Raw genomic sequence first — 72089 nt, 5'->3', positions numbered from 1 at the left:
CCAGTCTTCAAATTTCAAAGCTATTGACTTACCTTCTTTCTCTAAACTTATTTCAGCATCGTGAAAGCTTAAGATTGCTTTGTATTCATTCAAAAAGTCTACTCCCAATATAATTTCCGTCGACAATAATGGAACAATAAGAAAGTTTATAGAGAAGCTGTGGCTTTGACAAAAGAATTCTAAATTGGTTTGCTGGCGTACATCTACACTTTTTCCAAAGATTGCACCTTGTAATTTAATCTTACGTAACGGAAGTGTAGGGCAATCGTTCGATTTGTTACATTTGCTAAAGGCTGTTTCACTAATTACTGAGATGGGACTGCCAGAGTCAAGTACTGCCGTAAATTTTACGTCATTTACTGTAATGTGAATCACAGGATATGCAATATTGTTATGTTTTATGTCGTGTTCCTGGAGTAAGATGTCCCTAATGTCTTCCATTTTTACGTAATTACTAGCTACGGCAGCTGCGTCGTTAGTGTCATAAGAACGTTTTGTGGCTGCCATCGGTGTGAGTCATTGCCTATTGTCTCTTTGTTGGCGCGCGTCGTTATTGGGATTTGGAGACCTAACTTCTACAAATTCACCGTGACGAGAGGGCCCTGCTCTGTTTGAATCCCGCCAGTTCTGATGCAATTGACGTCTGTCGTTATGTCGGTAGATGCCATAGTTTCTTTCTTGTCGGTCACGTGGTGGAGAATTTCTCCCTGAATCGAAACTGCGCGCTGGACCGTTGCGTCTAAAGTTATTCTGTCTCCCCTGATAATATCTATTTTGGTTCCCATATTGTCTGTTTCTCTGATTGTCTCTGTGATAGTCATTACCACGGAGAGGCGATCTTTCCCTGTAGTTATTACTACTCTGCCAACGGCTGTCATACGCGTGGCGTCCATCCTGGTCACGATTTGTGTTGTGAGAATAGCCTTGTCGTGTCCAGTTATTACTTCTTTCATCGCGGATTTGCGACAGATGTGACCTGTAATTGTTGTGTTCCTGGTTTCGCGTTCCGCGATTGTCAGTGTCAATTTCTAATTCTTGTAACAGTCCCTGAAAAGCTTCAATGTCGTCTTTGCAACGTCCTGCTAAAATAATATGTCGTAAATGTTTAGGCATTTTGATTAAGCAAATGCGGATGAGTTCTGAGGGGCTGTATGGGTTTGACAGGTACTGATTCTTGTGCAACATGTCTTCAAAATATTTCACAAGACTGGAGAATTCAGATTGTTCAAAGTGTTTCATCATTATGATACCATGTTTTACGCGGTCTTGTGTGGCTTGAGACCAATATGCTGAGAGGAAGGCATGGTAAAATTCTCCTTCACTGTGGCAATCGTGAATGACCGATCGCATTCTTACAGCTGGTTCATTCTCTAAGTAGTCACACATAAATTCTAATCTGTGTTCCAACGACCAGTTGGGAGGAAAACAATGAGAGAATTGATGGAGCCATGCTTGTGGATGAATGTCGTTGCCAGAATTCTTAAATGTTTTGAATTTACGTGTAGTAATGAACAGCTTATAGTCAAAATCGTCATGTCGGCGAGTCGCATATCGGTCATCGTTAGGTCGTGTCGGCCGTTCCATCTCAAAATTCGGTGCACATTGCCAATTTCTTTCATAACTTCCGAAATGCTCTGTGTTATTATTTTGCGGCTTTTCCGTATTTCTAAGTCCCTCTTCCCGTGTTGGAGTGCGAGTGTCCTCTGAAATACGTAATTCTTGTATTACCTGTGTCAGCTGATCTTGTACTTCCCGGATTTCTCTTTGGTGTTGTGTATTAATTTGATTCTGATTTTGTTTGAATTTTCTTATTTGTTCATACTCTTCTGTGTCAGTGAAGGCTACGGGTCTTGTGTCATTCAGATCATCATCTACCTTTGTAGATAAGTTAGTGACCTGATCCGAAAGTTCGGCTACTTTCTCCGATAGTGAACACATTTCCTCAGTGTGTTTTTCTGAACCAAGTTTCAGAGTGTCCATTTGTGCTGAAATCGAATCTACTGTGACCTTTAAGTTTTCCTGAGTTTTTGCAAGTTGCATAACCGAATCGGTAGATGCAACTGAGTCAATTTTAGCTTGCAAGGTCTCATGATTTTCATGAACAATAATTTGCAGTTCTTTTATGGCTGCTTCGTGATTCTGTAGTGCATTTTCATGACGCGAAAAAATAGGTTGGAAATGCTCACAAATTTGTGTTTTTACGTCATTACAGACTTTTTGACATTTCGATTCAATGTGATGTAACTCAGCAGTTAAATCCTCACGTGTTCGTTCAAGAGTTTGCTCCAATGAGTCTAACTTTTTAAGATTTTGTTCCATTGTGTCTAACTTTTGAAGCTTTTGCTGTGTTTGTCTCTGATTTTGTTCCATTGTGTCTAACTTTTGAAGCTTTTGCTGTGTTTGTCTCTGATTTTGTTCCAATGAGTCTAACTTTTTGAGATTTTGTTCCACTGTGTCTAACTGTTGCTGTGTTTGTCTCTGGTGTTGTTCCATTGTGTCTAACTTTTCAAGCTTTTGTCCCATTTGTTGCATTAATTGTAATAACAATGCACTGGTGTCTGAAACATGTTCCTCAGTGCTTTTCGGCAGTGAAGTTGCACCGGCAACATTCACATTTTGAAAAGCGGAAAATGTGTCTTGACTCATTTGAGAAAACGGTGAGAACCCAAAACCTGAGTCTGCAGTATTTGCAATATTGTGTTCTGTCATTTCGGCTTCCTGAGGCGAGCTATTGCCGACCGATCGATCGATAATGCTTCCCTCTTCACTAATTGTTTCACTGTCCACGCCATTGTTTGCCGCCCGCTCCATTTCCCTATGCACAATTACCAAATTACTACTTTGAACATCAGTTAATTCATTACTCGGTGGCGCTAACACACTACTTTCATTTTCACTGTCATTTCTCAGTTTACTTTGGAGCCTAGTATTACGTTTTTCACACGCCATTATTGTCACAGTATTTCACACGACAACACAGAAAAACACAATTTGAAGAGCAAAAATAAGAGAACACATTAACATAACACTGAAAATAATATCTAGTTAATTACAGCTGCGAAATACTTGGTGCAAATCTATATGCATGCCACAACTGTTTTACTGTACAACAATGAAAGGCTACAACTACAAAGGAGATTCTCTCTACAATTACGCGCTAGCAATAAACAAAAGCTACACTAAATACACAAACTACAAGAAAAAATCAGAAGATTCCAGTGAAGTATCCTAGGCTAAGGGTCGACATATGAGACGTCCCCTTTGAACAATTCTACACGAGACTGTGCTTAACCTGACACACAATATTTTGTTAGCGCAACGCAATCTGACTTTCAATAATTCGTACAAAAGAATGGGCCCTGACTAACATTAACCTATACCTTTCACAAATCACTTACCTCACAAAAATCTTCGCTGCTCAAGCTACTGCAATACAGCGAGCGCCACTACTGCCAGCTAAATAAAAGATTCAAACTACTGAAGGCACTAACTACTGATAGGGATAGTTAGCAAATGAAAGATATTAATAGAGAACAAACAATGTATTTACCTTAATGTCATCACAAGTCATAATATATATATCAGTTCATGACAAATTACAAATCTCCGCCATCTCTCTCCCCACATCCACCACCGCTGGCGGCTCACCTCCAACTGCGCAACGCTACGCGCTGTTCACAGCCAGCTGCCTAACACTACAATGGCGAGTATTACAACAATGCAAAGCAGACACAGACTGCCCACAGCACAGCCAGTGATTGTCATACAGAGGTGGCGTTACCAATAAAAAACCTAAACAGCCTACTTACATAGAGAAAACATAAACAGCCTACTTACATAGAGAAAACATAAACAGCCTACTTACATAGAGAAAACATAAACAGCCTACTTACATAGTGTGATGTCCTTAGGTTAGTTAGGTTTAAGTATTTCTAAGTTCTAGGGGACTGATGACCTCAGATGTTAAGTCCCATAGTGCTCAGAGCCATTTGAACCATATATTGTACATAACATATGCTGTCATATTAACTAGACCACATAAGCTATACTCAGCTTCTCCATGCACTTCTAGCTCAACATGGGCGCGTTCTCTATTTGTGAATTAAAAAAAAAAAAGAAAACTATTTTCCTTGTAATTCGAATTGTGCGTATCATTGCCAGTATTGGCAAGTGGAAGGCATATGATCATTATAAGGTTGTATATTAAGAAAGATGTACTTTGAAACTACAGATGGTTGTCATAAAATAACTTATATAATGACAAAATATATTTCTTTACGCTGATAATGCATACCAGGATTTTTTGGATTAGGACACAGTACACATCATAAAAGAAGGAACTGCATGCTTTAAACGTTAAAATAACTAGAATCAGCGTAATATTCATATGTAAGAGGGCATATCGTAGAACATCATGTCAACCAGTGCCCTGGCACCAGGATGTTTACTATAGGGTGCTGTATATAAAACCAGTACGTCTCACACCCGGGATTCAAGTAGCAATGAGCTAACTGGTAATGTTCTGTTTAAGATCGTCTATTGTTCGAAGAGTGACAGCATACACTTTGTTTTTTAGTGTGCTGCATAAATAAAAATTATACAATGCTAAGGCTGAGGACCTTGTGGGCCAGAAGCCTCTACTGACAAGGCTGTCTTCAAGGAACATGTTAGTGAATTGGAACACACTTTAGTTGTATGTGTGAACAGTTGCTCCATCTTGTTGGAAAACTGCGGACAGTTCCTCTGCCTCTGCTCATTGTGCGTGGAGAGAGTCAAAGATCTCTAGATATCCAGCACTGTTTACAGTGCAATTGAAAAATATGTGGCCAATAATGCTCATCCTGGATAGCGCACACCAAATATCTGTCTTCTGTGAAAGGATAGATTCCTTGTGCACAATATGTAGGTTGTTCTGCGACCAGTATTTGCAATCCTGGGAGTTTACATAACCTGACAAATTAAACCAGGCCTCATCTGACATGAAGTAAAGCAAGGGGTTAGCAACTGATGGTGGTGGTGGTGGTTAGTGTTTAACGTCCCGTCGACAACGAGGTCATTAGAGACGAAGCACAAGCTCGGGTTAGGGAAGGATTGGGAAGGAAATCGGCCGTGCCCTTTCAAAGGAACCATCCCGGCATTTGCCTGAAACGATTTAGGGAAATCACGGAAAACCTAAATCAGGATGGCTGGAGACGGGATTGAACCGTCGTCCTCCCGAATGCGAGTCTAGTGTGCTAACCACTGCGCCACCTCGCTCGGTGGTTAGCAACTGATATTAACAGCTAGTTACAATAATGTTCTCTTTCTTCGTGCCATCAAATTTCAACTCTTGCACCACACTCGTATGATAGGCTTGTAATTTCATACATTTCATTATACGATGACACTATGTACTACATACATCAACATGCTCCAGTAACCTCCTTACTGACTGCTCATAATGTCCATGTGAAATCTTTTTATAGTTTCAGGGGTCCCCACGGTCAGTCACGTATTCCTCTGCACTTTCTGAACGATTCCTTAAGTCCTCCATTTCTCAGACAGATCATGAATAGACCTGGTCGTGGGGAGTTTCCTACCAGCATACTGCGCTTGAAACATTTGTTTACATTTCTTGATGGAGCTTGTCTTTATGTAACACTCCACAACATCAATTTGCTGTTATAATGCAGACTACCCCATTTCTGTAACAAATCAACAAAACGAGCTTCGCACAACTGACGCACGAACACGCACCTGCAATTAACTTTCAAATAAAATGCAGTGTAGCCAACTTTCTAGACAGTGTTGCTACTTCACAAGCGGTTTTATTAGAGATGGTTAACCGGTAAGTGAGGCATATTGGTTTTATGTGGGACACACTGTATTTGGTCAATTGCAATGCGGCATTAACACGGTTTGGACGAGGCAGCACAGCAACTGAGAGCATACACCAAACCACCCATCTCCAATAGAAGTGATCCCCAGCACATGGATGAGCTGAGCAGTTATACTGGAGTGGATGCGGTCTTCCAAAGCACAAATAGGCTATGACTCACAGGGAGTGTTCACAGTTCATCAACCAGACTATTGGGGTGGGCGAAAATTTCACTGGGTGCAGTTTTCATATAGCCTCCTTTTTCCTATGTGGCTGCTGGCTGCACAAGTAAATAGGCACGGACGTCTAGTCGCATAGCATCTCTGTAAGGTGCGTGTACAGAAAATGAAACTTGGTGATTTTCTTTTCTACCAAATCGGACTTAACATGACACTGTATCAAGACTAAATTATAAGGTTCAAAAATTATATCTTTCCTTTGCTGATCTTTTTTTTTCATCTCGTTTTGTCTAAGTCTCTGCTATGATATCACAATTTTTTCTCGCCTGCTGTTCACAGGTGGAGAGGTTAAATCACTGCTGGTATCGGAATGTGTATAGTAATATTGGACATCAGCTCTTGCCAGGGCAACCAATAGATCAATGGACCAGTGTATTCAAAACCTCTCGTAACTTCTGAATTGTGGGATGAATTCAGTCCATGTCATATGTTTATGGGCACACTGCATCAGCTGTTCCGAGCTCAAGTACCTTTCGTGGGGTATGTGCTCGAACAGTGTCCTCTGCAGGTTCTGCTCCTCGTGGGTAATATCTGTTATGATTCTTGTCGTCAGTTGTTATGATGACAGGTGGCCAATGCTAAATATAAACATATATTGCAGGTTTGGCAGTGAAGTAGGTAAGGAGCTGGCTGCGTAAAATGTATCTGCAACTACTGGAATAACTAGTAGTCGTTGGTAAAAAAATAATATATATTGTACTTAACTTGTGTTACAGGCTTCTTCATATGCTGCGTACATATAATTACAAACAGATATCTAGAGAGGCATTACTTATGCCATACTTGACTAAGCGCCTTGTTAGAGGTTGATTTCACTCAGCTGAAGGTTATGGTACATTCCTAGTTGACGTCCCGAGCAAGAGTGGGCGAGAGCTCGCTAGAGACTTGTCAGAAGCCGCGGAGCACGCTAGCAGCGCTAGTCGCGACTCGCGGGTCCAGCGATATCTATTACGGACCGCGGTCGACATCTGCAACACCTAACAAGTGTGGTATCGAACGTTGATACCACAATTTCCCTAGGAACAAAACCGCTGGATAGGAGAGGAATACCTCTCACCTACCATTCCCCACCCATAAGAATGGAGCATTACACAAATTTGTGTCTCGCTGGACCGTCCCTTGTTGTCACATATGCAGGATTAGAGCAGTGGCACAAGGGTAGCCTCACTCCACCACTCATATTGAATATGCTAACTGCTCTGTATCGTGGAGTAGATTGTTGCTCATCGCTTCTTGCCACGTTATTTCTCCTAACAGGACAAACAGCTTCATTATTATGCCATGTGCTCCGCTGATCTCTATCAGTTTCGCATTCGTCCAAGGCAAACAGAAGGTCGAGTAACTCTTCTACACACTGTGTAACGTTTGTAGCAAATAGACACAGGACAAATCGAAATGTTGTGCAATATGTCTGAAGCCCTACTGTGGATAGCATATTACATCATTATTAATAACTTGCTAAGACGCCAATTTACTTGGAGACACCATTTTGACTTCTCACTGGCTGAGTGTATACACACATATTCCACATGAACAGACCTCGGAAGGCCCAACGGTACCGACCGACCACCTGGTCATCCTCAGGCGATAGGCGTTACTGTATGTGAAATGGAAGGGCATGTAGTCAGCACACTGCTCTCCAGCCACTGTCAGTTTTCGTGGCCAGAGCCGCTGCTTCTCAATCAGGTAGCTCCTCAATTGACCTCACAAAGTCTGAGTACACACCGCTTGCCAACAGTGCTCAGCAGACCCATCCAAGTGCTATCCAAGCCAACAGCTCTTAACTTCAGTGATCTGCTGGGAACTGGTGTTACCACTGCACAAAGTCCATTGGCAGCTGAGCTTAACATGATCTAATATGGTAGTGTTGATTTTCCAAGTCGCTTATTGGTCAAAACGTACGAGACAGCTACTTCACTATTGCATATGACAGGGTTAGGTGGTGTCCATCAATGTGAACTATTGTGTGTGCGAGGTCCCAGATGACAATTATTAATAGCATGAGCTGTAGTTGATTCACTACTCAAATATGCTAAAGGTGTTATTAAGAAGTAATTGTATTAAGAACTACTGTGGCTGAGATAGTAATTATCGATTTAAGTTTGTGACTTACTAAGCAGTTAGTCATGGGGAATATAGTGCAGCATATCATGATTGTATTTTTGACAGAGCTGTGGCAAGAATTGCAATGTTGAACAAATTAATGTCATCCTTAAAATGAATTTATGTGGTCTTTACTGGAAGGCAAACCAGCATCTTCCCAGATAATTTGAGCCACTATTTCATAAATGTAACCATGGCCATGCATGATCTTCTGCAAGGACATCAACTTCAGGAGACACAAGGTGAGCAGTTAGAATCCTGTGGTGTATGCCTGAAGATGCATGCATCCAACTGCTGGCCTCATTTTATTGACATGCTGTTACAACCAGCTACCCTAGCACAGCTTTTAGAATCGAGGTGCTGCGTCCAGATCAAGACTGTAATTATTTGTCTATGCACCCAGTCAGGTACTCTATGGCATATCACAGCTGTAAGTGCCTCTGGCTCAAACAGGGTATCTAGGAGACATGCTAATGAGACTACAAGCTCCATAATTACCATAATTAGCGTTGCAGTCAGGCCTTGTCCTCTGGCAGTTGGCACATTGTTGCTGGTTATACCTACAGTGCTGTGCCAAAAATATCTGCTCAAGCACTGGGTAAGACTCAGTATTTTCCTCTAATGTCCCACCACACCAGTTTTGTTTCTCCCATAAGGTGTTGTTCGCACCTGCAGGTTTTCTGTTGATTGGGTAGTGGCGTAGTTGTAAACCACTCTTTGAAGTTCTCAACAAACTCTATTGGGTATGGGGTATAACGACCCTGTATTACTCCTGTCCCGCTACATTAGTTCACAGTCCTTACTTTTCCAACAAACTTTCCATACAGCTAATCTCATTAAATAATTCCTCCAGGGATACTATGATGACTGTTTCAAGTGATAACATCAATTGTTAAGGGGTCAAGAATTATAATTAATTCTAACAGTCAGTAAAAATTATCACTTTTGATAACATTGAGCATTTCAATCCACATGCCACAATTTGCTACTGGTCGCATCCACACTGAAGCTTAAGCAATGACTGAACGAGTCAAAGATATGGTATAAAAGCCTTAAGACGACTACCGAGCAGTGCTGATGAATGCACAATCTAACAGCTGTCCATGATTGTCTGTGGACAGTGGTGCCTCATGGAGTATTGTTGGCATCACCCTACTAAGACTGTAGACTCTTTGCCATTCCATAAAATATCCAAGGTGTGTGGACCTCGATGTATTCCACAATGTGGACCAGTGTAAGGTGGCTGTAATGGTCGTTTCACTCCTTCAATGCATAGCATGATGTGCATGCACATCTCCATATCATGGGGTACATACAATAAGGCGTGTCATGTCGAGAAGCATGCGACGGATGGACTTGTGCAACGTGTTCATGAAGCTCGAGCAAGAATTTCAGTTGGTCCTCATTGATATTTAGCGTGTTTGTATCAACAGATTCGCTGGAGAGACGCAATGTTCCTCCATGTATCAGCTCTCTGGTTGAGGAATTAGTGTCCAGTTTGTATGTTGTCCTCAGGCCTTACAGAACTAATGGCAAGGCAGTTGTCCAAGACATGTTGTGATACATGATTGCTGCTTTCGATGAATGGTGCCAGGACTTCACCACCTCATTACTCAATGTGTGGTAGTTTGAGGTCTTGTGATACCTATAGCTGCAAAACTTGGCTAGTTGATTCAACAAAAAAATGGTTCAAATGGCTCTGAGCACTATGGTACTTAACATCTGAGGTCATCAGTCCCCTAGAACTTAAACCTAACTAACCTAAGGACATCACACACATCCATGCCCGAGGCAGGATTCGAACCTGCGAGTTGACTGAACAGTTCAGACTCGAATTGTAGTCCCCAGTCAGTGGGGACAACCAAATCTCTTTAACCATGTAGAGGCAAATGCAGAGGCTAAACTCTCATCCGTATTATTGTCTAGAAGAACTGCTTCTGACCATTGTGCATACCAATCAATCATTGTGAACAGATATCTGTTCCTGTTTGAGGGCGCAGTAGTCACACGATGTCCAGATATATGTGGGCGAAGCGTGTTGTCATGTCTGAGAACTTACTGAGAGTGGCATGGACATGACAGGGTATTTTGCTTCTCCGCTTGCCTGCGGAATGCCAGTGGAAGGAATGGACAATGTCTTCATTTGCAGACATCGCAGTATAGTTTCATCTCTGTCCCAGAGACGTCGGCCAACTACAACTGGAGTGATGAATTGGCGTCTTCTATGAGAGTGTGAAGTTCATCATCAGTCTGCTGCACCTGCACCAATGCCATAAAATCTATATGGCTTGTCACACTGCTGATACATGAAAGGCAGTTTGCTACAATATTATCTATACCAAATATGTGTCGAATATCTGTGCAGAACTGATGCATGAACTCGAGATGGTTGAAGTGGTGTGGTGAGCAACCTGTGCTGTTCTGTTTGAATACATGGATCGAGGAATTATCATCTAGAAATAGAGTAAACACGAATCTCGATCTTTGGGCAGAAGTACTTAATGGGTGCTAACAATCTCAGTCACAAGCACTCCATTTTGTTTGCGATAATGATAGCTTCCTTGAAAAGAACACTAGCGGCTGCTCAGTGCCTTCTATGTACTGTTGAAGTGCTGTGCCAATAGCTGTCTGATTCGCGTCGATGATCAAAGCTTAGGGCACGTCAAGTTTCGAGTGTGCGAGCAGTTTTGCGTCAGCCATATTCTGTTTGACATTGTCAAAAGCAGTATCATTTCCTCTTTCAATTTTATCGAACAGCTACCTTTCCTCTTTGGTCCTGCGAGTGCTGCCTTCAATGGTTCGTGAAATTTGGTAGGGTGCAGGAAGTGATGGTGGTAAAAATTTAACATACCTAAGAATCTGCATAATTCTTTGACTGAAGAGAGCTTAGGCATGTGCATTATTGTATTTACTTTTTCCGTCAGAAGCAGACAACGAGGTGAAGGTATCTTGTCCACAAAAAGCGACTTCTGGCAGTCTGAAAACACACTTTGCTGTGTTAAAAACAATGCCATAATGTTGAAGGCGACTAAATAGGTCTTGCAGGTGTTGGCGGTATGGCTATTTGTCAGCCAAGAACACTAGCACATCTTCTAGATACGCGTAGCAGAATGGAAGGCCTTGAAGGATCGAATCTACAAATCTCTGCCAAATCTGCCCCGCATTCCTCAGGCTGAATGTCATGAATATACTCTCAAAATGTCCAAAATCTGTCATTGTAATTGTTTTCGGAATGTCCACCTCGGCCAGTTGTACTTGCGCGTACGCTTTAGTACAATCCAGGACGCTAAAGATGATTTTGCGTTGCAGAACGTGGTTGTAATCTCACAGCAATGGTGTGGGCTATCTGTAAGGTACTGTTCTCGCATTTAGTGTATGGTAATCTCTGCAAATACGCAAAATCCCACTGTTTTTAGTCACAAGGTGCAAAATGGGGGACCATGGACTGCTGGACAGTCTGATAACGTCTTCGCGCAAAATGGTATTAAACTTTGCTTTCAGTATCGCGAGTCGATCAGGCACGAGATGACCTGGCCTGCAAGAAATGGGAAGGCATCTGTTGTCTCTACATCAGGCTGTTCCAGCCCTTCGGCTCCGTTGTGAGCCGAGGAGCGCTCCCTGCTCCAGGGAGCCGCGTAGCTCGCTGTGACCAGTCAAGTGGGCCGGCACGCCGGCACGTGGCACGGCAGGCTGAGGCAGGCGGCAAGGCAAGCGTTTTGATGTGCCGGCTGCGTCTTACAAGATCGACAACCTCATACTCTTAGCTGCTAAGACGTGGTGACATGCTACACCAGGAAATACGATGTTCAGGAAATAAATAAGAAACAACTGTTTTACAAGAAATTGCATACTAAATTTACTGGGCCTCTGTAGCTTGACATTTTCTTTTCATTACAAGATCGGAAATATCAGGCGTCAAAGTGTTCGCAGCGTTAATGCGGAGGATGGCCTTCATTGTTGCATCCTGAAGAAACAATCGTTCCTTACTTTTTACTCTTTTCATTGCTGAGAAAAGCTGCTCACAACAATATGTAGATCCAAACATGCACATGATCTGAGCGGCATTGTTGTGAAGCTTGGGAAATGTTTTCTTGCTGTAATGAACGATACCGTCGTGACAAATCCAACGTGTTGTAGTACCTCTCTTTCAACAAAGTTGAATTTTGCTAATCAATAATCTCCAATTGAACTGACGGTGACAAGTCATCGGGGGAAACTGAAAAAGGAGTGCTGAACAACTTAAGTTCCATTTACAAACTAGTGAGGTCTCGGAATCGTGTTTCAAACGACGTGATGAGCTGCTTTAACTTTGCTTGGTAATCGCCGAAAGTAGTACCTTCAGGTAGTTTTAAAGAAGCGACGATTGAAGAATGTCAAATGTCAGTTACTCATCTGCCTCTCAAAAAAACGTAACTTTTCCATGAACGCTTTGATTTGGTCGTGTATGTCAACGATTAGCTGCCCTTTGCCCTGCAATGACAAATTTAAATTATTCAGGTGCATAGTTATGTCAGCTAGGAACACCAGGTCTGATATCCATTTTATATCTTTCAGACAACGCATTTCTTCCCCTTTCATTTCGAGAAAAAGGGATATTTCCTCACGAATAGCAAAGAAAACATCAAGAACTTTTCCCTGACTCAGCCAACGAACTGCACTGTGGTAAGGTATATCTTCATACTGCGCTTCCATATCTTTCAGGAATCCTTTGAATTGGCGATGATTCATACCATGACGCCGCACAAAATTCACACACTTCACGACAGCTTTCATTACGCCACCTAGCTCTACTGCTTCAGCACCCACTGCCTCTTGGTGAATAAAACAATGAAGAGTCAAAATGTCTTTCCCGAATTCGTCCCTGAGTTTATTTTTCAAACGAGAAGCAAAACCTTCGTGACGCCCGATCATTTGCGGTACACCGTCCGTCGCTACAGAATGGAGCTTATCCCACGGCTAATTCATGTTGTCCACTGATTCACAAACAGCTTCAAAAATATCAAGTCCTGTTGCGGTGTAATCGAGTGGTACCACATCCAAGAGTTCTTCAGTTACTTGCAGCTCCATGTCGACAACACACACAAAGACTGCAAGCTGAGCGCAGTCCGATATGTCGGTGCTTTTGTCAAGCGCTAGCGAAAATGCAACAAGACTGTCCGCCTTTTTCCTGAGCTGTGTCTCTAAATCCGCTGCCATGTCCAGGATTAGACGAGACATTGTTTGCTTCGACAGGCAAACCCCTTTAACTGCCTGCATCTCCCTTGGAAAAAAAACATTCTGAAACTGCTGCCATGCACGATTTTACGAGTGGTCCCACAGAAAACGGCTTGCCACTCGTCGCAATGACATGAGCGACCCTGTAGCTTGATCGAATTGCAGATTCAGCAGTGTTTTCTCCGCTCTCATTCATCTGAAAATTATAAACACATTACAGAACAAGAACTATGTTGCATGTTTTGATACCCTCCGTATTACGAAACCGCTTTTGAACTTATGTCTCCTGGTATGTCGTTCTTAAGCCTGAATACCAGTTCTCTGCGTGCAACGCCTTCTACATGATCGTAGTGCACTGCGTGAAGACGTGTATAATATCGTTGTAAATTGTACCTCTTCGCAGAATTAAATACTTTATGACATACAAGACACTGCGGACGACCATCCCTCTCAATGAATAGAAAGGTATCCTCCAATAGAGGTACAGGGCTCCCGCGGCTAGTCATAGCTGTCATTGAACACGGATTATTGCGTCAGTTGCGGCTGCATGCGGCCAGGGGGCAGCGAGTTCGCTTTCCCCCTCCACGCGAGCTCCGAGCTGCCGCAGTGAGCGCTCCGGCTCCCTGGAGTCCGGTTGGAACAGCCTGCTCTACATGGTGTTCCATATCGTGCAACATCTGTTTTGAAGCGCTTATCAGCCTGGTTGGATTCGGGTAATTGCAGAGCAGTGTACACGCCATATTCTGTCTGGACTAGCTTCGTACTGTGACAAGTGCTTCTGCAGTAGAACCCAGCAGCTTTTCTGCAGTAGAACCCAGTGGCAGCAAGCCTGGTGACGCTGTCAACTAGCCGAGCGTTTGTCGCATCTGGCAAGAGGTTATGTGAGACAAAAGATCAGCGCCAATGATCGCCTCTGGGACGTCTGCGATGGTGAAGTTCCAGCTGACTTGGCGATGTAGTCCTAGATTCAGTTCCAAATTCTTCATACCTACATACACGACTGGCCATTAAAATTGCAACACCACGAAGATGACATGCTACGGACGCGAAATTTAACCGACAAGAAGAAGATGCTGTGATATGCGAATGATTAGCTTTTCAGAGCATTCACACAAGGTTGGCGCCAGTGGCGACACCTACAACGTGCTGACATGAGGAAACTTTCCAATCGATTTCTCATACACAAACAGCAGTTGACCGGCGTTGCCTGGTGAAACGTTGATGTGATGCCTCGTGTAAGGAGGAGAAATGAGTACCATCACGTTTCCGACTTTGATAAAGGTCGGATTGTAGCCTATCGCGATTGCGGTTTATTGTATCGCGACACTGCTGCTCGCGTTGGTCGAGATCCAATGACTGTTAGCAGAATATGGAATCGGTGGGTTCAGGAGGGTAGTACGGAACGCCGTGCTGGATACCAAAGGCCTTGTATCACTAGCAGTCGAGTTGACAGGCATCTTGTCCGCCTGGCTGTAACGGATTGTGCAGCCACGTCTCGATCTGTGAGTCAACAGACGGGGACGTCTGCAAGACAACAACCATCTGAACGAACAGTTCGACGACGTTTGCAGCAGCATGGACTACCAGCGTGAAGACCATAGCTGCGGTTACCCTTGACGCTGCATCACAGACAGGAGCGCCTGTGATGGTGTTCTCAACGGCGAACCTGGGTGCACGAATGGCAACACGTCATTTTTTCGGATGAATCCAGGTTCTTTTTACAGCATCATGATGGTCACATCCGTGTTTGGTGACATCGCGGTGAATGCACATTGGAAGTGTGTATTCGTCATCGCCATACTGGCGTATCACCCGGCGTGATGGTATGGGGTGCCACTGGTTACACGTTTCGGTCACCTCTTGTTCGCGTTGACGGCACTTTGAACAGTGGACGTTACATTTCAGATGTGTTACGACCCGTGCCTCTACCCTTCATTCGATCCCTGCGAAACCCTACATTTCAGCAGAATAATGCACGACCGCATGTTGCAGGTCCTGTACGGGACTTTCTGGATACAGAAAATGTTCGACTGCTGCCCTGGCCAGCACATTCTCCAGATCTCTCACCAATTGAAAACGTCTGGTCAATGGTGGCCGAGCAACTGGCTCGTCACAATACACCAGTCACTACTCTTGGTGAACTGTGGTATCGTGTTGAAGCTGCATGGGCAGCTGTACCTGTACACGCCATCCAAGCTCTGCTTGACTCAATGCCCAGGCATATCAAGGCCGTTGTTACGCCCAGAGGTGGTGGTTCTGGGCACTGATTTCTCAGGATCTATGCACCCAAATTGCGTGAAAATGTAATCACATGTTAGTTCTAGTATAATTTATTTGTCCAATGAATACCCATTTATCATTTGCATTTCTTCTTGGTGTAGCAATTTTAATGGCCAGTAGTGTAGCTATGCTGGAGTTGTTGTGTGTCGTTAGGCAGAGTACAGTGGATTGCCTGCAGCGATACCTCCAAAATCTTGTGAGAATGCTCAAGTCAGATCCAGTATCAACAAGAAACTTCAAACCAGAATCGTGGTCATTAATAAACAGTCACTTCGATGACAAGCTGCCAGGTACTTATGGAACTGCCAGTTTTGGGCATTTAGCATAACTGCAAGGGGTGGCGATACGTTTCCTTGCTTTCTCTCTGAAACGACGATGGTGCCAGCACACCAGCCGTTCTCTATGAGTTGACGTGGTACTACTGGCAGACCGACTCCTAGAAAGTCTGTGACAGCGCTTTAGGATCGTCCTCAGAACTGTTCTGTGACAATAATGTGCTGACAAGCGCGTGTAGTAGCTCCACCTCGGTCGTGAGGGCATCGTAATAGGTGGGGTATTGTTACACAATCGATATCACACGAGGTACCATCATCCTCGAAGACTCCGAAATTGGCAGCACAAGTGCAGCGGCTGTCCACAAACGCTACTGCTATGGGGCGCCACCAGATCTTGAAACTCAACCGCTTATAGAGGCGCCGTCTGCAGCGACAGTTCCAGCTACTAGCCAGTGTAGTCCACATCGACGCGAACGGATCCACTTAACAGTACAGTGACTTAGATCGCTATTCAGTGTTTACCCAACATCAGAGACGTTAACTCACAGTTAGAACAGTTAGCTTCATATAAGTCTAACTTCAGTCCGGCACAACAGAACTATTGTATCGAGACTTACGATAGTGCATGTGAACGCCATCTATAAGCAAAGAATAGGATACTAGTGCTAGCGAAAGAAAAAAAGCGAGATAAGCAGCAGTGGCATCCTGTACCTCAGTTGAACTATGAAAGTTGTATTCTATTCTTCAGTTGACCTGTAAATGTCAGCTGTAATACAGAATACAAATTTAAAAACGTTTGTCGCTTTTGCCAGCTTCACTAGAACTAGTATCCTATTCTTCAGCTGATCTATATATGTCAGCTGAAACATGTGGTACAAACTTTAGGTTTGTCGCTGTTTTCGCCTTCGCTAGTACTAGTATCCTACTCCTCATTTGACCTATACAGGTCAACTGAAGTACAGGATACAAATTTTACGTTTGTCGCTTTTTTCGCCTTCTCTACTACTAGAATCCTATTCCTCAGTTGATACTAGTACTAGCGAAAAGTCGACAAACATAAAATTTGTAAAGTGTCAACTCCGGTACTCCACGCCATTGTAAAGTACATCGCTTTATACTAGAGTTTTATACTGTGAAAAAAGCGATATACGTCACATTATGTTCGAAATGTGGATGTACATGGCATATGATGCATGTCCGCGATCTTCTTTCTCTATACTACAATCATTAGTTTCTCAACATCCGTCCATGCTTTTAAATATTTGCAATGCATCATCTGTGGTAACTTGTGATGTCATTGTTCAAAGCAGTTGTATCCCGTTCGTTCTTCAGTATCCCCTAGTTTACACATACCACTCCCTTTTTCGCTATCCTTTGGCAACATCAACACTTATCCGGCATTGTAACACAGATTACACACTTAAAATGAAATTAAAGTTCTTAACACTGTTTACATTACACGAATTTTCGTTATTTACGAGCATCAAAAATGAGGCCCACAGGTTACAGCTTAATGTGTATGATATGACGTAAAAAGTTGTTTACTTTCGCATCCAATAAGAACTTCGCACTCACTTTGCAGCAGTATCCATTAATTAATCACAACAGAATGACATTTTACCATACGCAAACTGTATGTAAACCAACGACTATTGCGAAAGTTTGTAAATCAAACAACTTAAGATTTACCCTACTTGCCGGAAATATGAACTTAATAGTGAATGGACAAGCTCAAATTAAATTGTTAGAAAGAAAAACAAACACTCAAACGGGATTCTCTAAGTTAACTGTGCCAGAACGCACGACTACAATCCGAACATACGATCTTTTGGCGGTTTCTGGACTAATACACAAAGGAAAGTGATACCTTTAATAGTAAACTTAAAAATGCACTAATACCTGAGTAATTTGTAGTCCACTAACTGTTATTGCAATCTAAATACCATATATTTACTAAAGCGCAAAAACTTGAACATCTCGCCTGGCGCAAGGTTTCTTTGACTTGTATCAACCATTTTAAAATTCAGCGTGCATACAAAGAGGATCAATATTTTTTTATTGGCTTCTAGCATACAAACTTTTTAGCCACCACAAATAAATGTACTCAACATGTAACAAGGTAAAGGATCAACTCTTGATCAAGCAACAGCTGACTCAGACATTACGCGCAGCAGATATGCGGCGATCTCCTCCCTACACAAAATGCCTGCGCAGATATGATTTGCATCTAGAGACTTGAGCAATTTTGCTCAAATCTCAACGTTTGCCCATGTATCATAGTGGCGCACAGCACTAAATTGTTAGAAAGAAAAACAAACACTCAAACGGGATTCTCTAAGTTAACTGTGCCAGAACGCACGACAACAATCCGAACAAGTTTCTGCGCAGATGTTATGTGACGAGATACTTGGGCAAATAAGTCGTTGCATGAGGACCGATCATTTAAATAAAGCACGTCTCATACGACTTTATTATCTTTGCGAGTGTATGTAATTTTGTTACATCATTGGTGTGAAGCAACCTGCGTTAAATGTTTGTTTTGTTTTTGAAAGCCACAGTGACGCGAATTTTAAATATGTTGCTAATACTAGTAATAGTAGCGTCTTGCAACATTGTGTCTGGCACAACAATAAAACCAATTGTAATGTGGCATGGAATGGGTGAGAATAAATTTTCAGCTATTATTATCGAGCAAAATTAAGATATTTGTATAAATTGAATTTTCTCTTCTTTTGTAATTTTTTCCAGGTGACAGCTGCTGTAACCCGATTAGCTTAGGGAGAATAAAATTAGTAATCGAAGACACGTTTCCAGGTGTCTATGTGAAGAGTATCAAAATTGGTGCCAATATAATTGAGGTATGTTACGGCTTGTATATTTGACCCCTTTTTGTAAACAGATGGTACTTCACGATATTATTAAAATGAACGCTTTATCTCTAGGACACGGAAAACGGATTCTTTTTAAATGCAAATGTGCAAATTGAAGAAGTGTGCAGTCAGCTAGCAAATGACAGTAAGCTAGCAGACGGATACAATGCGATAGGTTTTTCCCAAGGAGCGCAGTTTTTGTAAGTTATATCTCACCAAGAGCTAAGTTTTACAATTTTGATGGCAAAAAACTCGTTTAAATAATGTTCTAGTACGTAACACACTTTGAACGATTCGGAAATATTTCTGTATGAGTCACTTCCGCATTGCAATATGTAATGTAATTGTTCACATACTCTTAACTTTACAGCATAGACGAGAAAATTCAAATTGAATTGGATCATTATTAAAATGAAGAGAAGTAAAAGAATCCCACAAGTTATAACAGAATGACTCATCATAAGTGCATTGGTGCTAGGAATTCCTAATTCTTGCTCTTTAAATGTGCTGTGCATGAGTAAATAAGTTCAAAATAAAACCCAATTTACTACAGTCAAATAACCATGTTAACTAACTGGGATATAAAGTAGAATAGTTGACAACATTACTGGTGTTTAACAACTATGGCCTGTATGCTGTCATTTTTCTGGCCTGCCCCCAGGATATTTTTAATTGTTGTTCCAATATGCCAGTTGACAACCTTTCAGCCATTTCAAAGTGTAAAGTGATGTATAAATCTTGTAAGTGACTCACATTGAGAGTAGTTGAAAAATTGTCATTCGAAATATCAGAATAAGAATTAAGAATATCATGGATGAATGCCCAAAAAATGATGGACTATTTGATCCCGCAGGAAAACTTCAAAGTTATGACGTGAGCTAAATATTTACCCAATAACTCTTGTTTGTTAAATATATCTCGGAACTGCCTCAAAATGTAAGTGTAAATGCTTCTGGAGATGCTTTTCATGGTGAGCATTGGGGAGTACAAAGAGGTAAATTTTTTATGTGGTACATCACTGCAATATAATATATGATTATATGATGAACAACCAAGATACACAGGCACTTTCTGAGCATTACAGGTAAATTAAATAAAAATTTAGTTTTTACAGGGTATCATATAACTCTCTTGGCAAATGCCTTTCTGAGATTGATGTCAGAAATACTCCTCTGTGATAGAGACAAGGAGGAGATTGAGCCAATAGGCCTAATTAAATCACTGAAGACTAAGGACTGTCATGGATATGATTATGTGCCTAGCAGAATGTTAAAGTACTGTGCTGCGCATGTTAGCTCTGTATTTAGTCGTATTTGTAATTTTACCTTTAGGAATGGTCAGTTACCTGAACAATTAATGTACTCAGTAGTAAAGCCATTTTATAAAAAGGGAGAAACGGATAATGTAGACAATTTTAGACCTACTTCTAGCCATCAGTGTTTGCTAAAGGCATTGAAAAGGCTGTGTATGTAAGGATAATTGATCATTTTATATCACACGATTAGCTATCAAATGTACATTTCGGCTTTAGAAGTTGTATAAGAATTGAAAATGTTCGAACTCTATACATATTTTTTGATTTTACTAAGGTGTTTGATTGTGTTGATCCGAAAATATTGCTCCAGAAGTTGGACCATTACGAAATACGGGGTTCATCTCTTATTTTAGAAACAGGCAGTAAAAGGTCGATATTCACAATGTTGAGAATGGCTGTGATGTGGGGTCTGAGTGGGGTATCGTCAAGTGGAGGGTGCCTCAGGGTTCAGTGTTGGGGCCACTCCTGTTCCTTATTTATATAAATGATATGTCCTCTTAGTATTATGGGTAACTCTAAAATATTTGTGTTTGCTGATGGCACTAGCTTGGTAGTAAGGGATGTTGTGTGCAACATTTGCTCGGTTTCAAATAGTGCAGTTCACGACATAACGTCATGGCTTGTAGAAAATAAAGTAACACCAAACGACAGTAAGACTCAGTTTATACAGTTTGTAACAATTTCTAGGTGTTCAGATAGATTGTAAAGTGTCGTGGAAAGCCCACATTTAGGATCTTGTTCAAAGACTTAATTTTGGCATTTTTACTATTTGAACGGTATCTGAAGTGAGTGATTGTTTGACACGAAAATTAGTCTGCTTTGCTTATTTTCATTCGCTTATGTCGTATGGTATTATATTTTGGGATAACTCATCCCATTCTAAAAGGATATTTTTGGCTCAGAAACGGGCGGTTCAGACAATAAGTGGTGTAAGTTCACAAACCTCTTGTCGACCCCTGTTCATAAGGCTGGGTCTTTTGACATTGGCCTCTCTCTCTCTCTCTCTCTCTCTCTCTCTCTCTCTCTCTCTCTCTCTCAGTCAAACTTGCATTTGGATCGGACTTCCTTAACTCTTGTGCAGAAAGATGTGCAGTAAACCGCTGCATCCATTTTCAATAAACTACCACTGGAATTCAAAAATCTTAGCAGTAATCCATGCACTTTCAAATCGAAACTGATGAGTTTCCTGATGGGTGACTCCTGTTCTGTCAAGAAGTTACTTGAAAAATTTAGCAGATTCTTGTTGTATTGTGGTTGCGTTTACTTAAACTTATGGATTGACTTTATTCGGGTTCATAAACATTTTATTTTTATCAGTTATTACTTTTATGTTGTAATTTCATGTACTGACACATTCCATGAACTTGGAGAGTTGCTCCTCAATATGGTCCTATGGAACTTGACATGTAAATAAATAAATAAATTCTACATTGGTACATATCCATCCAGTGCATGGTCAACTATTCTTTTAAATTTCCTGTCCATGCTCCTGCCGTTTGTTGAAAGCTTCAAGTTCCTCACTCGAGATTTGACATTGCTGATGTTTTATCTAGTTTACTGAACATATATATCTTTCTGCTTAGTTTAGTTGTCTTTTGTACTTTGATAATCATTGTTACCACAACCATGTCTTGGTCACTGATACCAGTTTCAGTGTGGACATCCTCAAAAATATCAGGTCTATTTGTTGCCGTTAGATCCAATATATTTCCATTGTGAGTGGGGTTCCTAACTATCTGTTCTAGGTTGTTTTCAGAGATGGCATTTAGTAATGTTCCACAGGATGTCTCATCACGCCCACCACTAACAAAACTGTCATTCTCTCAATTAATTCTTGGATGGTTAAAGTCTCCACCGATGATTGTAGCATGAGTGGGGAACTTATGTACAAGTGAACTGAGGTTTTCTCTAAAGTTTTCGGTTACATCAGGGGATGAGTCTGGTGGGTGATAGAAGGATCCAATTATAATTTTGTGCCTACCCCTCATACTGAGTGTTGCCCAAACTATCTCACTTGCAGCTTCAATTTCTGTCTTGATGGATTTCAGTTTCTTGTCTACTGCAACAAATACATCATCTCCACCTCCCATTTACCTATCCTTTCGATACACACCCAATTTTTCCCAAAAATCTCACTGCTGTCAATTTCTGATTTCAACCAGCTTCCTAGGCTAGTAGAATGTGAGCTTCACTGTTTTTCATGAGCCCTTTGAACTCTGGCCATTTGTTGTCAATAGTTCAGCAGTTTACCCTTAGTATTATCATCATCTGGATTGTATGGAGAGTTGCCTAATCTAAAAAACTCTTGTGTGCACCCCATGCATAATCAGCTACCTGAGTAGCAGCCTCTTATGTATAGTGCACACCTCGCCTATTTAGGGGGACTCTACAGTTCTCAACCCTGTGTTGCAAGTCCAGAAAGTCGCAGCCGAGGTTATCCCAGAACCTTTGAAGTTTCTGGTTCAGTCGTTACACTCGGTGCAGAACCAAAGGGTACAGTCAATTCAGGGGACAGTGCTGCAAATTGTGAGATTTGTTGAAACTCCTCGCACTAGGTTGGCCTTCTCAATTGACTCTGCCACTCGCTAGAATGACCCAAGAATGACCTTGTAGCCGAGACGACAGGCATCATTTGTTCCATTGTGTGCCACAATATGCAGTTGGTTGCACCCTGTTCCCTCAGTGGCTGCCGGAATAGCCTCTTCCACATGTTGAATGAGGTCTCAGGCATACACAGAGTGCATCTGGTGTCATTTCCTGCCCCTTGCTGCCATTACCCCAAGGGGTACCAGCATTCACTGTACATTTGAACTGCTGATGTTTAATAGACCCCTATCCTGTTGTTTGCCTCCTGCTGACATCGTACAAAACAGGTTTCCCCAAAATAGGTGAAATGAGGCCTACTGGCTCAGTTTCAGTTTCAGTGAAAGACAGGCAGGTTCTTTCAAAGAAGATTAAAGTAGTGGCTTTTAAACATCTAAAAATTGTTATACTGCACCAGTGAAAATGTGAGAAACATACTAAAGCGGTTTAGATAATGAATATGTGTATTCAGATAATGGAAAGTTAAGGTTGGTATATCAGCAATGTAAGGATAAGATAGATTGCTTCTTACTTTAAAGATGACACATTAAGTTACAGACAGGCACAATGAAAAGACATTTACACATTAGCCATCTCTGTCAACTTGGACCCATGTCGGAGGTGCATGAGGTGTGCTTGATTGTGTGAATGAATGTGTGTGCATTTCTGATGAAGACTATGGCTGAAAGGTAATGTGTAAGTGTCTTTTCATTGTGTCCTTTTACAACTTAACATGTCATCTTTACAATCTTTTTATCAGTAAGTGACATACCCAACAACATTCTTGTTGTTGTTGTGGTCTTCAGTCCTGAGACTGGTTTGATGCAGCTCTCCATGCTACTCTATCCTGTGCAAGCTTCTTCATCTCCCAGTACCCACTGCAACCCACATCCTTCTGAATCTGCTTAGTGTATTGATCTCTTGGTCTCCCTCTACGATTTTTACCCTCCACGCTGCCCTCCAATGCTAAATTTGTGATCCCTTGATGCCTCAAAACATGTCCTACCAACCGATCCCTTCTTCTAGTCAAGTTGTGCCACAAACTTCTCTTCTCCCCAATCCTATTCAATACCTCCTCATTAGTTACGTGATCTACCCACCTTATCTTCAGCATTCTTCTGTAGCACCACATTTCGAAAGCTTCAATTCTCTTCTTGTCCAAACTGGTTATCGTCCATGTTTCACTTCCATACATGGCTACACTCCATACAAATACTTTCAGAAACGACTTCCTGACACTTAAATCTATACTCGATGTTAACAAATTTCTCTTCTTCAGAAACGATTTCCTTGCCATTGCCAGTCTACATTTTATATCCTCTCTACTTCGACCATCATCAGTTATTTTACTCCCTAAATAGCAAAACTCTTTTACTACTTTAAGTGTCTCATTTCCTAATCTAATCCCCTCAGCATCACCCGATTTAATTTGACTACATTCCATTATCCTCGTTTTGCTTTTGTTGATGTTCATCTTGTATCCTCCTTTCAAGACACTGTCCATTCCGTTCAACTGCTCTTCCAAGTCCTTTGCTGTCTCTGACAGAATTACAATGTCATCGGCGAACCTCAAAGTTTTTACTTCTTCTCCATGAATTTTAATACCTGCTCCGAATTTTTCTTTTGTTTCCTTTACTGCTTGCTCAATATACAGATTGAATAACATCGGGGAGAGGCTACAACCCTGTCTCACTCCTTTCCCAACCACTGCTTCCCTTTCATACCCCTCGACTCTTATAACTGCCATCTGGTTTCTGTACAAATTGTAAATAGCCTTTCGCTCCCTGTATTTTACCCCTGCCACCTTCAGAATTTGAAAGAGAGTATTCCAGTTAACGTTGTCCAAAAGCTTTCTCTAAGTCTACAAATGCTAGAAACGTAGGTTTGCCTTTTCTTAATCTTTCTTCTAAGATAAGTCGTAAGGTAAGTATTGCCTCACGTGTTCCAACATTTCTACGGAATCCAAACTGATCTTCCCCGAGGTCCGCTTCTACCAGTTTTTCCATTCGTCTATAAAGAATTCGCGTTAGTATTTTGCAGCTGTGACTTATTAAACTGATAGTTCGGTAATTTTCACATCTGTCAACACCTGCTTTCTTTGGTATTGGAATTATTATATTCTTCTTGAAGTCTGTGGGTATTTCGCCTGTCTCATACATCTTGCTCACCAGATGGTAGAGTTTTGTCATGACTGGCTCTCCCAAGACCATCAGTAGTTCTAATGGAATGTTGTCTACTCCCGGGGCCTTGTTTCGACTCAGGTCTTTCAGTGCTCTGTCAAACTCTTCACGCAGTATCTTATCTCCCATTTCATCTTCATCTACATCCTCTTCCATTTCCATAATATTGTCCTCAAGTACATCGCCCTCGTATAAACCCTCTATATACTCCTTCCACCTTTCTGCCTTCCCTTCTTTGCTTAGAACTGGGTTGCCATCTGAGCTCTTGATATTCATGCAAGTGGTTCTCTTCTCTCCAAAGGTCTCTTTAATTTTCCTGTAGGCAGTATCTATCTTACCCCTAGTGAGACAAGCCTCTACATCCTTACATTTGTCCTCTAGCCATCCCTGCTTAGCCATTTTACACTTTCTGTCGATCTCATTTTTGAGACGTTTGTACTCCCTTTTGCCTGCTTCATTTACTGCATTTTTATGTTTTCTCCTTTCATCAATTAAATTCAATATTTCTTCTGTTACCCAAGGATTTCTATTAGCCCTCGTCTTTTTACCTACTTGATCCTCTGCTGCCTTCACTACTTCATCCCTCAGAGCTACCCATTCTTCTTCTACTGTATTTCTTTCCCCCATTCCTGTCAATTGTTCCCTTATGCTCTCCCTGAAACTCTCTACAACCTCTGGTTCTTTCAGTTTATCCAGGCCCCATCTCCTTAGATTCCCACCTTTTTGCAGTTTCTTCAGTTTCAATCTGCAGTTCATAACCAATATATTGTGGTCAGAATCCACATCTGCCCCTGGAAATGTCTTACAATTTAAAACCTGGTTCCTAAATCTCTGTCTTACCATTATATAATCTATCTGATACCTACTAGTATCTCCAGGATTCTTCCAGGTATACAACCTTCTTTTATGATTCTTGAACCAAGTGTTAGCTATGATTAAGTTATGCTCTGTGCAAAATTCTACAAGGCGGCTTCCTCTTTCATTTCTTCCCCCCAATCCATATTCACCTACTATGTTTCCTTCTCTCCCTTTTCCTACTGACGAATTCCAGTCACCCATGACTATTAAATTTTCGTCTCCCTTCACTACCTGAATAATTTCTTTTATCTCGTCATACATTTCATCAATTTCTTCATCATCTGCAGAGCTAGTTGGCATATAAACTTGTACTACTGTAGTAGGCATGGGCTTTGTGTCTATCTTGGCCACAATAATGCGTTCACTATGCTGTTTGTAGTAGCTAACCCGCACTCCTATTTTTTTATTCATTATTAAACCTACTCCTGCATTACCCCTATTTGATTTTGTATTTATAACCCTGTAATCACCTGACCAAAAGTCTTGTTCCTCCTGCCACCGAACTTCACTAATTCCCACTATGTCTAACTTTAACCTATCCATTTCCCTTTTTAAATTTTCTAACCGACCTGCCCGATTAAGGGATCTGACATTCCACGCTCCGATCCGTAGAATGCCAGTTTTCTTTCTCCTGATAACGACGTCCTCTTACAATATATATATTGTGAATGTTTTTGTGCAGTAGCAAAATGACTTCTTTATTCCAACCTCATAGTACAGCTTAAATTCCAAATTCAAGGACAAATAAATACCACATAGTCACTGTCCCCACCATCACCAGATATGTGAAACCCAAGTTGTGCTATTCGTGGTTGAAATCCAGAAACCTTAGGTTGTGGAGCTCATGTTCGTACTGTGTTTCTTGACATCTAGAAAACCTTTGCCACAGTTGCACACTGTCGTGTAGTCTACAAAATACATACATGTGGAATATCTGCACAGAAATGCCATCGGATTGAGGACTTCTGGTGAACAGAACCCAGGCACTGTGAGAATCGAAGGTGATGTCTGGTGCACCTTTAGGTAGTTTAATAGTGTGACTACTGTTCATGGCATGTAATACATAAATACAGGGAGATGGCCTGGTGGATAACACCTGTATCCTTATGAGGTTATTGCAGATGATGCAATAGTGTGCAAGGAGGTTATTTCTAATACACATAAAATTAAATAAAAGATTTAATATTATTCACTATGCTGCTGGCGATCAGTCACTGTAATTAGGAAAAGTGCACTTATGGTGTTGGCAGCTGTTGTGCTGATGTTGGTAACAACGCACATGCTGAACGATGGGAACTGAATGCAACAAATAGTGAGTCGGTTGTCAATAGTGAATCAGGATGCTCAGCCATAATTTTCTATGGTCGATAAATAAAGGTAGCTACTATTTTGTACTGTTAGGTTAAAATTTAATGACATTGTCACAGTTTTCGCAAAAATCTACATCTACATCCATAGTCCGCAAGCCACCTGACGGTGTGTGATGGGGGGGTACCTTGAGTACCTCTATCGGTTCTCCCTTCTATTGCAGTCTCGTATTGTTCGTGGAAAGAAGGATTGTCGGTATGCCTCTGTGTGGGCTCTACTCTCTCTGATTTTATCCTCATGGTCTCTTCGCGAGATAAATGTAGGAGGGAGCAATATACTGCTTGACTCCTCAGAGAAAGTGTGTTCTCGAAACTTCAACAAAAGCCCGTACCAAGCTGCTGAGCGTCTCTCCTGCAGAGTCTTCCACTGGAGTTTTTCTATCATCTCCGTAATGCTTTCACGATTACTAAATGACCCTGTAACGAAGCGCGCTGCTCTTCGTTGGATCTTCTCTATCTCTTCTATCAACCCTATCTGGTACGGATCCCACACTGCTGAGCAGTATTCAAGCAGTGGGCGAACAAGCGTACTGTAATGTACTTCCTTTGTTTTCGGATTGCATTTCCTTAGGATTCTTCCAATGAATCTGTTTGGCATCTGCTTTACCAACGATCAGCTTTATATGATCATTCCATTTTAAATCACACCTAATGCGTACTCCCATTTAATTTATGGAATTAACTGCTTCCAGTTGCTGACCTGCTATATTGTAGCTAAATGATAAGGGATCTTTCTTTCTATGTATTCACAGCACAGTACACTTGTCTACATTGATTCAATTGCCATTCCCTGCACCATGCGTCAATTCGCTGCAGATCCTCCTGCATTTCGGTACAATTTTCCATTGTTACAACCTCTCAATATACCACAGCATCACCCGCAAAAAGCCTCAGTGAACTTCCTATGTCATCCACAAGGTCATTTATGTATCTTGTGAATAGCAACGGTCCCATGACACTCCCCTGTGGCACACCTGAAATCACTCTTACTTCGGAAGAATTCTCTCCATTGAGAATGACATGATGTGTTCTGTTATCTAGGAACCCTTCAATCCAATCACACAATTGGTCTGATATTCCATATGCTCTTACTTTGTTCATTAAACGACTATGGGGAACTGTATCGAACGCCTTGCGAAAGTCAAGAAACACGGCATCTACCTGGGAACCCGTGTCTATGGCCCTCTGAGTCTCGTGGACGAATAGCGCGAGCTGGGTTTCACACGATAGTCTTTTTCAAAACCCATGCTGATTCCTACAGAGTAGATTTCTAGTCTCCAGAAAAGTCATTATACTCAAACATAATACGTGTTCCAAAATTCTACAACTGATCGACGTTAGAGATATAGGTCTATAGTTCTGCACATCTGTTCAACGTCCCTTGAAAACGTGAAAACGGGGATGACATGTGCCCTTTTCCAATCCTTTGGAACGCTACGCTCTTCTAGAGACCTATGGTACACCGCTGCAAGAAGGGGGGCAAGTTCGTTCACATACTCAATGTAAAATCGAACTGGTGTCTCATCAGGTCCAGCAGCCTTTCCTCTTTTGAGCGATTTTAATTGTTTCTCTATCTCTCTGTCGTCTATTTCGATGTCTACCATTTTGTCATCTGTGCAACAATCTAGAGAAGGAACTACAGTGCAGTCTTCCTCTATGAAACAGCTTTGGAAAAAGGCATTTAGTATTTCAGCCTTTAGTCTGTCATCCTCTGTTTCAGTACCATTTTGGTCACAGAGTGTCTGGACATTTTGTTTTGATCCACCTACTGCTTTGACATAAGACCAAAATTTCTTAGGATTTTCTGCTAAGTCAGTACATATAACTTTACTTTCGAATTCATTGAATGCCTCTCGCATAGCCCTCCTCACACTACATTTCGCTTCGCGTAATTTTTGTTTGTCTGCAAGGCTTTGGCTATGTTTATGTTTGCTGTGAAGTTCCCTTTGCTTCCGCAGCAGTTTTCTAACCCGGTTGTTGTACCATGGTGGCTCTTTTCCATCTCTTACGATCTTGCTTGGCACATACTCATCTAACACATATTGTATGATGGTTTTGAACTTTGTCCATTGATCCTCAACACTATCTGTACTTGAGACAAAACTTTTGTGTTGAGCCATCGAGTACTCTGAAATCTGCTTTTTGTCACTTTTGCTAAACAGAAAAATCTTTCTACTCTTCTATTTACAGCTGAAATCATCGATGCAGTAACCGCTTTATGATCGCTGATTCCCTGTTCTGCGTTAACTGTTTCAAATAGTTCAGGTCTGTTTGTCACCAGAAGGTCTAATGTGTTTAACTGCTCAAGGTAGTTTTCAGATAAAGCACTTTTAAAAAATTTCACTGGATTCTTTGTCCCTGCCACCCGTTATGAACGTTTGATCCAGCAAATTAAAATCTCCACCCAGAGCTATAACATGGTGGGGAAATCTACTCGAAATGTTTTCCAAATTATACTTCAGGTGCTCAGCCACAACAGCTGCTGAGCCAGGGGGCCTATAGAGACATCCAATTACCATGTCTGAGCCTGCTTTAACCGTGACCTTCACCCAAATTATTTCACATTTCGGATCTCCGTCAATTTCCTTTGATATTATTGCTCTTCTTATCGCTATAAACACGCCTCCCCCTTCATTGTCCAGCCTGTCTCTGCGGTATACATTCCAATCTGAGTTTAGAATTTCATTACTGTTTACATCTGGTTTCAGCCAACTTTCTGTCCCTAGTACTATGTGGGCATTGTGACCATTTATTAATGAGAGCAGTTCTGGAACCTTTCTATAGATGCTCCTGATGTTTACTATTAGCAGATTAATATTGTTATTCCCTGTTGCATTTTGCCTACTCCTACCTTGCCGCGTCTCAGGAGGCGTCTTTTTGGGCCTAGGGAGGGAATTCTGTAACCTAAAAACCCACATGTGCACTCCACACGTACTCCGCTACCCTTGTAGCCATTTCCTGCGTGTAGTGCACACCTGACCTATTCAGGGGGGGACCCTACATTTCTCCACCCGATAGCGGAAGTCGAGAAATTTGCACCCCAGATCTCCGCAGAATCGTCTGAGCCTCTGATTTAAGCCTTCCTCTCAGCTCCAAACCAGAGGACCGCGATCGATTCTAGGAACGATACTAGAAATAGTTAGCTCAGATTTCACCCCGTGAGCGGGGCTCTCTGCCTTCATCAACTCCGCCAGCTGCCTGTATGAACTGAGGATGACCTCTGAACTCAGACGGCAGGAGTCATTGGTGCCGACATGAGCAACAATTTTCAGTCGGGTGCACCCAGTGCTCTCTATCGCCGCCGGCAGGGCCTCCTCTACATCTCGGATGAGACCCCCTGGCAAGCAGACAGAGTGAACGCTGGCCTTCTTCCCCGACCTTTCCGCTATTTCCCTAAGGGGCTCCATCACCCGCCTAACGTTGGAGCTCCCAATCACTAATAAACCCCTCCCCCTTTGTGCCTGCTCGGACCTTGCAGAAGGAGCAGCCACATGTCCACTCACAGGCAGAGCGGGCGATGCCACTCGGCCAGCCTCCACATTTACCCTCCGCCTCGTGTGCCGCGAACGCTGCTGAACCCGCCACTCCCCTTGGGGAGAGGGTGGCCCAACCGTGCCCGGTACCCGCAAAGATGTCTCGACAGCAGGGACAGTGGGTGAAGCATGTAACATCTGGGGTGTACCATGCAACACATCAGACTCCCCACTGCCGCTACACTCCGAGGCAGCAGCCTGAAGACGGCTGACCGCGGCTGTCAACACGTTCAGCTGTTCGCGAACAGTGGCCAGCTCCTCCTGCATCCGTACACAGCAGTCACACATCCTATCCATCCTAATAAATTAATTTACTGTAGAGAGTTAATCAACTTTTAACTAGACTGCTAATTCACTAAAGGCAGCTGATAGTTGACTAAACTGTGGTTACTAGACACTTCTTGTAGAAAACAATGAAAATAGCACTACCTGTCTCTGGACTCTATTCAAAACAAATACTAGCACTACTGGCCCTGTGGCTGACTAAAGGGACTCTGACTGTATTTAAAACACGAAATCTATGGAACACTATTACTAGCACTTGACAATTAAAGCTTCCTAAAAGCAAAAACACACAGAAGAAGAAGTGACAAGTAAGAAAAGTACAGTTAATACTTAAATTAACGTAGCTCGCTGCACAGCATACGTGACACAAATGGCAGTTACGACGACACTTGTATGCTACAGCAATGATGAATATTTATCTTGGGCTACATTACATAGCAATCTGTTACAATTGTATTGTCATGTTCAGATATGTTGGCTTTGCCAGCCCACAAGCAGATTGTCACATTCCTACATAACCTAGGTCTCACGCTAACTGTAGGCCAGTCTGTCTGTCTTCCATTCACATTTATTGGCTTCTCCAGCTCATGACCACACTGTTACATTCCCAAACTGACCTAGGCTTTGGGCTTCACTACAGATCAGTGTACAAGCACATCTAGTTGTTTCCATTCACCAAATAATACAAAAATCTGTAACTAGCTACAAAATTCATTATAACCAGATCAGCAAAAGTTATTGTGGTGCTCTCCATGTCAAAAACAATCAATTCGGATCTTATGCCAAAAGATTCAGCAATTTTTTATTGCCTATTATGTACTATCGCTCTTTTGACTATGACCATTGTCAATTAATTACCAACATCCACAAGTAATGTAAGAGGCACAAACACCATAAGTGCCCTTTAGCCACAAGGGGGAACTATCAAAAACTTCGTCTGGAAGTGTAATTGCAATTACGATAGATGTTGCTTACAAAATGCTCATTCAGCCAATTCTTGACTACTGTTCCTGAATCAGAGACCCTTAATGAGCTGGATTAATGGGAGAGATAGAAAAGATTCCAGAAAGATCTTCACAGTTCATTGCGGGTTTGTTTAATCAACTCCTATGTCACAGAAATGGTCAGCCTACGCAAGTGGGAGACATTACAAGAAAGACCCTGTGCATCACATCATGCCTTACTCACAAAATTCTGGAAGCTCTCATTCCAAAAATAGTCAAGTTCCTCTAACATAAGTCTTGCTTAGTGATCACAAATATGAAAATAGAGGAATTTGGTGTGATACGGAGGTGTACTGCGAATCTTTCTTCCCATGCACCACCCATTCAGTGGAATAGGAAGGGAGAAAGATTATACTGCAACACTTTGTACCCACTGCCCTATACCATAAAACAGCTTGTGGAGTACAGATGTAGACATAGACATAGAACAGTCCTTTGCTGCAGCAGACCCAAAGGATGGAAGTGCTCTTTCCTTATGTGGTATTACACTCTGCCTTGTTTAATACTTGTTGTGGAGGTTATAACTGCAAGAAAGAACCCATCCTCATTGTAATAAATGATAGGGATGATAGACATTACCCAGATCTCAAACTTCACTGCTGTTTGTGAAAATCATCACTCCATGGTGGAAGCTTGTAGTAGTAGTAGTAGTAGTAGTAGATTTGAGCTTTCAGTTTTAACCTGTGATGCGATCAACAAGGCGACTGTTGGTAATATGTAAACACTATGGTGACTGTCACAAGATACAATCACACATTGAAGCATTGGGACCCCTGCAAGAATGTGGGGGTTTGGACAGGGACATTCTTGTAATTAACATCTTCAGACATATTGAAAGACCGAGGAAGGTGGTGTAGTGGTTAGTACACTGGAGTCACATTTGGGAGGATGACAGTTCAAACCTGCGTCTGGCCATCCTGGTTTAGGTTTTCCGTGGTTTCCCTAAATCGCTTCAGGCAAATGCCGGGCTAATTCCTTTGAAAGGGCATGGCCAACTTCCTCCCCCATTCTTCCTTCATCTGATGGGGCCTATGACCTCACTGTTTCGTTCTCTTCCCCAAACCAGCCAACATATTGTTAACTTTGGAAAATACAGGTTTTAGCTGGTACATAAATCCAACTATCGAATGCACAGTGGATGAAAAAAAAAGTTATTGTCGTGACATATTCATTAGCCTTACCTTCTCACAAGCAAACTATCTATTGAATCCAACTGAGATGTTATGCTACACTACACATCGGTTGATTACAAAAACCTCCAATAAAAAATTGTACTGTCAATGGTCAAAGGACTACAGCAGTAGTGTAGACTTCACCATATGCCATGATAATATATGTATATTACATTCAGAGTTGAGTAAGGCTTGTGAATGGGCAGATGACTAACCTTTATCTATATAATCTGTTGTATTGTGAAATTGCAGTCCATCTGGGGCAAAATGCTGTTACAGTAATGGACATGTGGAAGATATGGAACAAAGAGAAGTTGCAAACCCAGCAGTGGACTATGGAACATGGCGCCCACATACCATTGGCAGGTCTAGGACATCATCCTGACTGTTGCCACAACTCCATAGCTCTGCTACAGGTATCATACCACTGAATGAACTTGTATTCTGTTAGTGTCTGCTGCACAAAAGATATCATCTAGAGATTTCTTTGGACAGGGTGCACCTGATAACAAATCAAAGATAACTTCAATTAAATGGACTCATGAGGGCAGCAGAAGGTGTGTTGATTATAGCAATTATCTTTTCTGGTGGGGCTGTCTAATTTTGTTAACAGTGATTGCCTAGTATATGCGAACCACTGTAAAAGTGAAAATCATCTCCAACTGTTCATTACATAGTGTAATTTGAAATCTATGCCTGCCATAAGTTTCTAGTGATCATGGGTGGTCATGTCTATTAATGTTGGAGTGCTACCAACAGCAAAGATTTGATGTCCAACATGATGCTAATTCTTCAAAACAGTCACATAGCTTGTTCTAGCAAGATAGTATTTGACATAACACTGTATTCTTCAAAAGAACTTATCCATTTGTTAATTCACCTGACATTATTTCAATAGAATTTTGCCACTAAGCACGGCGGCATTAGGAAGATTCTCATTAAACGCCAGTGGCAGTACTACAAGGGAAGTGCCATGCATCACAGAGAGATTTACTGCTGAAATTCTGAAAGTATACATTCCAAGATGATTGGGGTACCCTATTGCTTACATTGCACATGCATGCAGGTAATCCCCCCCCCCCCCCCCACACACACACACAAAACGAAAAAAAATCCTCACCAAATGACCATGATGGGAAAATGAGAGAAAATAAAACTCATACAGATGCTTGCCAACAGTCATTCTTGTAATGCACCATTCATGAGTAGAATAGGAACAGTAAAATATAGTTTTACAGAAGTTAGCTCTACTGCATGACATAAGACAGCATTTTGAGTACACATGTATGCATGGACTTTGGAGAGGAAGTTACATGTGTCATCCTGTGCTAAGACCATTGCGTAGCAAGAGTGGTGCATTATCAGAAGAGGGTACATGTTTTATGTTTCATGCAGAAACAGTTCTGTTGCGGTACAGATAACAGATGCATCACAGTGTGTGAATGGAATGACATGGCAACTGGAAATGTCCTTCAGAGTTGAAGTACATGAGCAAAACGTCTAACCAGCAAGCAGATTCACGGTGAAATTCTGGTGGTATATGGACCAAATGCAATGAAATGTCCAGCTGTAGTGAAATGCTGCCAACAGTTTGACCAAGCCCAAACAGATATTGGTGATGCTGATTGAGTAGGAAGACCATTGATGTTGACCACAGATAACAATGCCTAAACAATCAAGGAGCTGATCTGCAGCAATCCAAATGCGACTGTCACAGACATTGCTCAACAGATGACCATCTCGATAGGCATTGTTCATTGTACTGTTTTAGATAATCTGCAGTATCGGATTTCTTGCTGATACTGGGTTCCGTGATTACTGTCACCTGGACACAAAAATGCAAGCTTTACACTGTCTTGAAGGTTACTCCAAGGAAGGCAATGATTTCCTAAGCCACATCATTATGGGCAATGAGACACGTGTCCATCATTTTGTGCTTGCAACAAAGAGTGTAGCTGTGGATTGGAGCACCTCTTTGCTTCCACAGAAGAAATGCAAAGTTGTGCGACCTACTTGGAAGGTCATGGCCTCCATTTTCTTCAGCAATGAAGGAGTTATGTACACAGAGTTTATGCCGAAGAAAATAACCATTACTGCCAATTTGTGCAACGCAACATTGGCATTGCAGCGCAGCACCTGAAAGAACAACAGACTTGGAAAATTGAGCAAAGGCAATGTTCTCCTGCAGAACAATGCAACACCCTCTGTAATGTGTGCAGCATTGCCATAGAGTCCAATTCTTGTGCCATGTTGTCCTTTTCAGAAAGGTGAAAAAACATCTGGATAGGAAAAAGATTTTCCAACAGTGGCGATGTTCACACAGTGGTTCTGGAATGACTGCACAAGAAAGGAGCTGATTTCTAGCATTGAGGAATTGAATGATTTGTAGGACATTCTGAATGTTGTATAGAGAGACTGTTGGCTATGTTGAAAAATAATGTCACATATCTGTGTCACTTGGAGCTGTAGTGCAGAGTTCAATAAAATTTACTTTGCCCACTATAACAATGCATAACTTATTTTTTGAAACCCCTCTCAACAGATCTTATGCACAAAATGTCTGTTCAACTGCTTCTTACCTGTAAACAAATTTTCTATCTTGTGTACTTTATTTGAAATATTAGTTTATGACACACATGGTGCTGCAGAACAGCTGATTAGTTCAAATTTGGTTTGTCTCCTGATATAACAGTTTTTTTCATAAAGGATCTTTCACTCTGTGAAGTTTTGAAAGTTCATGGCAGTTTTGAACTGTATGCCTGACCAGAACTTGAAGTAAGGACCTTGCCTTTTGCATAGGACCACAGAGCTGTATCTATCTCTGTCAGTCTTGTAGGAGAGTAACTTTGGTGATGCTGATTGAGTAGGAAGACCATTGACATTGACCACAGGTAACAATACCTAAACAATCAAGGAACTGGTTTGAAGCAGTCCAGTACAATGAACAATGCCTATCAAGATGCACTTTGTAGTGCTCTAACTGATGAAGCTATCCAAGCAGACTCATGAATGCTCTCTCAGCTTCACTTGTGCCAGTATTTGCCACATACTCTCCAAACTTCACAGAAACTCTGCTGCTGTTTCAAAATGGTGCACACCTCTCTGTAGGATGAAAGATTCATTCTGGAAACTAGTTCCTATCCTGTGCCAAAGCCATCTCTCCATAATATGCTTTCTTGTTAGAGCACTAGAATTCTGTGAAGTTTGGAAGACAGGAGAAGATGTACTAGCAGAAGCGAAACAGTGAGGGTGGATCACAAGTCGTGGCTGGACAGCTTAGCTGGTAAGAGCATAGTCCACGAAATGTGAGGTTCCGGGTTCAAGTGTCAGTCCGGTGCACACTTTTTATCTGCCAGAAAGTAAGGCTGCATTTTAACAATTCATGTTTTTTGTGACAAGTTAAAAGTGAGTGCCAGAACATGCCTGTTGTGAGCAGTGCACTACCGATAATGCTATTTGACCATGCCTAGTGGAAGACTCGGAGTGTCAGCTTGCCTTTCATTCATTTCTACACCTTTCATACTCCACGGTTACTCTTCCACAAGACTGACAGAGATAGGTACAGCTCTGTGGTCGTATTGGAAGTGATAAGCCTGTACATCTGATTCACTCGCTTGTGATCATATAATCCGCATCATGTACAGGCTGAAGAAAAATTCGGACTTCGCAGCACGATTCCTCACGTACTAGCAGTACAAAAATGTCTGTCATAAAATTTTGTCCTGTGCATATTTCAGGCAGTAAATGAACGTTAAAAGATCAGCAATCAGGCAACAGTGTAATTACATATATGGCAACTTCCTTTGCCAGGATACAGCAGTATTGCCATGCAGTTGGTGCAGTGGATAGCATTTTGGGTTAGTATGCAGGAGGTCAAGGATTCAATTCTGGGTCATGGATTAGTTGTTTTTACTTGCTAAAATAATCTGCATTGTACAGTATCTGGCATCTTAATCGTCATACATCAATTACAGTAGATCTTTTACAAAATATTTGCAGTTGCATACTACGAACACAGAAATGGAAATACAATCATTTTCGTTGGTCAGATTTTAAAGAAAACTTTTGTACCTCATGGATGTGGATTCTTTCGCACCACTGCATCTACTAGATTCCAACTTATTTTGTGTGTACACTCCCCCAATAGTCCCATCGATTAATGATTAATACTAACTGTTATTATTGCCACGTTCAGGCCCATTACATTTAGTTAGGGTCTTATGTCACCAGTAGGGCTAGCAGCATGCTTTCCAAATAATTTTGTGGGATTATTGGGGTAGGGCACACAGATAACAGCTTTGGAATCTAGTAAATGCAGTGGCATGAAACAGTTCTCGTGCACAATGCACAAAAGGCTTCTTTAAAAGCTGACCAGTGAAAACGATTGTACTTCCATTCCTGTGACGTACTACATAACTGCAAATGTTTTGTTGAAGACCCACTGTAATCACTGTATGACGATTAAGACATCAGATACCATACCACGCAGACTACTTTTGGCAAATAAAAACAAATAAGCCTCAACCCACAACTGAACCCTCGACCTCCCGCATGCTAACCCAAAACACTATACTCTGCACCAAGCGCACAGCACTGCTCTGTTTGGTGACAGAGATGGTTACCGTACATTTGGTTACAGTGGTGCCAGATTGCTAATCTTTGACATCCATTTACTGCCTGAAATATGTGTCAGACGACATTTTGTGACAGACATTGTTGTATTGCTAGTACGTGTGGGATCGCTCTGTGAAACTCCAGTGCACGAATTTTTCTTCACCCTGTATAACAACATATGGTGCTTTTCTATTGGAAACCTTGATCTGTATGTTTAAGATAATTTCGCCGTGTTCACTAAATTCCATTTGTCTTCCATCTCTCTTATTCATGTTCCCTAATACAAGTTTACTGACCCATTTTGGATTTTGGTGGTTGTCTGCCCAGGCATTAAAGCATCATGCTGTAATGTTTCCTTTATCATTCTAAACAGTTCCTATTTTAGATCACTCCTATCTGTGTATTTTTAACTGTTGTTGTTGTTTGTTGGAAAGTAAGCTTGTGTTATGCATAGAGCAACCAGAGACACCGTCAATTTTATTATCAATAATCATTGACATGGCAGGTATAAATTTTTGTTTGTACTTCTATTTCATCTTAGAGAAATAGGTAATCCCTTGATTAGATTCTGATTTTTCTTTTACAGCAAAAATAATACTGATTTCATCAAATGTAAAGTCTTGAATGCCTTCCCACCTGGTTCCTGATGCACTAAGATATTCTATCTGATCTTGGAGCAGGATTTCTTTGGAGGACTATTTTAAAAATATGTATCTTTCTCTGTTGTTGTATGTCTGTTAGGACTGATTAAAAGTTTGTGCAAAATGTTTACCTCTTATGTATTCAGTTAAAAGGTCATTGACTTGTATGTAATGGAATGAGTAAATGTAATGACTTATCATATCGTCCAGCTGCAATACCAGTTCAGTGTTGTTGGCTGGGACGTGTAGGTGTGCAGGTGTATGATTATCCTGTTTGCTCTGAAGGAAGATTTATCCAAAAGCTCAGCAAAGGCCTTACTCTTTTGTATGTGCCTCTTGATAGCTCAATGATTTGGAGAGTTCTTACTCCTTCCATTATGTATATTCCAGCTGAATGTACTAAAGAAAGATGTCATTTAAAATATTCTGTCAGGTTATCTGATAATTCTTGTTCTTTTTTTATAACATGACTTGCATCAAATACCAGTCCCTGAGTAGTTATGAATAATCTTTCTTTTTATGTTCCCTGCCAACAGGAGAGCTGTTGCTCAACGCTGCCCGTCTCCTCCTATGATTAATCTTGTGTCACTGGGAGGGCAACATCAAGGAGTATATGGTCTTCCAAACTGTGGATACCCGGCACATAAATGGTGTGATTACATACGGAAAATATTGAACGTAGGGGCATACTGGAGGTAAATTCAGTTTTTGCAGTATTTATAAGAATTCATAAAGGTAAAGCTGGTGTTACCTTTGTTAAGTGATTTGATGCAGTTGAAATTTTCCCTTGTGGAGACAGATTGCAAAATAAGGGAAGTTTCAAATAAAAAGACGAAGACTCTGGAATCTCTTAAGTTCTACTCTTTGAGGGTTTAATACATAAAGGATTTGTGGAGCTATTTCACAGAGGTTTGGGCTTGGGTACTACTGCCATAAGAAGAACTGCCAACTTGGGGAACATAGAAACCAGTGTGATAACAATTTTACATATTTTCATTCACTGAAGTCCTACAGGGTAACATTAAGGGGCAGCAGCTCACTTAGACAAAACATTTCCATTGTACAAGAAAAGTAGTTACGATTATGTACGGTTTACACACACAAGTATCCTGCAGGGGTCTACATTCGTACTTTATGAACTGCTGTGAAGTGCATGGCAGAGGGCAATTCCCATTGTACCAATTATGAGGGCTTCTTCCCATTCCATTCACACATGGTATGCAGGAAGAATGGCTGGTTAAATGCCTCTGTGTATGCTGTAAGTAATCTAAACTTACCATCATGACCCCTATGGGAACGTTATGTAGGGGGTTGCATTGTATTCCTAGAGTGTCATTTACAGCTCTTTCTGAAACTTTGTAAGCAGGCTTACTCTGGATAGTTTTCATCTATCTTCAAGTGTCTGCCAGTTCAGTTTATTCAGCATCTGTGAGATTCTCTCCCAGGGGTCAAACAAACATGTAACCATTTATCCTGCCCATTTCTGTGTCTGTTCGATACACCATGCCAGTTCTATTTGGTACATGGACCACACACATGTTCTAGCATAGGTGACTTGAGTGATTTGTAAGCAATTTCCTTTTCAAACTGATTGCATTTCCCTCATATTCTACCAATGAACTGAAGTCTGCCACATGACTTAATCTTCTACTGAGCCTATGTAATAGTTCCATTTCATATCCCTACAAATCCTTACACCCAGGTATTTATATGAGTTGACCTATTCCAGCTGCGACTCATTGATACTTTGGTCATAGGACACTACAGTTCTTCGTTTTGTGAAACTCACAATTTTACATTTTTGAATATTTAAAGCAAACTGCCAATCTTACACCACTGGGAAATCTTATCAAGATATGACTTCATATTTGTGCAGTGTAATTGGCTATATAAAAAAATCTACTTACCAAGCAATGGCAGGAGAACACACACATAAAGGTACAAAAATTTGAAAATTTCTGGATTTCCAGAAAGCATTTGACATGGTGCTCCACTGCAAGCTGTTAACAAAGGTTTCAACATATGGAATAAGTTCACAGATATGTGAGTGGCTCAAAGACTTCTTAAATAATAGGACCCAGCATGTTGTTTTTGACGGCGAGTGTTCCTCAGAGACATGGGTATCGTCAGGAGTGTCCCAAGGAAGTGTGACAGGACCGCTGTTGTTGTCTATATACATAAATGATTACAGTAATTGGAGTTGAGTGACTGTAGGGAGATACAAGGGTGACTTAGACAAAATTTCCAATTGCTGTGATGAGTGGCAGCTATCCCTAAATGTGGAAAAATGTATGGTAATGCAGATGAGTAGGAAGGAAAAACTCATAATGTTCCGATACAATATTACTAGTGTCCTCCTTGACACAGTCAAGTCATTTAAATATTTGGCCATAACATTGCAAGACAAAATGAAACAAGCATGTGAAAACTGTAATAAGGAAGGCAAATGATCATCTTTGGTTTACTGGGAGAATTTTAGGAAAGAGTGGCTCACTTGTAAAGGAGACTGCATATAGGAAATTGGTGTGACCTATTCTTGTGTACTGCTTGAGTGTTTGGGATCCGTACCAGATTGGATTGAAGAAAGGCATCGAAGTAATTCAGAGGCGGGCGACTAGGGTTGTTACCAGTATGTTTGTGCAACAAATAAGTGGTACAGAGATTCTTCAGAAACTCAAGTGGGAATCCCTGGAGGGAAGGAGGAGTTCTTTTCGAGAAACACTCTTGAGAAAATGTAGAGAACCAGCATTTGGATTTGTCTGCTGAATGATTCTACTTCCACCAACATAACATTGTGTGTAAGGACCATGAAGATAAGATACAAGAAATTAGGACTCATATGGAGGTGTATAGACAGTCGTTTTTCTCTCGCTCTATTTGCGAGTGGAACAGGAGGGGAAATGACAAGCAGTGGTACAGGTTACCCTTCGGTCCGCACTGTATGGGGCTTGTGGAGTATCTCTGTAGATGTAGGTGTAGATGTAGATCCCAATATTCTTCCATGGACACACTCAAATTTACTTCTACCTCTGTCAATGACTTTCTGTCCAAGGTAACATACTGCATCCTCCCTACCATAAAATTCTCAATCCAGTAACAAATTTCACTTGGTACTCCATAAGATTATGTTTTGAAAATAAGTGTAGATGTGGCACTGAGTCAAGTGCTTTTTTGGAAATCAAGATAAGCATTTAGGAATGTTCACCACAGACTTTCATTCATTCACTTTTGAACAATACACACAGCTGTAATTTGATAATCTGTCCAAGGTAATAATGTCAAAAATAATCAATTATTATACTGATGAGGTGAAATGAAATTAAATGTTGTGTGGCCAGGGCCTCCCATCACATAGACTGTTTGCCTGTTGCAAGTCTTTTGAGTTGATGCCACTTCGGCGACTTGCGTGTCGATGAGGTGGTGGTGGTGGTGGTGGTGGTGGTGGTGATTAGGACAACTTAACACCCAGTTCCTAAGTGGAGGAAATCTCCGACCCAGCCGGGAATCGAACCCGGAACATCAGGAAAGAAGACTGAGATCTAGAAAGTAAGACATCGTCAAATAGATTTCTGAATTTGAATTAACTGTCGAAGATAAATACAGTTCCATAACTGGAGATCAGTTAATGTTGCTGAATATGAACCCAACAAAAGGCTGTTGTCCTGGTAGTTCAGACTGTCCATTTGAGAAAGGAAAACTTGGACAGAATGGATTTAGTAGCAGTTATTGGCCAGATCCGTGGTTTGTGTGTAGGTCCCTGGCTCAGCTGTAGAGTGAGAAGCCATTACACAATGAAACTACAGTTAAATGATTGTAGACATTGAAAAGGAACAGTCACAGAAATTTAAAAATGTATTTGCATTTATAGCTTCGGTATTTTTGAAAAATGGACCAGTGTGCATGCGGAAGCAGAGAAAAGAAAGGTGCTCATAGGAAGTCATAGTTATTCCTGTATATGTATATGGAGACACATTAGGTGCATGAAATAATTAGAAAGCAGTAGCATGAGAACTGTAATAGGTTTGGATGTTCTTCTTCTTCTCCTCTTACTACTACTACTACTATTATTATTATTATTATTATTATTTAGCTAAGCTACAAATTCTTAAAAATAATAACAATGAACTTTTGAACTAAAGTACACTTATGGTGTCCATAGCTCTTGAGCTGCATGCTGAATCTAATGATTTCTTTCAGCAGATGTTACATTGATTACATTTGTTTTTTATACAGAGAGCAGAAAGGAAACTAGATGTTCTTGCAGACTGACCCGTAATGTAGCCCAAGGCCTTGGTTAGGTTGAAAAGTGACAGTTTGATTGTGAGCTGGAGAAGTCATTGGATGTGAATGGGAGAAAACTAGATGTGCTGGTAGACCGACCCATGGGAAAGCCTGAGGTCTAGGTTAAGTTGGAATGTGACTGTTTTGTTGTGAGATGGCAAAACCAACAAATTTCAACACAAAAGTAGATTGGTGTGTAACGTAGCCTGAGATATACATTTGTCATCCTACTTGTAAGTCTTACACTGATTTTCCAAAAATTTTGACAGCGTGGTTAAATTATTACCTAAATAATAGAACAAAATACCAGCTACCTTTATTTACAAATGATTGAAATTGTAAAAGAACATTCTGATTGGCTACCGATAACTGACTCACGATTCCTGATTTTCAGTTCCCGTTGTTCATCATGTGAGTTTTTACCAGTTTCCACCAGCACTGCAACAGTCGCTGACAACATAAGTGTACTTTTACCAGTTTTTGTGTTTTAATGAAATAAGGTAGATGGCGTACTGGCAATTTATAGCATGATTTTTTTGTGTGTTATTTCATTGTGTTTGTTTGAAGGTATTATAAAATGTGGTGTGAATGAGAAGTGCACAAACTGTTACAGGTTAGCGAGTTGTGGGGTATTTTGCGAATAGTGTATCAACTCATTTCAGTGGGGTGAATGTAGTGAAAAGCTAATGTGAAATCTAGCAATTACTCTCCTGTATCTGCAGGACATGTGGTAGGAATAGATCACTAGCAGTTCAGGAATTGAGAATATTATGCTATTCAGGTGTAGTTGGAGGATGCTAGACAATAATTGGACATGCTACAGAGGAGATGGCGGCGAAATGGGAACTGACATTCAGCAATGAGGCCTTAGGAAGAGAATGTACCCTGATAGTTTGCCTTTGAATGTTGATAGCAGATTTAGCCAGCTGTCAGTCATATGGAGAGGAGCTTTCAGTAACTGTAGGGGCAAGTAAGATGAAGGAGACAACTCAAGTTGTTAGGAAACCTAAGTTAAATAGGAACAGTAAAAAGAAGAGGATTCTGCTGGTAGGTAGCAGTCATAGATGTGGTGTAGGCCCACAGTTGCAGGAGACACTAGGTACGGAGTAACAAGTCAGCAATATTTAAAAGCAAGTGGTGGGCTCAGTAAGATGACAGAATACTTGCAGGCTTTGTGTAAGGATTTTACTAAAGAGAATCAGGTACTGACAGTGTGAGAGTTTGAGAATAGTCTTGATAGGGACTGGACTTGTGATGTAGGTGGTGAGTTGGACTGGATTGGTACTCAAACCTGGACTCAGTGGGGAGTATCTGTAGGTTAGTCTGTAGCAGACAAAGTCTACACCTGAATGGGACTGGGAAGGGATCATTGGTGAAGCTTACAAGTGACGGTATAGTAGGTGGATCTGGGGTCGCTGAGGGCCAAATTATGGTGATAACACACAAAAAGAATTATTATTTATTAGAATGTAGCCAGGTTGGAGATATCTTTGCTTGAGGGGGATTCCTTTAATGCTAGATGTTAGTTAAAAAAGTGAGGAATGCAGATCGGAAGAAGCGGTAAGCTTATTTAATAAAAATACTAGGGGGCTTAAAGGTAGAGTAGATGAATTGCTAATAATTATTGACACTGGTATTACTTTTATCTCAGAGCATAATTTACATAGTGAAGAAATGCTAAGGTTTCCTTTGTGTTCTATGTAAGGTACTTGCAGAAGAGAGGTGTGCCCATTTATACCAAGTGTAATGTTTCATTCAAAAGTGTTGACATACCAAAATACTGTAAAGACCAAATATTTGAATGTTGGGCAGGAGAGTCTGGATTTTCAGGAAGAAAATTAGTCTTAGTGGCCACTACAGCTCCCCTGTTCAGACTACAGATTTCCTCTTCAGACTTGATGCTGTGCTAGGCTATGTTCTTAACAAAGACATGAGGTGTTTTTTATGTGGGATTTCAATGTAACATTTGTGATTGATTCCCCAGGGAAAAAAGTGACTGGATTCGCTTATATCATACAGCCTAGCACGGACAATATACATTCCAATTGGAATTCAAGGAAACAGCTGCATGACCATAGACAATATCTTCATAGATTACTCTCTAGTTGATGGGCACAGTGTGAGACAAATTAGTAATGGCCTGTCATATGATGATGCACACCTAGTAACATTGAAAGGAATCAAGGCAGATCCATATCCCAAAGTCATAAACAAAATATTGAGAGATGAGAGTCCTCTTGCACTGCAGACATTTGAAGCCAGTCTTGAAGTAGTAGTCTACATACATACAAATTATGACAAATATAATACATTTCTTCAAACTCGTATCACTTTCTTTGATGTCTCATTCCCATTTTAAAAATGCAGGCAGGTATGTAGTGTTAACATTAGCAATTGATTTTGATAAATAATGGCACTAGACTACTGTGCAGGTCATTTGTGGAAGAGATATCAGGGCAGAATGTGGGTGCTCGACATGTGAAACCTCTTTTGTGTGAGAATTAAACTTTTACTGATCCACCAACATTGTGCGAAATATTTAATAATAATTTTATGTAAGTAGTCAGCAGTTTAAATCAAAATTTTCTTTGCACAGCTAAATATACAAAACTCTTGAAATCTGGTGTTTGAAGGCAAATACAGCACATACACGGGAAACAAGCAGAGATGAAAATTGAATCAATTATTAAATCTTTTAAGACAACATTCTCATGAGTATGATAAAATTTTCAAGTAGGTATATGAAGATCAGTGTGCCCTATGTTAGTTCTGTACTCAGTCATGTCTATGATGTGTCCTGGCGGATTGAAAGTCATTTATAAAACAGGTAGAAGAAATAATGTAGACTATTGGCCAATTTCTTTGTTGGCAGTGTTTTCAAAAGTTTTTGAGAAAGAATAGTATAACGTTGTTGTGGCAGATCTCATAATTTGCTGCTAGACTCAGAGTTTAGCTTCTGGGAGTATACACAGAGATTGCAATTTATTCTTTTGTATGTGAGGCACTGGGAGGGCTGAATGATGTGTTAGTACAGTAGGTATGTTCCCCAATTTAACAAAAGCATTTGATTGTGTGTGTATCAAGCAATACTTTTGCTGAGCTGTTTGGAGGGCCCAGCCCATAACTTTCCAAACGTTCTCAGTTGGGGAGAGACCCTGCGACCTTACTGGTCAAGGTAGGGTTTGACAACTGATAGAAATGTTCAGTATGCATGGGCAAGCATTATCTTGCTGAAAATGTTAAGCCCAGGATGGGTTGCCATGAAGGATAACAAAATGGGATGTAGAATATCATTGACATACTGCTGTGCTGTGAGGCTGCCACAGATGACAACCAAAGAGCTCCTGCTATCAAAAGAAATAGCACCCCAGACCATCACTCCTGGTTGTCGGACCACATGGTGACAACAATCAGGATGGTATCCCATTGCTGTCTGAGGCATCCCCAGACAAGTCTTCATTGCCATCAGAGCTCAGTTTGAAGTGGGACTCATCACTGAAGATAATTCTTTTCGAGTCAATGAGATTCCAGGCCGAAGACGTATTTGGAGACACTCTGGACAACAGTGGGATACCAACGTGACATTCGCCTGCCCCACTGCCTGATATCCAGAAATGGATGGTCTGAGGTAGCGTTTCTTTCTGTAGCAGGACCCCTTTGGTTGTCATCTGCAGCTTCCTTACACCACAGCGGTATGTCGACAACATTCTACAACCCATTTTATTGCCCTTTATGGCAAGCCATCCTGGGCTCACATTTCTGCAAGATAATGACTACTCGTACACAACGAGAGCTTCTACTGCTTGTCTTCTTGCTTGCATACCCTACCTCGGCCAGCAACGTCGTCAGATCTCTTCCCAGTTGAGGATGTATATGGAGCATTATGGCCCTCCAACCAGCTCAGGTTTTGATGATCTAACGTGTCAATTGGACAGAATTTGGCACGATATCCTTCAGAATGACATCTAAGTAAACTTATCGATCAATGCAAAGCAGAAAACTGCTTGCATAAAGGCGAAAGGTGGACCAACATGTTATTGACTTGCTCAGTATGAAGCTCTTTCTGTTGAATAAGTTGTCCAATTTTTCTGAAATTATAATCATTTGTTTGTCATTACGTGTACATCTACCAATTTCCATCCCATTCGCATAATTCCTTTGTTGTGGATGATTTTTTTGTGTCTTTAATATATAGTTTATAATTGATGTAGCTAATACAGTATTCAGTAACATTAGCACACGGTTTTCAGAGATCAGATTAATGTTTAGCTGCAACACAACTTAATGCTTTCAGTTTTTGACGTGGAACAGTCATAAAAGTGAAATTTTTTATTCCAAGGTGGTTAAACAGTCGAAGTCAAACATTTTCAATTCTTAGGACCGAGGTTAGGCAGAAGGCTTTCTTGGTAGTATGACATTGAAGATCTTGTGCAGAAAATGGATGCTGTTATCTTCACTGTTAGAATGATCTCCACGTGAAGGCTTGTTTACTTTGCTTACTTCCTTCCTGTTATTTTCTACAGTGTTACATTCTGAGGCAACTGTCTTTCGCTAAAAGTACACTCATGCCAAATTAGGGTGGCAAGACTGACCTGCAATATCATTTCGTGAACTTTGTGTAGGTCGTTGTTCAGGTAAGTCTCTCAAGATTCTAACTCTGCCCTCCCTGTACATATATTCCATGATGGGATTTGTTATTGACAATACTGACTCATACAAAAGAAACTGCAACATTCATTCAGTGAACATAGTATCAGTTAACATAAAAGTGAATCAAAATTAAGTGCAGTAACTGAAGAGTGGAAATGAAAAATGTTCTAAGTGCCAAACCAAGCATTTGACAGGAGAATGAAAACTGTATATAAACGATTTGCATCCAAAAATTGAGAAGGTATTCTGATACCATAGGATTATGCTGCTCACCACATCACTGCAAAAAATAATGAGACACATTAAAAAAAGTAAATACTTTATCAAGAACATTCCAAGTCCCATACCAGGAAACTGATGCCAATACAATAAGGAAGTTTTTACGAGTTGATTCTTGCAAAGAAGAAAGCAGTGACTAACCACTGTTAATAATTCTATATTCACACAGATAGCACTGTAATCACTTTCTAACCACCATGTTCATCTTCAGATGGCATGTCACATTTCTGTTACAGGATGTCAACAGGTCATCAAAGTCACGAAAAAGTAATGAAAATTAACGGGTGGTCAGACATTTCCTTATAAAACTTTTGTAAATAATCTCATTTTAAAAGGTGTTAGGTACGATCTGAGTAAAATTGATCTGCTAGCCAAACATTTCCCATCCCACATTAGTAGTACTTGCAAGGTGTAACTTAGCATCTGTTGAGTGGAGGAACTGGGAAGCGTACACAAGTTTGATGCAGGAAGAAATGGAGTGCTGGGGGGAAGGGGGGGATGACATGCATTGTGATGTAGAAATTGAGGTCACTGTTTGTTTGACATACACTCCTGGAAATTGAAATAAGAACACCGTGAATCCATTGTCCCAGGAAGGGGAAACTTTATTGACACATTCCTGGGGTCAGATACATCACATGATCACACTGACAGAACCACAGGCACATAGACACAGGCAACAGAGCATGCACAATGTCGGCACTAGTACAGTGTATATCCACCTTTCGCAGCAATGCAGGCTGCTATTCTCCCATGGAGACGATCGTAGAGATGCTGGATGTAGTCCTGTGGAACGGCTTGCCATGCCATTTCCACCTGGCGCCTCAGTTGGACCAGCGTTCGTGCTGGACGTGCAGACCGCGTGAGACGACGCTTCATCCAGTCCCAAACATGCTCAATGGGGGACAGATCCGGAGATCTTGCTGGCCAGGGTAGTTGACTTACACCTTCTAGAGCACGTTGGGTGGCACGGGATACGTGCGGACGTGCATTGTCCTGTTGGAACAGCAAGTTCCCTTGCCGGTCTAGGAATGGTAGAACGATGGGTTCGATGACGGTTTGGATGTACCGTGCACTATTCAGTGTCCCCTCGACGATCACCAGTGGTGTACGGCCAGTGTAGGAGATCGCTCCCCACACCATGATGCCGGGTGTTGGCCCTGTGTGCCTCGGTCGTATGCAGTCCTGATTGTGGCGCTCACCTGCACGGCGCCAAACATGCATACGACCATCATTGGCACCAAGGCAGAAGCGACTCTCATCGCTGAAGACGACACGTCTCCATTCGTCCCTCCATTCACGCCTGTCGCGACACCACTGGAGGCGGGCTGCACGATGTTGGGGAGTGAGCGGAAGACGGCCTAACGGTGTGCGGGACCGTAGCCCAGCTTCATGGAGACGGTTGCGAATGGTCCTCGCCGATACCCCAGGAGCAACAGTGTCCCTAATTTGCTGGGAAGTGGCGGTGCGGTCCCCTACGGCACTGCGTAGGATCCTACGGTCTTGGCGTGCATCCGTGCGTCGCTGCGGTCCGGTCCCAGGTCGACGGGCACGTACACCTTCCGCCGACCACTGGCGACAACATCGATGTACTGTGGAGACCTCACGCCCCACGTGTTGAGCAATTCGACGGTACGTCCACCCGGCCTCCCGCATGCCCACTATACGCCCTCGCTCAAAGTCCGTCAACTGCACATACGGTTCACGTCCACGCTGTCGCGGCATGCTACCAGTGTTAAAGACTGCGATGGAGCTCCGTATGCCACGGCAAACTGGCTGACACTGACGGCGGCGGTGCACAAATGCTGCGCAGCTAGCGCCATTCGACGGCCAACACCGCGGTTCCTGGTGTGTCCGCTGTGCCGTGCGTGTGATCATTGCTTGTACAGCCCTCTCGCAGTGTCCGGAGCAAGTATGGTGGGTCTGACACACCGGTGTCAATGTGTTCTTTTTTCCATTTCCAGGAGTGTATTTAATAACAAAAAACAATGGAAAAAGTGCAACAAAATATGGATAGTGACAGCACAGTCCAGTGACAAAGCAGACAGCAATGCAGCCAACACTGGTTAATAATACACTTTCTTCTTCTTCTTCATCATCTTTTTTATGCCACATCAGATTTCAGTTTGTTATACCATACAATTAGTATAATAATATTAAGTTATTTTTGGTGTTGTTTACATTAGTTGTTGGCTGTTTTTCTCCGCAACAACTAATGTAAACAACAGTAAATGTAATATAAATGTCAACAGCCATCTGAAGGTGAACCTGTCATTTGGAAACTGGTGCCGACACTGTTTGTGTAAATAAACAGTATTATTTACAATGGCTGTTTGCTGCATTCTTCTTCACATTAATTAACTTGTATTTTGTGCACAGTCACAGTCTCAAAAATGTCTGTTTTTGACATAATTTTTATAATACAAGTACACAAATACAGCATTAAGTTTTTTACTGGTACAACTCTATCTGACAAAAACCACTTCTCATATCTTTTAAATTTTGGAACTCCAGAGGAAAATATAGCTTGGCACAAAGACCATGCACCATCTATCGACAAGTGTTTGAAATACTTGCCCAATGGTTTGGCACCTGGATCAAGCCTAGGGACATGCAACAGAGTACCAAGAAACCAATAGTCTTGAAAAACCATTCACAAAACTGGTGCTTGGCTGATCCTTTGACAGTTGAATATAGCTCCTCCATGGGCATAGATGCTGTAGTGTCGGTAGCTGGACCGACACCGTGGAGTTGATTGCTGAAAAAGAAAGCTAGACTAACGCTGTGGCCGATAGTGCACGCACGGCATAAAGCAGACGGGCGTGAAGTCTGGAACATGAGAACTTATAAATGAATAAGAAGAAAAGTATGTAGATGCTTATTACTTATCTTTTTATTATTCCTTGGAATACATCTCTCTTGAATACTCGTAAGCTATAGGCAGTGATACAAATGGCGCCTTGCTAGTTCGTTGCCATTAACTTAGCTGATGGCTATTCTGTCTCTCGGCTAATGAGAGAGAAAGGCTTCGTACAACTGGGCGGTAGCTTGGTTCTCGTACAACTGGGCGGTAGCTTGGTTCTCGTACAACTGGGGTCGAGTCCACTCTCGTATCACGAGACCTGCCTTGGTGGTGGCGCTAGGTCTGCGATCACAGTGGCGACACGCGGGTCCGACATGTACTACATGGACCGCGGCCGATTTAAACTACCACCTAGCAAGTGTGGTGTCTGGCGGTGACACCACAGATGCAGTCACTGATTCTGTTAGGAAGTGTGTTGTATGCTCTGCTACCATGAGTTGGCCCAGAGCTGTTGTAACTGGCCTTCAGTACAATGGATATTGGCTCTGTAATGCGGTTGATCACCAGTTTTGTTCCACACGTTTTCTGTTGAATACATATTGTGGGATCTTGCTGGCCAATGGAATACCCCCACATTGTGTAACAGTTCATAAAGACATGTGATGCGTCAGTAAGTGTTATACTGTGGAAAGATAGCATCAAGATATGTCTCATGAGAATACAGTATGTGTCATGTACAGTTGTGCCACCATAGTTTCCCAAATTCACTACTGGCCATTAAAATTGCTACACCACGAAGATGATGTGCTACAGATGCAAAATTTAACCGACAGGAAGAAGATGCTGTGATATGCTAATGGTTAGCTTTTCAGAGCATTCACACAAGGTTGGCACCGGTGGCGACACCTACAACGTGCTGACATGAGGAAAGTTTCCAACCAATTTCTCATACACAAATAGCTGTTGACTGGCGTTGCCTGGTAAAACGTTGTTGTGATGCCTCATGTAAGGAGGAGAAACGAGTACCATCACGTTTCTGACTTTGATAAAGGTCGGATTGTAGCCTATCACAATTGCGGTTTATCGTATCGCCACATTGCTGCCTGTGATGGTCGAGATCCAATGACTGTTACCAGAATATGGAGTTGGTGGGTTCAGAAGGGTAATACGGAACGTCGTGCTGGATCCCAATGGCCTCGTATCACTAGCTGTCGAGGTGACGGGCATCTTATCTGCATGGCTGTAACGGATTGTGCAGCCACGTCTCGATCCCTGAGTCAACAGATGGGGACGTTTGCAAGACAATAACCACCTGCATGAACAGCTCGACGACGTTTGCAGCAGCATGGACCATCAGCTCGGAGACCATGGCTGCAGTTACCCTTGACACTCCATCACAGACAGGAGCGCCTACGATGGTGTACTCAACGACGAACCTGGGTGCACGAATGGCAAAACATCATTTTTTCGGATGAATCCAGGTTCTGTGTTCAGCATCATGATGGTCACATCCGTGTTTGTCGACATTACAGTGAACGCACATTGGAAGCATGTATTCATCATCGCCATACTGGCGTATCACCCGGCGTGATGGTATGGGGTGCCATTGGTTACACGTCTCGGTCACCTCTTGTTCGCATTGACAGCACTTTGAACAGTGGACGTTACATTTCAAATGTGTTACAACCCGTGGCTCTACCCTTCATTCGTTCCCTGTGAAATCCTGCATTTCAGCAGGATAATGCACGACCGCATGTTGCAGGTCCTGTACAGGACTTTCTGGATACAGAAAATGTTCAACTGCTGCCCTGGCCAGCACATGCTCCAGATCTCTCACCAATTGAAAATGTCTGGTCAATGGTGGCCTTGCAACTGGCTCATCACAATACGCCAGTCACTACTCTTGATGAACTGTGGTATCGTGTTGAAGCTGCATGGGCAGCTGTACCTGTACACCAAGCTCTGTTTGACTCAATGCCCAGGCGTATCAAGGCCGTTATTACGGCCAGAGGTGGTTGGTCTGGGTATTGATTGCTCAGGATCTATGCACGCAAATTGCGTGAAAATGTAATCACATGTCAGTTCTAACATAATATATTTGTCCAGTGAATACCCGTTTATCATCTGCTTTTCTTTTTGGTGTAGCAATTTTAATGGCCAGCTATGACGTGAACTTATACATGATGGATTCCCACACTATGACACTAGGGTTAACACTGGCGTGTGTCTCCAAAACATTGGCAGAATGTGTCCCCTCACATCAGGTCACCAATACTTGCAGATGACAGTCATCCAATGTAGTTCAGCACCAAACCAAATATCATCATGGGAAATGGTGTGACACCACCCTTCAGCCTTTCATGTTTCCCAGATACAGCACCACTTTAAATGACACTATTGTGGCCCCTGGCAAATGGTACAGGATGTCATGGAATTATTATATAAATTCGATTACACGTGCCTGAATGGCTGATGCAGATATGAAGGGGCTGTGAGGTACAAACAATACAGCAATCCTCCTTTGACGGGGTCAGGCTTGGATCAGCTAGAGTCGTGACAATGCCTGTGATATTCACCACAACTCCACTCTGTCCAATATGAGACCTCTGCACGTGCCACACTCCTGGATATTGTTTAATTTGATCGACTGACTGTATGCAGACACACTATGATGTCCTTTCCATTTCCTGTCCAGTTCTTGTAAGATTGACTCACAAGCCCATGTGGTATCCTCCATGATTCTTAGTATTACTTACTATCTGTCTGATGCAGTGCATGCCCATTATATACCCTGTTGGGGTGATGACATGGTAAAACAACAGTGCACTCTGGTGGCTGTTCTAGTTATCATAGATCAATCCATCTCTAATCATTCATATATCTGCTGATGGTATGTATGTGTCTACATTGGATCATTCCATTTGGTGCTCAATGCTTTTGTTAATTAGTTCAGGATGTTTGTAGTGTCTTTTCCCTTCTGGCACTGGTTAAACATATTTCCATCCAGACAATTGGTGGTTACAAAGTATTAACCATTATCATTAATGTTAGGGAATTGAACTATTGCTTGGGCTAATTAAAAATTTGGCATTGATGATGGAATAAAATGCCATGTAGAGCAGGATGTCAATACTGTGCAGATTTGGAGTGTCTTATGCACTATCAGTCTTTTCAGTAATCATTTGCATGCATTCAGAGCAAAAAATGTTGCTGACTTGTAATTTTCTGGTAAACAATAGATTACTGGGTATTTTAGTACTCAAATATATCCTAATTAGGCATTAATGTCTTTCATCATAGAGCACAAATATATTTTAATTATTTTTTCTAGACAGCAGAGTGCCTAATTAGATCCATTGATGTTGTGGACCATTGACATTTTCATTGTAAGAGATGGGCACCAAATATGTCACAATGGAGTGTTGCAAAGACCATCTTTTGAATATCTTTTTCTTCACACAGTACATTGGTATTACAAATGTTAATATTGCAAAACTTGTGTTTTCAGAGAATGTTTTGGCAATTATGCATTAGGTCTGCACTATTTCATAATGTCTTACATTTTTTGTGTTGTTAATAATTATCATTGTCAGAAATATTTACAATGTTGATGAGGTACTGAACAATTAAATGTTTTCACAGTTGGGTGCAGCATGAATTAGTACAGGCAGAATACTGGCATGATCCACTGAACGAAGAAGAGTATCGCCAGAGAAGTATCTTCCTGGCTGACATAAACAATGAACGACAACTGAACGAGACCTACAGAACTAATTTACTGAAGCTAAAGAACCTTATCCTGGTGCGCTTTAACAATGACACAATTGTGGAGCCCCGAGAGACAGAATGGTTTGGCTTCTATCGTCCAGGACAGGCCAAAGAAGTGTACTCGTTGAGGGAGAGCCCACTGTACATTGAGGTAAGCCTGATACATGCACTGTTGCAGGATATTACAAAGAGTAAGAATTTGATTTCACTTGTAACAGGTACACAGTTTCAACTAAATAGTTTCTGAATTTCATAATACTTTAGGTATTACATGCTGTAGTTCTTGTTAAGCCCTTCCCCTGAAGCATATGAGAGCGGTTCATAAAGCTCATGTGTTTAAAGACAGAAGTTATTGCTAAACCAACTTGGTGTTGTTACTGTGTGTCACCATCTGGCATATAACGCTAAAATAAAAATTACAAAATTCATAAGTGAGTTTGGATTTTGCAGCCATTTTAGTAAAATGCATTTCATGATTTTTCTGAGACAAAAGAAGTGCAGTATCATTCAGTGATTTATGTTTTGTTTTTGCATGGGAAAACGTGACAAGATGAAGGGAAAGTTGGAGGCTGTTTATAGTGACACTTTGTCATCTACATCTACATCTACATTTATACTCCACAAGCCACCCAACGGTGTGTGGCGGAGGGCACTTTACGTGCCACTGTCATTACCTCCCTTTCCTGTTCCAGTCGCGTATGGTTCGCGGGAAGAACGACTGTCTGAAAGCCTCCGTGCGCGCTCTAAGTGCACGTTCAGTGACAACAGTTACATAATGGTTCAACAAATTTAAACGGAATCAAACATCAGCTTTTGATGAGAATCACACAGAATGTTGAGCATATGAACTGAGAAATAATTGATGTAGTCCATTACATCATTTTTCCTAATTATTGACCAAGGGTACACAAAGTAGCGAAAGTCATAGATTTGTTGCCAGGAATGGCAGTTAATAATTTATATGGTAGTTGGCCATGAAAAAATTATGAGCACGATGTGTACTGCTGTTGTTGAGTGAACAACAGATATGGCTTTCAATACAAAGAACTTTTTGTGTCAAGTTGTCACTGTTTATGATACCTGAATTCATCATTATACCCCAGAAACCAACCAGCAATCAAGTCAATGGATTGTATATGGTGAATCTGCTCCAAAGACGGTGAAGACATTCCCACCAGCTGGACAGAATATGTTTGGCAAGGATTTCTTGTGATGTAAATCATGACAGTCCTAGAATAACAAGAAATTATTGGTGAGCAATACTACAACCATTTCAACATGGGTCGGTGAAGTATTCAGCGTAGATGACCACACACACACACACACACACACACACACAGAGAGAGAGAGAGAGAGAGAGAGAGAGAGAGAGAGAGCGAGAGAGAGCGCTACACACCTAGAGGTTGTAAACAGTAACTGTTTACAATGTACCACAGAGGTGTTAGGAGAAGTGAAGATGAACAATTTGATGTAAGGCACCTGTGGTCTGTCAGTCTGGGAATCAGCTTCAGACCTAGAAAACTACCTAATTTACAATGCACATATGCCACGCAAGGTTGTTAGTATCATCTCACCCTCTTTTCCGCAGCTCGAGGTCTAGTGGTTAGCATTGCAGCCTCTGGATCAGGGGTCTCAGGTTTCATTCCCGGCCAGGTCAGGGATTTTCTCTACCTGAGAACTGGGTGTTTGTGTTGTCTTCATCATTCAGGAAAATAGTGAGACTGGGCAGTGAAAAGATTGGAAATTTGTAAGGGCGCCGATAACCACACTGTTGAGTGACCCAAAAATCAAAATCAGCTTCTCACCCTGCCAGCTGCCAGCTTTTGTTAACATTAATTCGTTAATATTTCCTGTGAGGGTAATGAAAGTAGAATACTTTTGAACATATTATGGAAAAACTAATTAGGTTTCAAATTCCATCTAAACTTAACCATTACAAGCACGGTAGTCTCGTAGTAAGAAGGCAAGAGAAACAAAAGATGTAACTATTAATTTTATGTGCTTAAAATCCACAAAATTGCGAGATACAAAGTTACACGAACACCAGTTTCACAATTTTAAATGCACAACTAAGCCAGGGGCATAAAAGGGTGAGAAGACCTTGTAAAATTTCTCCCTTGGGTGGCTTTTTTTGTTCAATTTAAGGATGTTTCTCCAACTTATTAGACCACAAGTGTCTTATATTTATTTGTTCATCTCAGTATCCCCTACACCACTGTGATATGTTGTAAAGTTATTATTTACACCATATATAGGTTTATACAACCAACTAGCTTCACTAGAATCTCAGGAAGTCATGGGTCATTTTGAAAGAATGACACTGTTCTGGTCCATTGGTGTACTTGCATTAAAGAAACCTGGTGTTGCATTTCATTTTAATCTGTTGTTGCAAGTGTCACAAATGTCTGGCGATTAGAAGCAGTTATCTGTGTTTCCTTAGCAATGGAAAGGCAGCTGGACCTGATTGGACATCTGTGATATTCTGTACAAATTATGCATAAGAACTTTCTAATGTTATAGCAACAGTTTATTTTGGGTTGCTGGAGCAACAAACAATACTAAGAAATTAGAAAGGCGATTCATTCCCATTTTCAGGAATGGTTGTAGGACAGGTACACACAATTATAGCCCTATATTACTGACATCTGTCTGTTGTAGACTTTCACACCACATTTTTGTTTATGTGTTGTGCTCTTGTTGGAGAATGAAAGTCAGCTCTATAGTTATCAACATCGATTCTATAAAGAGAGATCTTGTGAAACCTGGCTTGCTGTGTTCATCCATGTGATACAGGGTACCTCATAATTGGCACCATGCCTTAGAAACAGTGGCCCTTAATACACACATTCCATCTGGATAACAACTTGATTTACTGTCTACCAATATCAATCTGTGCTGCTGATCATCTTCAGGCCTCGGTTGGAACAAAAAGAAAGTTACAATGATTTTACAGAAGTGCAATATTATGAACACTTGTCTCGTAGTGGAAATAACACCAAAATATTATGAACACTACACGCACAAATGGCACCACAAAGTGGAGTTTTGTCAACAGCTGTTTGAAACTAATGTAAAAAAAATGTGACAGTGAAAAATTTTTTTATAGTTACATGACATAAGTCATATAGGAGTATGTTAAAACAGTATAAAACTATATCTTCATGTATAATTAAATAAAAAAGAAAAATTAATAAAAAAATCAGACTTACAGGAGACACTAATTTAGTACATTTCAGCATAAGTGATGCATCATACTTTAATACATTTAAAAAAAAAGTTATAAACTTACTGACAGCACCCTGTGCATCATACATTTTTGTTGTTTACATATTTTAAAAAACCAGGGGAAAATATCTTAGACCAAGAATGTGCCTTCATTTTAATATACAGGGTGAGTCACTAACTATTGCCACAAAAAAAAACTCCAAACGTATGATAGGAGCTGAAAAGTTTGTGGGACAGAAGTTGCATGGGACAATGGGGGCCATAATATGACATTGGTTTTTTGTTGCTAGGTGGGGTCACTGCAGAGATATGAAGGTCAGCTTTGTTTTTTTAAATGGGATGCTACAGTTTGGTACTTATTTTCTGATAGTGGCTATTGAGACGAACCCAATTGTGTGTAACAGTAAGGTCTTTGAAGGTCAACGAAGGTCAAAAAGGTGGCATAACATCCATTTACAGAAGGTGTTTGAAGTGATGACCATTGGTATCAATGCAGTGCTACAGTTTTCCTATCATGGATTGAGTGGTATTCCTTATCACATTGAGAGATATTCCTTAGCACATTATGCTCTGACAATTCTCACTCGCATATCTTCAGATGTAGTAGGAACATCTTTATAAACAATCTCTTTTACGAAATCCCACAAGAAAAAGTCCAGAGGCATCAAGTCTGGTGAATGAGCCGGCCACAACACATCTCCTCTGCATTCAATCCAACGATTTGGGAATTGTCTCTGCAACACATTTGTAGCCATCAGCAAAAAATGTGCTGGACATCCATCGTGTTGATACCACATTCTGTTCCTTGATCCTAAATGTATTTCTTCCAATAACAAACCTAATGTTTCTTGCAGGAATGTGGTGTACTTCCTACCAATAAGATTTCCTTTGATGAAATAGGGGTCTATAATTCTGTCCTCCAGAATCCCACACAATACGTTCAGCGACCATGGTTTTTGGTCTGCAACTTGCCGCAGCCAGCATGGATTTTCAGTTGCCCAATAGTGCATGTTATGCAAATTAACATTTCTATAGTTTGTGAATGTAGTCTCATCAGTCTGTGAATGTAGTCTGTCTAAATAAAATCAAATTAATAAATCTGTCATCCCTCTGAATCTGAAGTTGAGCCCATCAGCAGAATTCAATGTGACGCATACACTCTGTACCAGTTAATTTTTGATGGAGACTGATATGGTAAGGATGATACTTATGGCAATGCAGAAAACAAACAACACTACTCTGGCTCATGGCAGATTCCTTTGCGATTTGACGCGAACTAACACAAGGATCTCAAACCACAGCGGCAAGAGTGCCAATTTCTGTTTCCTCGTTAGTAACTTTCTTTTGCTGAATATGTTTCCGATGCGATAAAGATCCAGTTGTTCCCAATTTATCATACTCATATTTAAATGTACGAAGTGAAAGGTGAGTGTATTGAGGATATCTTTCAGCGTATAAGTCTCTAGCTCTCACTGAATTTCGTTGGCATTCTCCTTAAATGAGAAACATATCGACTTGATCTTCGAAGGAATAGACGGAATGCATCATTCACATTCGCTTGATTTGACGATACTGATCTTACCATTCCTATTTGTGTTATATTGCAAAACTGTTGAATGGTGTTTACATGTCAATGGCACGTTAGATGGATACGCTGTATTGGCGAATATTTACTATTTGCACGATATACAAGAGAGAATTGTCAGAGCATGTGCTGTAATAAGTGTCGAAGTGATAAGCAATACCACTTAATCCATGATAAGAAGATTGCAGCACTGCGTTGATACCAATGGTCAACCACTTCAGACACCTTCTGTAAATGGATGTTCATGCCACCTTTTTGAACTTCAAAGACCTTACTGTTACACATCATTGGATTTGTCACGATGGCCGCTATCAGAAAATAAGTACCAAACTGTGGCATCCCATTTAAAAAAAAACAGAGTTGACTTTCATATCTCTGACATGACCCTACCTAGCAACAAAAAAACCAGCGTCATATTATGGCCCCCATTGTCCCATGCAACTTTTGTCTCACAAACCTTTCAGCTACTATCTATCATACCTTTGGAGTTATTCGTGGTGGCAATAGTTAGTGCCTCAAACTTTATAAGAATAGGAATACACTCAGAACTCTTACTGTGAGGTAAAAAGGGAAGAGGGAGGGGGGAGGAACAATAACTGCATTAATGCAGTACCTTTCAGCATGGATGACGCATTAGACAGCACACTGTGTATCATACATCTTTGTTTTTGTTTACTTATTTTAAAAGGCAGTGTAAAATTATGGAAGATATCTTAAACTTTTTGAATTTGCCTTCACTTAATTGAATAAGAATAGAAATGCACAGGACCCTTACTGTAAGTTATAAAAGGGGAAAAAAATGTGTTTATACATGTAACAGACTACAGTCTGTGCTGACCACCTTCTGTAAAGGTCAGCTAACATGATGAATACATTCCTGTTTGTGGAACAAGGCAGAACATCAGGCATTATGCATGTACTGGAGGATATCATCATAAATATTCAACTAAGTGTTTTGAGAAAATTCATTCTAGAGTTCCAGCATGCTGGATTAATTGCAGGACAGCAAATTGTGTTAACTAGTTTGATATAGAATCAGCCAAAGTTGCAATACTAACTTTTTACATAATTGGTGACTAGTTTTGGGTGACCTGAATCCATTGTCCACACATACAAAACAGTATTTTCCGAAATAGTGTGTAAACCATGTTAAGATTATACACCTACTTGTAACAGAGTCACGTTTAACTATGAACAGTGGTATATGTTTGTTCTGGCAGTGCTCATTGTTAAACTTGACTTTCTTATACGTTTATGTATAATCTTAACATGGTTGATATGCTATTTTGGAAAATACTGTTTTGTTTGTTTGGACGGTTTGAAAATCGGTTCGTGTAATCCGAAACTAGTTATCAATTAAATAATAAGTTAATGTTGCTAACTGTAACTGTGTCTATATCAAGCTGAAAAATTCGATCTGTTCGTTAATATTCTTGTCAGGTTCTTTTGAAATCTATACTGCCAAGAGAAAAGAACATTTACCAGAATGTTAATGGACAGAATGAATATTCCCATTGCACTTACTGTAATGTTTATGATGACATTGTCCAGTAGTTGTACAATGCCTGATGTTCTTCCTTGTTCCGTGAACATGAACGTATTTATTATGTTATGTGGCTGCAATGGAAGGTGGTCGGCATAGATTGCAGCCTATGACATGCATAAACACACTACTGCACGCCCCTCCCTCGGCCTGCTTTGGTAGGTGGTGCACTCTAGCGGCCACTCACTCCTCAGACTGATATTACTCAGGATTCATACGTATCTTAAAAGTGCTTAAAGATACTTAATTTTTATACTGTGCTATAAAAGTCCTTATATATGGCTTATTTTGTCCTTTTTTTAAATTACTGTCCTTCCAAGTTCTTGTTTTTGCCTTGGCAGTTATATTCAATTAAATGAAACAATAAGTTTACTGTTACCAGTCACCGTTTTATTTTTTATTTTTTCACGACGCGTTTCGAAGGTTTAAACCTCCATCATCGGGTGGATTTACATTAGTTAGTATTACATATGTGTGTGTGTTGTGTTACGACATTTGGAGGAACTTGTGGCACTGCCTAGTGGAGAAACAAGACATTATTTCAGAATATGGTTTTGGATAACTTTTGACAAAAAATTAAACTGATATTTAATGGTAAACTTTAATAAGTAAACTAGAGTACCTCCAGTGGTCACAGGTTCCTTTTTCTGTCGTAACACTTGACATGTATACTACCACATTTGTAAACAAATATGGCGTCTGGAATCAGCTGGGTGCAAGGTTCGTACAGCAGAAGAGAAGACATAATCGCAAAGTGCAAAGAATATACATTGTAACAACATTATTACAGAATAATCGTTTAAACCATTTGGAGGTGTTTGTTTCGTTTATGCAATCAGGTGAAAAGTTAAAATGGTTTAAACTTCATACTTGCTAATAACAATTAGGTAAAATGTTATAGGCTTCAATTACAATGATCATATTGGCTACAGCAGTAAAATCATACATAGATGACACTCTTTGAAGAGAGAGAGAGAGAGAGAAAGGAGTGATTATATGAGAGCAAACATTTACATGGCAAGGAGTCTTAAGATTACGTGTTGCATATATTAGCTGCCTAAAGGTTGGGGTAATACACTGGTTAATGTTATAAAATATGCAGATAGATATACATTTGTGTCAGTAGATGATGTACATACAGTTTTAAGCTGACAGGGGGTACAAGCTGTTGGTGTGATGAATTATCTGTGAATGAGGTCAATCTCTTGTACTCTTGGCGGCTGTCAATATTTATGGTAAATATTAGGATATGTGCACGTGTGTGTGTGTGTGTGTGTGTGTGTGTGTGTGTGTGTGTGTTTTTTTTAAGAGTGTAGGCAGTTGCTGAAAACAGAGATGATACTATTGTAAATATTGTCATTTTTGTCATTTAAGATGGATTCTGGTTGTTTCATTTGGTGTTTATATATTTGGAGTGTTTCAAGGATGTCTAGTTTTCTGCCTTTTGGTTGGATGTGTAGGATGCTAATACTTGTGTTGTTAACATGGTGTTTTGTTTCATGTAGGTGGGTAGCTATTGCTGATGTGTGGTATTTTTTGTTTTTTAGTGCTGCCATGTGTTCCTTGAACCTAATCTCAAATGATCTGCCTGCCTGGCCTATGTAGAAGCAGTCACAGTCCAAACATTCAATTTTGTACACACCTGTGTGATGAAGTGGGTTTCGTGTGCCGATGTTGTGGGGTAACTTCTGTCCAATCTTGTTGTCTGTTGTAAAGGATATACTTATGCCTTTCCGTTTGAAGACATTAGCAATCTGGTATGAAATGTTACCCAGAAAGGGGATTGTATGCAAGACATTATTTTCTTTTTGTTTTTTGTGTTGTGATTGCTTTGCCATTATTGAGTGTTTTAGAGTGTCTATTATGGAGTTGTTATAGCCATTTTCAATAGCTGTTTGTTTTATTATTTCAATTTCTTGATCACGTTTATCTTCTGAGAGTGGTAGTTGGATAGCTCTATTAATCATGTACCGGTATGCTGCCATTTTGTGTGCTGCGGGGTGGCAAGAGGAGTTGTGGATTGTAGTATGTGTTGTGGTAGGCTTCCCATAAATTTCAAACTGATATCTGTTATTCTTTATTGTAATGGTAAGGTCTAGGAAATTTATACTGTCATCTTTTTGGTGTTCGACTGTGAATTTTATGCTTTCATGGGAGTTATTGAAAAAATGATTCAACTCACTGATGTCATCTTTAGTGCCTTTGATTAAAATTATGATATCATCTACATATCTGTAGTAGTAGATGATATTTTTGAGGAGGTGGTGATTGGAATTCAAGATTTTGTCTTCTAGGTTACTAATAAATATTTCTGCTAACAATCCGGAAAGATTTGAGCCCATTGCCAGACCATCTGTTTGTTTGTAGATTTTATTGTTAAATTTAAAATAGTTGTGTGAAAGTGTGAATTCAAGCAGGTCCATTAGTTCTTTAATGTGAGTTGAAGGGATTTTTTTGTGTTTATGTAGGTTGGCATTAATTATTTGTAGTGTGGTATCTATTGGCACTGATGAATAAAGGTTTTGTATGTCGAATGAGGCAAGTGTGGCTCCATCAGGTACTTGTATGTTTTTGACATATTGTGTGAATTCTGTTGTATTTTTAAGTGTTCTCTCATTATTGAATGTGTATGCTTGTTTGAGAATTCTGAAGAGTATTTTATTGAGCTTGAATGTTGGGCTGTTCCTACAGTTCACTGTGGGTCTGATGGGGGTCCCATCTTTGTGTATCTTAGGTTGTGACCTAAGACAAGGTGCTTGTAGGCTCATTGTGACAATGTTTCTTGCTTCTTGGATGGTGAGTAGAAAGTTAATGTTGTTTGAAATGTGTTTAATCTCCTTTTGTATTCTGGCTGTTGGATCTTTATGTATTTCAGTTATGTTGCTGGTTTGGAAGAAGTCTAAAGTTTTTTCTATGTATGTAGTTCTGTCCATTACAACAGTTGTGTTGTCCTTGTCAGCTTTTACAATTATTGCATTATTTATGTTTAATTTAGTCTTAATGGTACGTGTAAGGGCTTCTTCTCTTTTCTTGTATGCTGGGAATGGTTTTGCAATTTCCTTTTCAATGATTTCGTTAATTTTGTGGCAGGCTGATATTCTGTCGGTTTGCTTCTTAAAGGCGGTGGTCGAGATCTGTGTTACACAGGTGATGAGCTTCTCTTGGTTCTTTTGGTCCAGTGGAGCTTGAACATTGTGTTTTAAGCCTTTGCAGAGTAGTGCCTCTTCTTCTGCAGTGAATATTATGTTGGTGTTGTTGAGGAAAGGTGTGTAGAATGAGTGCTTCTTTTGGCTGTTTTGGTTCGGTTTGGAAGGTGATTGTTGCTTTATGAGATTGGCCAGTTTTTTCTTCTGTGTAGCTTTCGTTTTCTGTACGATGAACTCTGTGTACTCTTTGACTTTTTTGGTTATGGAATCATATTCTAATCTATGAAGCAACTTTCCCAATTGTAATTCTGCATTATAAAGCTGTGTGTTGAACTTTTGTTTTTTAATATAAAGTTCTTTCAGTTCATTTTTCACCCAGAGTTTTCGTGCGATATCCAGTGTTTTCTTCGCAGTTGTTGTGTTTGTTTTGACGTCAATCTTAACATAATTTGGGATGACGTTATTCTTGAGACAATTCCTATTGAAGTGTATGTGTTGTGTCGTCATTGCGACCTTTTCTGCACTGTTCTTATATTCGAAAATAGCCTTGATTGCCTGACTGGGCAGATTAACTTTAAATGCGAACATTTTTAGGTTAAGCTTTACCGTGACTGTTACTGACATTAAATGAAACAACAAGTTTACTGTTACCAGTCACCGTTTTCTTTTTTCCACGGCGCGTTTCGAAGGTTTAAACCTCCATCGTCGGGTGGATTTACATTAGTTAGTATTACATATGTGTGTGTGTTGTGTTACGACATTTGGAGGAACTTGTGGCACTGCCTCCAGTGGTCACAGGTTCCTTTTTCTGTCGTAACACTTCACATGTATACTGCCACATTTGTAGACGCCATATTTGTTTACAAATGTGGCAGTATACATGTGAAGTGTTACGACAGAAAAAGGAACCTGTGACCACTGGAGGTACTCCAGTTTACTTATTAAAGTTTACCATTAAATATCAGTTTAATTTTTTGTCAAAAGTTATCCAAAACCATATTATGAAATAGTGTCTTGTTTCTCCACTAGGCAGTGCCACAAGTTCCTCCAAATGTCGTAACACAACACACACACATATGTAATACTAACTAATGTAAATCCACCCGATGATGGAGGTTTAAACCTTCGAAACGCGTCGTGGAAAAAATAAAACGGTGACTGGTAACAGTAAACTTGTTGTTTCATTTAATGTCAGTAACAGTCACGGTAAAGCCTAACCTAAAAATGTTCGCATTTAAAGTTATATTCAAACTTAAAAATCACTTAACGTATCAAACTTAAAAGGAGAAAAAGAAAGGCTGCATGTATAGGTCAAAGGCCAAAGCAGTTATGAGGCTTGCTCAAATGGTTGACATGTAGGGTGAGATGGGTAAGGCTCTCCCTGCCTCAGGCTTGTAGATTAAAGTGGGTGTGTGATTACATGCTCTGGAAGTTTTGGATGACATTTCTTTGTTCGTTGCTTGTAGAAAAGCGGAAAATTGCCAAGCCAGTTTCCAATTCCTATAGGGTTGTTTCATCAGCACTAAAGGATAAGTTATTAAAAAGAAAACTTCATTTTTTCACATCTTACAAAGTAAATCATTATCTTCTCAATTTTCGTTTACTGAAGAATGAGAATGTCAAGAAAATTGATTTCTCAGATAAGCTTGTTACTTATGAAGTGGGGTCATCTTCACTCAGTGAATTAAGTAAGGTAGATTTAGGCTCTGTTGGAGGCAAAATTTTGTCTAGCATGGTTAAGGAGGAAAAGATTACCAAGAAAAATGTTCTAGCCTTTATCATGAAGCACAGTCATTTATTTTGAAAATGATTGAAAGTTTTCCTGAAAAATCTCCATTACGATATTACTTTGTACATTGTTCAGTCTATCTTGATCCAGAAGTTATTCTTGAAAATAGAGATGCTTGAAAGAAAAAATGAAATTAATACTGAATAATCTGCTCGAAAGTGGTCATGTTTTGGCGGAAAATTGTGATTCCCTCATATTGAGTTTGGAGATTTTGTACAGAAAATTCTATATCAAGAATGTAGAGATTTTGACATTAAAATTTTGAGATTAGATGACTTCTTGTACAAGAAATGTATTCAAGATGTTTCAAAGAAATCTTGGAGGTTTGCAAGAATATTTTAATCTGGTCACATGGTCAAGCAACAGTATAGAGTGGATTCTCAATCAACAATGCCCTAGAAGTAAAGAATTGAAAGAAAGGGCCTATGTTGCTACACAGCAAGTTAAAGACCTTTTTAAATTTTGTGGGGGAGTGCAGAATGTACAAATTACTAAGGATTTGTTGGCATGTGCATCTTCTGTCAGAAAAAAAATGTGTGACTTATCTTGAGGAACAAAAACAAGTGCAGAAGATCAAGACACTATCAGAAAGAAAGCATGGATTACAAGAGAGTTGGGAGGTTTAGAGCAGAATGCACCTCAATTCTAACATTTCTTTATTGCGTAAATCAGCTGATGAACTTTCAGAGATTGCAGAAAGGACGAGGATCATTTCTCATTACTCACAATCTAATCACTATTTCGCAATATTATGCACTAAGGAAAAAGGCTTGTGAAAAGAAAGAAGTGGTTCAAGCATTAGACCGCCAGAGTAAGGAAAAAATAAATGACCTTAAAAACATGATATGAATTACTGTTTTTTGTCTATACTGTGGCTTTTTTAATTTATTTATTTTTTAGTTCTTATAAGTTTTTCTTATTGATAATTCGTTCTCAGTGTCATTAAAACTCACACACTTGGAATTACTTTTGTGTGTTGTTGCATGATAGAAACTGCAGAGAGGACTATAAAATGTGACATACTTACTTTAACTGCTTTAATAAGAAAAGCATTTATCAAAGATGAAGCAGATGTGCAGTGAAGAATATTGTTGGTAAGGTTTTAAAGAATTTCCCTTATTTCTGTTAAGTTGAGACTGTTCATAATAATGGCATGTGGCGAGGGCCTCCCGTCGGGTAGACTGCTCGCCTGGTGCAAGTCTTTTGATTTGACGCCAATTCGGCGACTTGCGCATCGATGGGAATGAAATGATGATGATTAGGACAATACAATACCCCGTCCCTGAGTGTAGAAAATCTCCGACCCAGGGAATCGAACCCGTGCCCTTAGGATTGACAGTCCATCGCACTGACCACTCAGCTACCTGGGGCAGACCTGAGGCTGTTCAGCTTTATTATAGTAATACTATATTGAAGTTATCACCTGCTTGTGCATTTGTGTTTTATTCTTGACCTCACTATAGTATGGAGTGCAATTGTTGTCAGTAAAGAAAAGGTGCTTAAAAAATTCCTTAATTTTTATTTCGTAAGTTCAGTAAGAACCATTTGACACGTAACACTTTCATTTAATTGTATTAATAGTAAGCTAAGAAATAGCTGTGGTTATCTCATAACTAAGTTCCATTTTCATCAGTTTTTCTGTGGCTATTTTATAACTAATTTCATTTATCGTTCCCTTTTCTAACTTGCAGTAAGAGTGCTCAGTGTATTTCTATTCTTATTCATTTGAATGAAGGCAAATTCATTAGTTCAGATCTGTTTGATTATTTTACATTCTTTTAAAATATGTAAACAAGAATGAAAATGTATCATACACAGTGTGCTTGTAACATTTATTTATTATCTATTACGTATCATTCATGCTGAAATCTACCACATTAATGCACTTTTATTTTGTAACTAGACTTCTTCTTTTCCCCCCTTTATTACCGTTTTATAGTAAGAGTCGTCAGCATATCCCTATTCTTATTCATTAAAATGAAAGTAAATTCTTAGTCTAGGATTTGTACAGTAATTTTGCACTGGCTTTTTAAAATATGTGAACAAAAATGGAAATGTATGACTCAAATTGTGCTGTCAGTTCTTTTAAATTTATTATTGTATAATGCATCCATCATTCATGCTAAAATGTACTACATTAAAATGTCCTGTGAGTTTGAATTTTTTTATTAAAATTTCCTTTTTTATTTTATTATATACCACATGGAGAAATAGTTTTACACTGTTTTAACTTACTCTACTATGACTGATGCAAATGTCATGTGATAGGAGAATTTTTCCCCACCACATCCTTATTTTTCACTTTAGTTTTACACAAATGTTGACAAACTGCGCTTTGCAGTGCCAGGTATGTGTGAGTTCATAATATTTTGTATTTATTTCTACTACCCCTGAGACAAATTTTCTTTATATTGCACTTCTGTAAAGTGTTAAATTAAATGTTGTGATTCTGGTAGTGTTTGTTTATTTAATACAGAGTATCATAGACAACATTATCCAGTTTGATACCATCTATCTTGCCTTCCAGAAGCCATTATATACAGTTCCACAGTGTTCTTTAGTGAACAAAATGTGAGCTTACTGAGTGCTGGACCAGTTATGTGATTGGATTCAGGGCTTCTTAGTTGGTAGACATTATCACATCATTCTTCACAATAAAAAATCATGAGACGTGAAAGTAGCTTCAGCTGTACCACAAGGAGGCGTTATATATGACTGTTACTGTTCATGATATAAATAAATGATGTAGTGGATAATGTTGGACTCTCTGTGAAGATGTTCATTAATGATGATGTCAACTACAGGAAGGTCACAATGGCAGGCTGTAGTGAACTACGGGAACAAAAGCAGAGGGTTAGCTATTGTTGCTTGGACTGGGAATTAATCCTGACTGTAAATAAACATAACATATTGCTGAGAACCTGGTGAAGAGACCCAGTGCTACAACACCACTGGCAATAAATCAGTGGAAACAGAAACAACCGTAAAATATCTAAGAGTAATGTCCAGAATGATCTAAATGATCCCACAGAACTACTTGTAGAAAATGCTGATGACAGTCTAGATCCAATGGAAAAACCTTAAGGAAATGAAATCATCTGTGAAAGAAGTGGTTTAAAGAACTCTTGTTTCACTGAATCTTCAAACGTTTATCAGTTTGGGTCCCTTACAGATAGGAATAATATTGGGGGGGGGGGGGGGGGGGGGGGGGTCACCATAGACTTGTTTAATTAATGCAAGAGTGTTAGGGAGATGCTCAACAAACTCCACGAGCAGGCACTACAAGAGAAGTGGTGTTCCTTCATGTAGAGGTTTGCTGTTGAAAATCTGAATGTGTACATTCCTACATACATAATGTAAAATGAGTATGACAGGAAAATCAGAGATATTAGAACTCATATGTAGATTTAACCACAGTCATCCTTCACATGCACCATTTGCAAATGGAACAAGAACATAGGGAAATGATAGTAGTACTCAAATTATCTTCACCACACACTGTATTGGTGGCTTACAGAATGTAGATGTAAATGTAGATGGCAGCCATACTGGCAATGAACTTGAAATGAAAGACTTTAATGGAATTACTTTTACCTTTTTTAGTTGTTATATCACTTTATGATAAGGGTAACTAGATGAATTGAGAGTGATAGCTACAAATTGTAATTTAATGTAAATTCGTAATGTGAAAATTGGCTATATTGGTTGACTGTGTGTGTAACAATAGGAAGAAATTTGAATATGGGAGATGTACATGTTGAGAAGACTGGGCAAAATGTTTTGTCACATTATACTAAATATATTTTGTGAAAATTTCCTTGCATTGTGGATTACATGACCCATACATGAAGAGAACATTCAGTGCACTGAATTGTGGAAACTGTGTAGAGTAGGGCGAAAGTGTGGAGTGAGTGAAGTGGGGAGCATAGGGACAGAGGTGGAAGTGGGTGTGGGAGAGGCTAGCAGGCATTGAGGCCAAGAGGATAGTGAGATTGAAGGATGTGTCATGAAGACAATTTCCATCTACATAGTGTGGAGCAGCTGGTATCAGTGTCAAAAATACAAATGACAAGGTTTGTGAAGCAGCCATTGAAGTAAGCATGTTGTGCTCAGCAGCATATTCTACCACTGAGTGACCAACTCTGGTCTTGGCCATAATTTGGAGCTCGTCATTAATTCAGATGAACATCTGATTGATAGTCATGTCCATATATGGAAGGCCGTGCAAAAGGCAAAAGTTACAGCAAATTTGCTGTATGATATGACTGGTTACACATGTCCGTGCCCCCCTCCCTCCCCCCCAATTGGGAAAGGACAGGCTCTGAGGTGGAGCCACCCTAAAACATATATTAAAATAAATTTCTCAGTAACGTGTTACAGAATTTAAATTATCAAAAGCCATTTTGCATATTTCCCATGTGGATTTAAATATCGCCAGTCAACATTTTAAGAACTGTTGGTATGCGATTTCACACGGTGTTTTTTGAACAGGTAGTAGCTAATCTTAAAGCTGCACCTAGAAACAGGGCTTAGCTCTGCGTGGCATAGGTTTGGGGGAAGGTGGCTTCCTCATAGTACAGCTCTTATGGGTGTGTCTAAGGCTCTGGTATTTCAGTCTAAGGGTGTCCTGCCAACCAGCACACAATTTTCACATTCCATTGCTTACGTCAAAGTTGCTGAAACTTTGCTATTGAATCCCTGTGTCTTTATATCTCTGTTAGCTGTGATGTGTCATTAATCAGTGTTTGGAAACAATGCAATATGAATCCATTGTGGAAGGTATCAAGTAAAATATTGAAACTTGTAATTAGGAAGAAAGTGAAGGAACTTGGTTTGCCCAGACCTAATGTAAACATGAATCAAGTACCAAACTAGTGTAAATTCAGGCTACGGTATACATGCAATTTTAACACAGCAGTGTACAATGCAGCTGGATGGTTGCATGTGCTATGCCACTTAAAATGAATGTTTTTGTAATACACAAGTATAAATACGGTGTGTAAATTACAATGGTGAATGCTCCGGTAGCTCATGTCAGCCAGTCACAGCACAGGATTTGCGACATCATGGAAACATCCCTGTTCCATCACACAAAGTGAGAATGCCACGATTTGACCACACAAAATATTGAAGTTTAGAAATGAAAATACAAGAAACATCAAGCATGCAGCAAAGTTAATATATACACTGCATTAATGATCTTTCCAAAACGCGTCTTGTAGTTCGATTTGTTGGGGGATAAGTTAGCTTCCTATATATTTTATCTTTCATTTAGTTTTTCATGTTATTTAGTAGTTCATTATGAAATGGAAAAAACATATGGCATGTAAATGCTTGGCTAGAGTATGATGATGTTGCTCCCACTCCTCCTGTAATTTTGGTTGTGGTGACAGACTAATTTGTAGGATAGCCCAACGTCTAGGTTAGCGCCAGTCGATAAACGTTGCAACCTTCCCCAGCATGGAAACAATGAGCCACGCCTGGAATAGGATATTCATGTGATAGAACTCTAATATGATGTGCTGCGGCCAAGAGTAGGGTTAACCACTCAGTGATAGAAAATACTGCTGTGTGCAGCATGCTTGACAATGCCTGCTTCAAACCTTTAACATTTGCATCCTCATCCCTCATACTAGTGTCTCTGAACTGTGTGTATGGAAATTGCCTTTACAACACATCCTTTGATCCCAGAATCCTCCTAGTGTCGATCCCTGTTAGCTCCTGTCCCACATCCAATTCCACTCATATCCCATGAACCATATCCCGCTCCACTCCACTCACTTCTTCCTCTAAAGAAACTACTGCTTTGTTTGCCATTTCACCCTCCTTGTCCATTCCTCCATCTGCCTACATATGAGCAAACTCTTCAGTGCTGGAGTCCAGTCCTGTGCACTTGCCTTCCCCTCCCAGACATTAGCCACTCTTTCCTCTGATCTTTTGTACCTCTCCCCACTTCCTTTATCCCCTGAGCCAGTTCGCCTGATAAAAGCACTCATCCTATTCAAGCTTCGTGGCTGGTACAACATAGTCATGTGGGACAATGTAGCCATTCTAACTATACAGTGAGCTGTTGCCTTTACTCATTTCATTATGTATATTCCACTAAGAACTTTCCCTGATCGATAACATTTACTTGGAGTAGTGTGTGGGATGTAATCGCTTGTTTTTGAATTGTTACAGGACCGTATAGGCCTAAAACAGATGGATAAAGAGGGCCGCCTAAAACTGATTGCAATTGATGGTAATCATCTGCAGTTTAGTGAAGAATGGTTTGTCAATACAATCCTTCATGGTTTTCTAGAATGATACTTTATCATTACAGGGAAATATTAATGAGTATAGGGGGATGTATTTCCTGCAAGTTTCTGAAAAAGTACAGTAGACTAAAAATATTTATTTTTAACTGCCAATGAATGCTAGAATGATGAATGTGAGAAATAGTAGACAAAAAAAACTCTACACATATGCGTATCATTTTCTAACAAACTAGTTAACTTCACTGTTTGGTATACTTTATTTTAAAAACAGTAATAATTGTGCAAACTTAGATTGTGTGTGTGTGTGTGTGTGTGTGTTGTTCTGATATGCATATTGAATGTTGTCTGTATTTATTATTTTATTAACTATGCC

At 40.5% G+C, this 72089-nt stretch overlaps 1 protein-coding gene across 1 annotated transcript; it reads left to right on the top strand.

Moving 5' to 3' along the window:
- Positions 1–18464: 18464 nt before the first annotated feature.
- On the top strand, positions 18465–71876 carry LOC124789917 (palmitoyl-protein thioesterase 1). Its single transcript, XM_047257436.1, has 6 exons — positions 18465–18628; positions 18717–18826; positions 18911–19038; positions 38927–39085; positions 54046–54322; positions 71640–71876. The coding sequence occupies exons 1-6, from the start codon at positions 18499–18501 to the stop codon at positions 71763–71765; spliced, it is 930 nt and encodes a 309-aa protein (XP_047113392.1). The 5' UTR covers positions 18465–18498; the 3' UTR covers positions 71766–71876.
- The last annotated feature ends 213 nt before the right edge of the window (positions 71877–72089 follow it).

The sequence above is a fragment of the Schistocerca piceifrons genome, chromosome 3 (genome assembly GCF_021461385.2).
Source record: "Schistocerca piceifrons isolate TAMUIC-IGC-003096 chromosome 3, iqSchPice1.1, whole genome shotgun sequence".
NCBI lineage: Eukaryota > Metazoa > Arthropoda > Insecta > Orthoptera > Acrididae > Schistocerca > Schistocerca piceifrons.
Note: the sequence above shows the minus strand (reverse complement) of the source record. Positions and strands in the feature narration are given on the sequence as shown.

What these genes read in the sequence shown, in the direction of transcription:
- LOC124789917 (XM_047257436.1), top strand. Translation starts at nt 18,499, where the DNA reads ATGTTTGTTTTGTTTTTGAAAGCCACAGTGACGCGAATTTTAAATATG. An exon ending in TGTAATGTGGCATGGAATGG is followed by an intron (nt 18,629 to 18,716) that starts GTGAGAATAAAT and finishes AATTTTTTCCAG; the next exon opens with GTGACAGCTGCTGTAACCCG. An exon ending in AACGTAGGGGCATACTGGAG is followed by an intron (nt 39,086 to 54,045) that starts GTAAATTCAGTT and finishes ATGTTTTCACAG; the next exon opens with TTGGGTGCAGCATGAATTAG.